The 72,089-nt window shown below is 37.5% G+C and overlaps 1 protein-coding gene across 1 annotated transcript; it reads left to right on the top strand.

Moving 5' to 3' along the window:
* Positions 1–22,553: 22,553 nt before the first annotated feature.
* LOC126815068 (rhophilin-2) lies at positions 22,554–65,755 on the top strand. The gene is made up of 13 exons (XM_050540600.2): positions 22,554–22,724; positions 43,647–43,762; positions 55,115–55,243; positions 56,055–56,130; positions 56,746–56,823; positions 57,930–58,054; positions 59,058–59,166; positions 60,475–60,624; positions 61,164–61,259; positions 62,313–62,469; positions 63,684–63,924; positions 64,603–64,753; positions 65,729–65,755. The coding sequence occupies exons 1-13, from the start codon at positions 22,662–22,664 to the stop codon at positions 65,753–65,755; spliced, it is 1,518 nt and encodes a 505-aa protein (XP_050396557.1). The 5' UTR covers positions 22,554–22,661.
* Positions 65,756–72,089: the final 6,334 nt, after the last annotated feature.

Raw genomic sequence — 72,089 nt, 5'->3', positions numbered from 1 at the left:
ATCAACAAGTCTAATAAGTTCACTTTAAGTTTACAAGTCGAAGATAAGATCGTCAGTGTGAAATTATATACAGTAGAGTTGAATAATAGCACGTTTATTATTTATATTAGAAATAATACACCGTATTACTGTGTAGAAATAATACACACTAGCAGAGAATAATAGTAAGTTTATTTTTAATATTATAAATAATATACAAGTAAATATTTCTCGACGGCTTAACCGTTTATATCTCAAAACTGACTTTATACACTGGTTGTATCGATAGCTTAACCGCTTATATCTCAACATTGGCTGTATCCACTGCTGAACTGTTTTATATCTCAACATTGGCTGTATCCACTGCTGAACTGTTTTATATCTCACCACTGGCTGTATCCACGGAAATGAAATGAAATGGGGTTTAACGTCCTACTGTTCTGCTCCTATACTGGGTTAATGAAGACAGGCATACGACATACAGTGTGCTATGAGGGAAATTTTGCCCGGGCAGCGGCACTATCGCCTACTCTTATATCGAATTCCAACTGCCAAGGGATCTTTTACGTGCATTCCAATGTTTACACAGGACCTCGGTTTTTCGTCTCATCCGAAGGACTAGACAGCTGTCCTTGTCAGGCCCTCCGTCCTGCATCACTGGCAAGGGGAAACCACGTCGGAAAATCGGGATGAACTTTCTCGGCCAATGCAGGGATCTAACACCCGACCTCCAGGCTAGCGAGCCAGCGCCTTACCCACCTAGCCACCGTGGCTCCCCTGTTTCCACGGCTCAACTGTTTTAAACGTAGGAGGAGTTTGCGTCAGGAACAAGTCAATGCACGGAATTTTAGCAAATCGCACCCCCACCCCCTTTTTGACCCAAATACAATACATCTTGTTCATTTCATTTTTTAATTGGATTCAAATAATTTCCGTGTAAACAGACCACAATTGTCGACAGGTGATGATTGTACAAAAGTAGTCATCTATACATTCTCCCATGTCAGTGGTACAGGACGGGGGGGGGGGGTCTGACGAGGGACAACGTATAGTAGTTCGGATAGGACGAAAAATCTATTTCCGTGTACACGTTTATAGATCTAGCTCATTTCGGGGGGGGGGGGATGGCCGAATGGTTAGTACGTGCGCGCTGTATTATAAGGTCTGCGGGGACAACTTGATTGTCATATTAAAATAAAAGGTTTTATCGATTATATGTTGTTTTTTTTTTTATCTAATTATATTTGGAGGGGGGGATGCATCATAAGGTCTGTCATTGAGTCAACTGGCGTGGTTTCGTTGGTGTTCTCTGGTCCTCCGGTTTCCTTCCACTGGTAAAATTGAACCATGTGTTAGACCCGAAATGACCTAGTTAGTGTCGAGTGGACGTTAAATCCATCTCTCTCTCTCTCTCTTTCTCATTTCATTTATTAATTCGATTCAAATATTTTACGTGTAAACAGATAATAATGTCGACAGGTGATGATTATATTATACAGGTAGTATTCTATTCAACATGATGTACGTTTTATAGAAGGTGAAATTTATTCAAATCGATATCAGTTGTATTGACGACAGTTTTATAGTGTGTGGTATTCAATGATTGAAGAATGAAATTATTTATTATAAGTTGGATATATGGAATAAGATATTCGGTACAAAATTGTATACTTTTGGATACCAGGATACAGCGTTTTGTCGTATATGAGGTTCCATGCATACAATTAAATTTATTGTCATACATACATTGAGAAGCTTGAAATTGTTTATAAGTTGGGTGTATGGAATAACATACTCGACGAAATTGTATACTTTGGGATACGAGAATACATCGTTTTGGCGTGTATGAGATTCCCCGCCTACAACTAAATTTATTCCTATTTAACGTTGCACAGAAATAGTTTGAAGTTAGTCATTATTACACAGGATTGGCGCGGAAATTTCAATTATTGAGGGAAATAGATACAATAATAGTTCCGGCGTTTTAATCTGCACGCTGTATATATCGATATATTCACAAGATATAAGTGGTTTAATCATAGTATATATGTATATATCGTCAGTTTCACAAACAATAACAGTTACAGCGGTTTAACCATAGTATACCACAGTGGTTTACGGACTGTGATATTTAAACCGGTATCGTTAGATTGATAATATTATACACATATAATACCAGTTGTTTAAGGACTGTGATTTAAACCGATATCGTTAGATAATACACTACCAGTTACAGCGATTTAAGGACTTTTATTTTAAACCTGTTTTTATACCATCAGTATCACGTAAGTTATATTTTGTGATGATTAAGATACGTTATGTAAGATTTAGATAAAGAGCTAGCCATTCTTGCTATATATTGAATATATATTGAAAATTTCATTCAGATTACATTACCTTATTCTGAGCGAAGTGATCACTGTTTGGAGTTTTTGACAACGTGTGACATAGATTGTTTATTATTGTAGCAACAGTACTTGTTAATCGAGACTCAGCCTCGATTCTCCATTCTATAATTAAATGGCGATCGTGTTTAAATCTGATTAAATCTCCGCCATACGATGAACTAGAGAGTTGTGATTATAGGTTTGTCATGTGAATAAATGTCTAAATAATGATTTGTATAAGATTTTAAGCCAGAAAAAGACCTGAGTAATTCAAAACTTTATTACAGAGGGGGTCTGGAAATTGTTATTTTAAGAGAGCGGTTGGAAGGCCGAGTGGTTAGCGCGTTATTACTGTATCACAAGGTCTGTCAATGAGTAAACTGGCGTGATTTCGATTCCCCGGTTGTACGTGATAAGATGATGGGTCGCCTGTCCAACCTCGTGAGTTTTCTCCGGGTCATCCAGTTTCCTCCCACTGCTAAAGACACCTACGCGCAAGCAAATTATTGAAATAAAACTGAACCATATGTTAGTCCCGAAATGACTGCTAAAGACCCCTATACACATGCGAATTATTGAAATAAACTTGTGCAATATGTTAGTCCCTAAATGACCCAGTTTATTTTGAGTGGACGTTAAACTCTCTCTCTCTTTCTCTCTCCACTTAAAATCAACCTCCGCTTCCAGGCAGTGTAAATGATCTGCATGGATTTTTAATGAGAAGTGGGTTGAGTAACACAATCTTTAACATTAGTACTAATTAACTATTAATTACCGTAATAATAGCACCAATAACAATACCGTCTTAATTACCAATAATGGCCAATAGCAATACCCTTCTTAATTACTAATATGGTATCAATTAACTCGTCAAATTGGTTTCTATATTTCCTACCATTGTGTGTGTCTCCTAATGCACGCCTGTACACCTTAGGTCATTTATGTTAATTGAAAATTATCAATAATTATCCCGAAACTTGTTAAACATAGCAACGATTTTAATTAGCTTAATTTTCCTTAAAACACATTTTAAAAGGTTTTATTGTGAAATTACGATTATCTGTTTAGCAATAAAATGTGACACAAGCTCGATTAAAATTTAGATCTATTTAAGATCCCTGTAAGGTAATGTTTGCGATAGCAACATCTTTGAAAGTGGAAGTTAACCCCTAAACGAACGATATATATTCGATCATTCAAATTGAGGTGTCAGTCAGTTGGTGAGTTCTGAAGTGGTAGCATTGGAATTTAGGTATAGATAAGATATTGTTTGCGATATCAGCCTCGTTGAAAGCGGACGTCCAGCCCCAACGAACGAACGATACATAACATAACATCATTTAAACCGAGGTGTCAGCGCTAATACAGTGTATACAATATTACCCATCACTAGGAACGAACAGTAATTCGTCATCCAGTTAGTGTGTTGGGAAGTGGTATATTCTTCACCTCTGTGTATTGACATCTAGATCTATATTAAAAACACACAGACGACATATAGGTAATGGATGTTCTTTTAGTATCTCTAATCAATTCATTTTATTCTCTTTGTAAGATCCAAATCTGACTAGTACAGATCTTTTTTTCGATTTCATAATGTTACATGAATTATTATTTAGACATTTATTAACTTGACAAGCCTACCATTAACTCTCTAGACATTGGATTTAAAACTGTAATGAATTAGATTAGGTAGCATAAAGTCCTACTTCCCGTCATCAATCGAGCTAATAAAGACAGGCTTACACCACGCACTGAGCTACGACGGAAATTTCCAGCTACGATTTATGGAACTACCGCTGTCACGGGCACGTTTACGCGCGCGCCAATGTGTACACAAGCTTTCAGTTTTTCGTCCTATCCGAACGACTACTCTCCGTCCCATAATGATTGGGTAAATGGAATAGGGTATAACGCTCTGCTTCTCCAACCGGGATAATGAAGACGGACGTACGCAATGCTGTGTGTTATGAAGGGAGACATGGGGTTTAACGTCCACTCGACACAAACTAGCTCATTTCAGGACTAACATATGTTTCAATTTTATTTGTATAATTCGCTTGCGCGTAGGGGGTGTTTAGCAGTGGGGGGTGGGGGAACCAGAGGACCCGGAGAAAACCCACAACATTGTTCTATGAAGGAAATTTTGCCAGGACACCGGCGTGTCCGCCTACTCTTAATCGAATTCCAACACTGTAGTGCACGTAAAAGATCCACTGACAGTTGGCATTCGATTAAGAGTAGGCGGAAATGCCACCTCCCGGGAAATATTCTCCTCTTGAGTATTACACACATGGCCATAGACACAATTAAACTTGTGTTAGTCTCAAAATGTTACAAATATTGTATTGACGAGACGTTAAACTACGTTCCATCCCTTAATATTGTGTTGACGATGCCTTTAAAATGTTTTTAATAAATAAAGCTACAACCACCAGATGTTGGTAGACTTTATTACGATTTTTATATGATTTAATTATATCCCTGGTAACATCTGGGGTTTTAAACTTCTCGTGGAATGTTGTTATTGTATTGTACTGAATATTGTTGGAAAGAGGTATTATTGAATAGCTTTCTATTTCTGTTGAAGGACTGGTGCTATATTACCTTGAATATCCCCCTTGGCAACATAGGCCAGATGAAGGGTGGCACAATGACATGCTTCGCGCCATGGGTTTTAAAGTTTATCCGCTCCCTTGAGATTTTGCGCCCCCACTTAAATTGGTTTCATTGCGGGTTTCAACGCCTTTGGCACGCAACTGCCATATTTGTTTTACATTACTACAGATGTGAAATCAATTGATCAATTTACTTTCTCGGTTATTATGAAATATTGTAATGGTTTTGACTTTCATGTAAGGGTTGGGGTTCTTATTTTCATTACTTCATAACCATATTGCTCAATTAGTGTCAGACATACCGTGACTCAGATGCCATGCAAATCGACTTAAACATTTTCCAAACAGATTTTAACGTCGTGGCTCGGAAAGGGGAGAATGCCCACCGCCTCCCTACGATAAAAATGTTGGGATTCTGTTCCTGGTACAAACAATGTGTCCCTTCTTGGTAAAGCAGAATGCTATTATAATAATAGCCTATTAGTGATTTATAGTACATCTAGAACAGTGATTCTCAACCGGTGTGCTGCGCCACAGAGGTATGTCGCGAGATCTTCCTAAGTGTGCCGCGACATTTTGAACGGCACACTAAGAAAATGCGAAAAACCACGTGATCCCAATTGAGTATTCGCTGGTGTCTACTGATAAGTTCATAGCTGTGTTTTTTTTATTTAGTTTGAGTCATTCTATGTGTCTACGGTTGTATGCGTCTGACTTTCATTATTTTTATTTTGCAAAATTCAAATATTTAGCCAGGTGTGCCACTATTTTTTCATGTGTTCCAAGGTGTGCCGTTGACAAAAAAAGTTTGAGAACCACTGGGGCCTGTTTCACCAAATTTTAACTAAGATAAAATCCAGATTTTATTAATTTGATTGGATAATATTAGATTGATTTTAGTGCTTAGCCAATCAAAATTGAAGTATCTACTAAAATTTTGATTTTATCTTTAGTTAGGTTTTCGAGAAACAGGGCCCTGATCTAGAATGTTATTATTCTTGTTATTATTATTATTACTATTATACGACGTTTCTTTTCTATTTACAGCGTGACGTACACAAGTTATGGGTTATGATATCGACAGATTTCTCCACGTGATTAATGAAGGATTACTCTGCTGTATCTGTCAGGACGTCCTACAAGATCCGGTCCAAGCTCCGTGTGAACACGCCTTCTGTCGACTCTGTATTCAAGGTTGGCTGCGGGACGAAAAATCTTGTCCAGAAGACAGGCGCCCACTTAGTGTAGAGGAGTTACGTCCCCTGTTTCGCTATATGAAAAACGATTTGAATAAACTTAAAATTAGGTGTAAAAATATCCGCCAGGGCTGTCAATATACGTGCAATTTGGAATATATAAAGGCCCACGAGCGCGAGTGTATGTTCGAAACTATGTCCTGTCCAAATATGGAATGTTCACAGACAATTTTAAAAATGGATCTTAGTGACCATTTAAGGGAGTGCGCCCAAAAACCCAAAGTGTGCAATAAAGGATGTGGTTTATCGCTAATAAATGGCGAGGATCGGGAGCACAATTGTTTAACTGAACTACGATCAACAATTCAAATACTGAGAAAGGAAATGACCTGTCAACTGGAAACACAAAGAAAGGAAATGGAAGCGAGGCTAGATATGCAACGGGAGTTTATGGTCCAAAGGGAGACCGCTATGCAGACGGAAATTGTCAATCTCCGAAACGAAATTTCACGAATTTCTCAAAAAGTTAAACTTTTGTTAGATTTGGAGGAACGACGAAAATCTGATTTTGATAAAATGGAAACAGAACGGAAGGAATTGTTTGAACTGTTGAGGACTCTTCAAAAACAGTTACGTGCTTCGTCATCGTGTCCGCACTGTAAACCCAGAAATGGCGGGAAAGTAACTACAATATGAATATTTTCTAACCACGTGTCATGTGATCACCCATTAAATTTTTGAACTGCGGAATGGCGACCACAAATCAACTTCCGTTTGAAATAATGAGGTGTACTTTTTGTGACGTAACTGATGATCTGTGGAATCGGATGTGCTTGATTCTGACTGAGTGGTTTGTGTTTAACGTCTGCATCCGCTGTACTCGTATCGCAGACAAGAAGTAGGATGTTGGTTTTATGCTTGATTATAGGCTTTTCTATGTATTTATATTGCGATCATGACCTTTGACCCAGAGCAAGAACGTTGACTGTTTTCAAGAATGAGAGATTAACGTGGTGACTTAGATGCCCGTTACTCCATTTACGCCAGTGCCCAGCGTTTCGAAGATTATTGTAAATGACAACATAATGTAATGTGTGAAAAGAAAGCGTATGAAATTTTCATTAGTAAAATCACCCAAAATCCACGCATAGCTAAATGATTCATGCGTCAGTCTTGTCTTTGTTAAATTCGACCCTTTATCATATAACGGAAACTCACGAACATCCATCGGTAAAGGCTGACCCTAGGATCACCCATCAATACAGGGGGACCCAAGGATGACCCATGAATACAGGCTGACCTTAGGATCAGCCATCAATACAGACCGACCCTATGATGATCTATCACAGGACGACCATAGCACGACCCATCAAAACGTACAGGAAAATGTGTATTGATCCAAATTATGATGGATTTAAGCCGTCTAGTGTGTGTTAGCGCTTCTGGACCTAATACCCCTCATTTAGCTGACGTTATTTCGATAAATGAGGATTATAATATTGTCAAATATATCACCATAGAGTAGACTGATATTGATATTAAAAAATATTTATGTTTCTGGATGTCTATTTAAATACATAGTTAACTACTAGCAGTCTAGTTCAATCGCATGTTTTGTCATAAACTCACTGACTCAGTAGATCGACCACCGCCATAGAAAACGTGCCAAGTTATATAGATCCGCCTCTTCACTCTAACAGCAACAAAATAATCGGTTCAGCTCCGCGAAAATTCTGACTTTTAAATACCCTATAATTGCCAAATCTAGAAAATATTACCAAGTTTAGAAATAAGGCACCTGTCACAGACATTTCCAGACCCAAATTAAAGATGCATTATGTAAGATTTAGATACAGGTCTGACTGTCCTTGTTATAATAGTTCAAAAATAGATAATGGAAAATGAATATATTGAAAATTTCATTCAAATTGCTTTGTTCTGAGCCAATCTGATTAAAATACAGATCTATATTTCGTTTCGTTTGTTTTATACTTTCGACGTCTACGTGAAGATCTGACCGGTTGTAGGGGAAGGTCGCGTCATGGGTCATACGAGCGGCTTTTGACCCTATGACGTCAGACATTTGATTAACAAATGTTTTCTAGTGGGATACCCACAGTTCCGATCGCCGCACGCCAAGAACTCACCGCAACATAACGTTTCATTGGCTAAGTAAAACGAAATTTTGAACTATATAAAACGAAATGAGATAGGGTCTGTGTTTTAATCAGATTTTGTTTTAATGATATTTATTAGACATACCCGTCAGTGTTTAAAATGTCCGGTACAATTCACGCCTGATTACTGTCAATCATTCCAAACGTTAAATTCATTTTACCTATATTTTATAGACCTATATATTGTTTTTGAGTGCTTTGCTATCCTGATAATGTGAATGTTTGTTGTTATAAATGTTATTTTATAAGAGAATTTTAGGATTTGTTTATTAAAGGAGCTAAATCGCTAATATTTGGGACCTAGAAATTGACCCAAATGGGTCGCAACGCATATAATAGTGTAATCTGATTGTATATAAACTGATTTACATTCAATTGTTTCCGTTTTTACTCTAATTTCAAATCAGTTATGTCCAGCGAAATACGACATGAGTCTCAACCGAATAGCAATTTCTAGCGTCTGGTTATTCCAGTCTATTGCGCATGCTCCCCAGATGAGATATGGCGTCACCGTTTGACATGATTTGTGGAATATGTCTAACCTCGTCCTCTTTGGTCACTTGCTACAAATGACACTGAAAGTCACTATGGTACACGATTCGTGTACCAAGGTTAAAATGTTTATTTTGTCTTAAATATTGAATATCAGAAGCCTACCTTTTCCTGGTAAGATGACAACATCAATGTTGATTTGAATTGAAAAATAATTAGTATTTTCAACGTGTAAGACTTTGGATGATATTGAGTTAGATACTTAGTTACTTTAATGTCGGTAGATTATATATACTGTTCGATATTCTCTGCTGGATGAAGGATAGTTTTATCCAAGTCCATATCCTTGATCACCGAACAGTGACTATTCATGTTTGGTTTGTGTATTACGGGTACAACACGATGCCGTTAATTTACGGGGGTAGCTACTCCGTTAGCCTGACATTCTGCCAATCAACGTTTTGGTCACAAGAAAATGAAATGAAATAAAATGGGGTTTGACGATACTGTTCTACTCCGACTGGGCTGATAAAGTCGAGCATGCGCCATACAGTGTGCTGTGAGGGACATTTTGCCTGGACAGCAGCACTACAGCCTGCTCTTATATCGAATTCCAACTGTCAAGGGATCTTTTAGGTGCACGCCAATGTGTACACGGGATCTTGGTTTTTCGTCCCATCCGAACGACTATACGTTTTCCCTTGTCAGACCCTTTCTCTGCTCCACTGACAAGGGGAAACCATGCAGGAAAATCCCAATGAGCCTTCTCGGCAAACACTGGGTTCGAACCCGCGACCTCCAGACTAGCGAGCCAGCATCTTACTCACTTCGCCGCCGTGGCCCCCTTTGTCACAAGATATTAAATATGTGCTAAATAGCGCAGAAAAGAAAAATGAATTGAGTTTAACAGCCTACTTGCCTGCACAAACAGGGCTAATGAAACGGATATATATATAAGGGGAAATTTTGCCCAGGCAGCGGCACTACGGTTCTTTGTAGTGCACGCCAACGTGTACACTTGACACTATTCCTTGTCAGATTCTCTGTCTTGTATGCTGGAACATCCCAAGGAACTTTGGTAAATTGGTTGAAGTTCATTAAACAGGAGCGTATTTTAGTGGTGTGTAAATAAATGTGACTTTGGTAAATTGGTTGAAGTTCATTAAACAGGAGCGTATTTTAGGGGTGTGTAAATAAATGTGACTTTGGTAAATTGGTTGAAGTTCATTAAACAGGAGCGTATTTTAGGGGTGTGTAAATAAATGTGACTATGGTTAATTGGTTGAAGTTCATTAAACAGGGGCGCATTTTAGGGGTGTGTAAATAAATGTGACTATGGTTAATTGGTTGAAATTCATTAAACAGGGGCGTATTTTAGGTGTTGTAAATAAATGCGACTATGGTTAATTGGTTGAAATTCATTAAACAGGAGCGTATTTTAGGGGTTGTAAATAAATGCGACTATGGTTAATTGGTTGAAATTCATTAAACAGGAGCGTATTTTAGGGGGTGTAAATAAATGAAATGAGGATAGCGTCCTACTTTTCCTGAACAAACCTGGCTAACGAAAACGGACATACACCATGTAGTATGCTATCAGGGACAGTTTGCCGTCTTTAGCCGCGGTAGGAAACCGGAAGACCCGGAGAAAACCCAAGAGGTTGGACAGGCGACTTTACTCCTTATATATATACTGGTGGGTTGGTGTGGGTGTACGTGAAGTGAAATGGGGTTTAGCGTCCAACTGTTCTGCCCCGACTGGGTTAATGAAGACGGATATACGCCATACAGTCCGGACGGACGGACGGGGGCGACGACAATGTACGACCGTATAACAATGAAATGAAATGGAGTTTAACGACTAGATTAATGAAGACGGATAGACGCCATACAGTGTGCTATGAGGGAAATGTTGACGGTCTACCTTTATTTTGAATTCCAACTGTCAAGTGTTGTATTACATGCATACCAATGTGTATACTGAACCGCAATTTGTCGTCCCATCCTAACAACTAGACAAGGGGAAACTAGGCTGATTAAACCCGGGGACCTCCTTGTTATAGAAAGACCGAGGCGCTTTATCCGCTGAGCCACCATGGATGTTAATGCAATACCGTAATTAATTCCAACAGTCGATATAATGTTGGTTTAGCGGGTATCAACCCTCAACCCATCCACACACACCCCCACCCCGAAACCCATCCCAAATCCTATTTAACATCAATTTACTTAATTAACAAATGTTGTGCCCCTTCCCCCTGTCCCCTGCCCCCTTCTCCACCCACTTTCATGAACCACTGTTAGCAAACACTGATCTGATTGTCTCACGTTTCTAGTTTTATAAAATTCTTGGGTAATCCCCCAGATCTCACGCCCAACTAGACGTTGTCTCCACACCGGACACCTCTGCTCCTCAAATTCCTGAATACCCCCTTGTAAACCTTGGTCTGATTGACCCACGTTTCTAGTTTTGAAACAATACAAGTAAAGGAATCTAGAAAGAAAATTGAATTGAACCCATCATACTTCATGACAATATAACCATTGTTCTTCTTAGTGTTTAACGTCAGCTTCTACCGAGGGTGACATTCGCAGACAAGTTGTCTTATTTTGCTGTCTTTGCTGTGGGAGGAAACCGGGGTACCCGGAGTGAACCCACGAGGATAAGAAGGCACCCCCTATCTCCAAGCCACATACGCTCACACCAGGGATCGAAACCACGATCGCAAGCCAGAGGTGACCGACCAGCGGGAGCTAGAAGCGTGACACTCTAGACCAGGGCCCTTATTCACGAAAACTTAAACTAAGATACAATTGAAATTTTAAGAAATACTGCAATTCGATTGGCTGACCAGTAAAATCAATTTGCATATATCCAATTTGCATATTGGTCAGCCAATCGAATTGCAGTATTTCTTAAAATTTCGATTGTATCTTAGTTTAAGTTTTCGTGAATAAGGGCCCTGTGGTTCTTAACCTTTTTATTCCAACGTCACACCTAGGAACACATGAAAAAATAGTGGCACACCTGGCTAAATATATACTATTCAAAAAAAGTAGGGGATATTTGATTTTTAAGTGTTATTAAAGTCACCTAATGAAACTGACGAAGAAACAAATGACAAAATGAAATGAAGTTCACATTCATCGATTTATTCCAAATGATCGTTAGACTAAGTAAGGCACAGACTGACCATTATAAGGGTAAAATGATACCCGGGGTCAAACAGCAAAGTTACCACAGCATCACAACCAAGTCAGTAACGGGTAAATCCTCCTCTGTTTGCCAAACAAGCATTGATCCGACGTGGCATACTCCTAATGAGACGTCTAAGGTCATTTTGGTCCAGATTGTCCCATTCCTGTTGCAACGCAGCAGCAAGTTCTTGGACATTGGCAGGACGTTGTTGACGTTGACGTAACCTCTGTCCAAGCATGTCCCAGACATGCTCGATGGGGGAGAGGTCGGGACTCAGTGCTGGCCAAGGTAATGTGGTGATGTTCTGTTGTTGGAGGTAACCTGTAACGATCCTGGCCCTGTGACATCTTGCGTTGTCATCCTGGAAGATGAAACGGCGGCCATGACGTCGTGCGAACGGCACAACATGGACTGCCAAGATGTTGTCCCGGTAGTACTGGCCTGTAACACGCCCTGCAACAACATGTAAAGCCGTTCTTCCAGCAACAGTGATGCCTCCCCACACCATAACAGAACCACCCCCAAATCGATCATGTCTGATGACGTTAACGTCTTGGAAGCGCTCGTTTCGACGACGCCACACCCTCCTACGTCTGTCCAAAAAATCAACAGTGAACCTTGACTCATCTGAAAACATCACATTGCTCCAGCGTCGATTATCCCAGTGTTGACGATCCCTACACCAACGAAGTCTTGCCTGAATGTGATGATCTCTCAAACAAGGGATCACGCGAGGACGTCGGGCGCGAAGGTGACCCCTATGCAGTCGATTCCGAATCGTCTGGCCACTCACTCTCACACCAGTGTCTGTTTGAAGACGAGCGCTGATCTGATTTGCTGTGATGACACGATTTCTCAAGGCCAAGGTACGGATAAATCGATCCTGGGCTTGAGTTGTCGCCCTTGGTCGACCTGGGCGTGGTCTGTCCTGTACAGATTGTGTATCACGGTATCTGGACCATAGCCTGCTTATGACAGACTGAGAAACATTCATCGTCCGCGCCACAACCGCCTGTGTTGTGCCGATCTGTAGCATGCCAAGGGCACGTAACCTTTCATTTTGGGTAAGCCGACGCATATCAAAATTTGTTTTCTGGTCACTAAAACAATTAAACTGATGTTTCCACCCTGGAATTCAATGCCACAATGACTGTAACATTCAAAGTCAGAGTCGTGCAAATCTTGGGTTGGACCCCCATGATGATCCCAAGCATCACCTGCATTCCATGCGGTAGCTATTGGTGCGTTTGGGCGTCACATGTAACTAGAAATGTTTCTTCTGTTAGGTTCTATAGTGACTTTTTTCGTAGTCATTTGCATATTTTAGTATTATGCCCCCAAAATCAAATATCCCCTACTTTTTTTGAATAGTATATATGAAAAATATTTGAATTTTGCAAATTAAAAACATGGCAAGTCATAGACGGCATACGGTCGTAGACACAGACTAGTCATAGAAACATAGAATCACGCAAACCAAATAAAGAAAAACACAGCTATGAACTTACTTTATTGCAGTGTTTCGATTTTTCTAAGTCAAATAGCTGGCTTCTTTAGTGAGAAATTTTCTTAATGTGCCGTTCAAAATTTCGCGGCGCACTTAGGAAGATCTTGCGGCACACTGGTTGAGAATCACTGCTCTAGACCACTAGGCCATTAAACCCCCACAATATAGCCATTAATTTAAATCTTATACACATCATTATACTTTTTAATTAATTGATGAAATGAAATCGGATTTAACCTTTAGCTTTTTTCTGAACCAACGGTTTGGCTAATGAATCTGTGATGGACAGGGACCACAGTGGCCTAGTGGGTAAGACGCTGACTCGCTGGTCTGGAGGTCTCGTGTTCGATCCCTGCATCGGAATTTTCGGACGTGGTTTGCCCTTGTCAGCGGTGCATGATAGAGGACCTGACAGGGACAGCTGTGTAGTCGTTCGGGTGGTACGAAAAACCGAGCTCCCGTGTACACATTGGCGTACACGTAAAGATCCCTTGGCAGCTGGAATTTGATATATACAAGAGTAGGCCGTAGCGCCGCTGTCCGCGCAAACAGTGAGAAGTTAAATCCCATTTCATTTCATTTCATTTTTTGCTATGAAGGACGGGTATGCTATGGCCTACACTTATATCGAGTCCTGCTCGTAGCCCAACGAAAATTTTGGGGAAAAGTTGGAGTCGGGCAAAGAGACAGAATTAACATTGAAGTCAATGGGGAAATTAATAGTGGTCTGCCTCTAGTATATAAAATGGAGTTGCGCCCCTTGTATAATTAGGATTGCAATGTTATCAAAATTCACAGCCAATTATCGGGCCGCGGTGGCTCACTTGCTCACTAACTGAGGGGTCCGGTGTTCTATCCATAGGGTAACGTAAAATTTCTATCCATAGGTGCACGTAAAATTTCCCTTATAGCACACTATATGGTGTGTACTGGTTTTCATTAGCCCGGATCCAGAAAGTCCCATTTCTTTTTATATTCAAAATCACTCTTAGCTCAGGTACTCGTCGAACAGCAAGATGGCCGCGGTAGTCGTGTGGTAAGGCCTCTTGACTCTCCAATAGAATGCCAGAGATGGTGTCTGCGGGGTTCACAAAGGAGCTAGTGTGCACAGTCGTTCGAAAGGTGCGAAAATTGTGGTCCAGCCTTGTACATTTGCGTGCACGTAAATGAACCCCCTTACTCAATGAGCCACTGTGGCTCACTTTGAGAGAGAGAGAGAGAGTGAGGTGGAGTTTAGCGTTCACTCCACACAATTAAAGCTACATGTAGCATATATATGGTACAATTTTATTTCAATAATTGGCGGGCACGTATTGTCATTAATTAGTAGTGGTAGGAAACCGGAGGATATGGAGAAACGAAGTTAGAAAGGCGATCATATTCCTTGTCACGTACAAAGGGGAATCGCCACCACGCCACCCTTTGAAAATTAATTAATAATTTTTTTTTTGCTTTTATGAAAGTTCTAAAGTCTCTTTTAGTGTGTCACAAAATTCAAATCAGTTTATTTCTATAAAAGAACCAATCTAAGCAACAGCAGACCTGTTTTATAAAGAAAATAATTGCCTTCTACGATCTAACCTACATAACCGGCCTATTTCATCTAACCTATATGTATAGAGAGAAATTGAAATGGGGCTTAACGTCCACTCGACACAAGCTAGGTCATTTCGGGACTAACACATAGTTCAATTTTATTTCTATAATTCGCTTGCGCGTAGGGGTCTTTGGCAGTGGGAGAAAACCGGAGGACCCGGAGGAAACTCACGAGGTTGAACAGGCAACCCTATTCCTTGTCAAGTACAACCAGGGAATCGAAACCACGACAGTTGACTCAATGACAGACCTTATGATACAGCGCACACGTGCTAACCACTCGGCCATCCAATCCCCCTCTAACTTATATAGGATTATATAAAGAATATGCATAATAGGGTCTTTCATATTATTAATTTACCAGGGGCGGATCCAGAAATTTTTGCAGGAGGGGGTTTGCCAGGTTCCGGGGACAATATATCTCTCCCCTCCCCCATGGTCTCTATCGTCATTTTGGCGTATATACATACACATTGAGCTTTTTAAACAGAGAAATTCAACACCTCGTTTGACGTCAATTTTTATTATGTATTAATACAATGACATTGTGATTCAATTTCATGGATGCAAAGCATTAATTGTGATATCACATAATGTCTATATCATTATCTCGTGCTTTGAGTGCCCATCCTGTCCCACATCTGACGATAAAAGATAAAGCACACGGCCGAGAAACTTTTCTCATAAAAATTGTTGATTTACAAAAAAAAAAATATGTAGCTGAGCAGGGGGGGGGGGGGGGGGATCCGCCCCTGTTTACATAAACTTAGAATACAAAAGAGAATAAAAAACTGAAATGAAATGTAATTCAAAACTATCAGGTTTTTGATAGATGCATGACTTACATTACCCTTAAAATACGAACACGTCATGAGCAATCAAAAACTGTTTGTAAAGAAACCCAAGACATGATTCGCATCCGCATTCCATGACTGTTTTATAAGTGACAGAGAGAAACGGCCGGGTTTAACGTCCACTCGACACAAGGAGTAGGGTCGCCTGTCCAACCGCGTGGGTTTTCTCCGGGTCCTCCGGTTCCCTCCCAATGCTAAAGACCCCTACACGCAAGCGAATTATAGAAATAAAATTGAACTATATGTTAGTCCCGAAATGACCTAGTTTGTGTCAAGTGGACGTTAAACCCCTCTCTCTCTCTCTCTCTAACCTCTAACCTAGAGGTCCCGGGTTCGGGCTGTCATTATGACCTTGACTAATTATTGTTTACAGATTCATAAACACGCAAAAACAGCACGTGAAACAACGGAAATCTGTTATATTATGATACATGCATCGAACTAAAGGTTAATAAACACATTTGTCATCAAGATCTGTTTCACAGAGAATTGCGAGTCTTCTAGCGAATATTCACTGCTGATCAGTGTGATTTGTCATGTGTCATTTTCATGGTCAGGATACTAATAATAATAGAATGTGTTTGTTGGCCAAATTAAGTAAAAAGTCCCTGTCAGGGTGCAAGGTATGGGGTATGTCTAGTCCATATTTGTAATTTAGGACTGTGGTCAGTCTATGACGTAAAGCAATTAGGGGTGTAAGCAGTATAAAAAGGAGTGGGGGCGGGGGGTAGCATTCGACAGAACTCACACACTGCAGCCTGTCATATCGTGGGGGGGGGGGGTGGATGGCCGAATGGTTAGCGTGCGCGCGCTGTATCATAAAGTCTGTCATTGAGTCGACTGGCGTGGTACTCTGTGGGCGTGGTTTCGAATCCACGGTTGTACGTGGCAAGGAGTAGGGTCGCCTGTCCAACCTCGTGGGTTTCCTCCGGGTCCTCCCACTGCTAAAGACCCCTACGCGCAAGCGAATTATGTAAATAAAATTAAACCATATGTTAGTCCCGAAATGACCTGGTTTGTGTCGAGTGGACGTTAAACCCCATTTCTCTCTCTCTCTCTGTCATATCAGCCATACATACTTATTTTAGAACGAGGAAGATTTGTGACTATCACCGGCTTCTGGTTAAAGATACATTATGGGAGATTCGATAACGAGTTGGCAGTTCCCACTATAATAGTTAAAAACTAGATAATGTAAAGGCAATTTGCTGACAATTTCATTCAAATTGATCCACTGTGAACCGAGAACTAAGCGGTTGGAATTTCCGGCTTCCCTTGATCATTATAACTAAAGTCAGTACGATAAACGGCATAGTCTCGATTATCCATTTAATCGTTAAATCGTGAAGGAAAGTTGGGCAGTAAATCGGCTCATAATCCACTATAATGATCACAGGCTAGCGATGCCATCTAGAGTTGATTATGGTCTGGATAGGTTAATAAATGTCTAATTAATAGTTTAGATAACATTTCAGGCCTAAAGAAAGACCTGAAATAGGCAGATTTAGATCTTGCATGTTTAATTACAATCTGATTAAAATACAGATCTATATTTTGTTTCGTTTTTTTATACTTTCGATGGCCTACACTACATGAAGATCTGACAAGTTACAGCGATAGGTCACGTCAGGGGTCAAAAGACCGACTTATGACCTATATAACGTCAGACATTTGATTAACCAATCAGCATTGATGTTACTAGTGGATTACCCACAGTTCCGTGCAAAACACGCCCAAAGCTCGCCGTAACAGACCGTTTCATTGGCTTATCCCTTGACACCACTCAGAACAGGAATTAAATAACAACTCTTCCAGATCCAAGTGTAGTAAAGACCAGTAAAACGAAATTTTGAACTATAAAAACGAAACGGAAAAGGATCTGTGTTTTAATCAGATTGGTTTAATTCAATAAAAATATAAAAACCTAAAAAGGAACCTGAACTGTATTCAAAGTTTTAATCACGGAGAGAGAGAGAGATAGAGATGGGATTTAACGTCCACTCGACACAAACTAGGTCATTTCGGGACTAACACATGGTTTAATTTTATTTCATTAATTCGCTTGCGCGTAGGGGTCTTTAGCAGTGGGAGGAAACCGGAGGACCCGGAGAAAACCCACGAGGTTGGACAGGCGACCCTACTCCTTGTCACGTACAACCGGGGATTCGAAACCACGCCAGTTGACTCAATGACAGGTCGTATGATACAGCAAGCACGTGCTAACCATTCAGCCCCCCACCCCCACACTTTAATCACGTGACTATTAGGGCTACAGATCCCGCTGTTGGCCGAGAAAGTTTATCGGGATTTTCAGGCGTGGTTCCGCCAAGTCAGTGCAGATGGGATTTTCAGGCGCCCCCCCCCACCGCCTTGTCAGTGGTGGGATGAAAAACCGAGGTTCCGTATACAAATTGGCGTGCACGTAAAAGAACCCTTGGCAGTTGGAATTCGATGTTCGGACGTCATGGCACACTGTATGGTGTTAAATCCTATTTCATTCCTTTTTTTATTGGCTAGAGGTAATAGTTCACTCCAAGCTTCAGTGCACTTAGGTACCTTTTGTAATGTGCACAAATTTTATTTAGGTCATAAAAAAAAAATGTTCTGGTTCTCTTGTTAAATATGTTAATTGCCACTGACGTAATAGCTAAATATATCTTGAAACAAAATAGTCCCAAGGTAAATATCTCGCGCATAATATTCTCGTCACATGAATAAATTTGCATATCATTAAAGCTAGGATTTGTGGTGGGTTTGGTAGGGGGGTTCCCCCGAGAAAACATTGAAATTGTGAATACATTTAGCGCAATCTTAGTAAACCTGAAACTGAACATTGGCCATACTCAGCTCAGTGTTTCGCTTGCTTAAGGAATATCAATATAAGCTTAATCGTTGGACGATTTCATCATTGTTTTTGTTAATACAAAATTTGAAATATTTACATCATTTAGAAATGAAATGAAATGAAATGGAGTTTAACGTCCTACTGTTTTGCTCCGAACTGGGCTAATGAAGACGGGCATACGCCATACAGTGTGCTATGAGGGAAATTTTGCCCGGACAGCGGCACTACGGCCTACTCTTATATCGAATTCCAACTGTCAAGGGATCTTTTACGTGCACGCCAATGTGTACACGGGTCCCATCCGAACGACTAGACAGCTGTCCTTATCAGGCCCTCCGTCCTGCATCACTGACAAGGGGAAACCATGCCGGAAAATCTGGATGAACTTTCTCGGCCAATGCAGGGATCGAACACCCGACCTCCAGGCTAGCGAGCCAGCGTCTTACCCACTTAGCCACCTGATTCCCACATCATTTAGAGGAGTGTCAATAGGTATACAGGGCTTGGGATTAATTGGGTTTTGGTGAGAAAGATTGACCGGATATTTTCACTCATGTTAACATTTCAATAACATCTTCCTGGTTGTTGTGCGTGAACAGGAAGTTTTATTATTTTTTAAATTTCATATTTATCTGTTATACATCCTTATAATCATAGCAACACATCTTACCCCTTTCCAAGTGAGATATTGTTGATGGCCAGTTAATAATGGTACGTACGATAGGGGGCGCCCAGAGCGGCACTTGATGTGGACGGGGAGCAACACGTTTGGTCCGATACATTGAACAAAAAGGCTGTGTAGTGGTTGGAGGGTAAACCCAAGGACTTCTCCTGGGGGGGGGGGGGCATGATGCTCTATTACGAGACTCGGTAAGATCCACGATTTGTACAGTGGTATGGGTATATCACACGTATACACCACTCTACTAGTCATCGATCTAGAGCGGGGCTTCTCGACCCGTTTGGTCCCGTTTGTCCCTGTAACTTTCCAAGTACCCCCGCCCCCTCCACTATGTTTTGTTCAGTAGATTGAACAATCTGATTAAAACACAGATCCTATTTTGTTTCTTTTGTTACAGAAAAAAAATTCGTTTTACTTGTCTTCCCAACACTAGGATCTGGAAGAGCTGTTATATAACAGGCTTTCTAGTTGATGTGAAGAATTAGCCAATGAAACGGTCTGTTATGGTGAGTTCTTGGCGTGCTATGCACGGAACTGTGGGTAAACCCCTAGAAACGTCAACGCTGATTGATTAATCAATGTCTGACGTTATAGATCAAATGTCGCTCGTATGACCTCTGACGCGACCTCCCAGTACAACTGGCCAGATCTTCATGTAGTGTAGGTCATCGAAAGTATAAAAAAAAACCGAAATATAGATCTGTCTTTTAATCAGGTTGTAATTTGAATTTACACTTCTAAAATAACAAAGGCAATATATTGTAGATCTGTTATGATTACTTTGGGCTGATGGAACTTCAGACCAACAGATATTTGGAACAACGGACGGACAGGTCTTCGGTCCAACAGATCTTCGGAACAAAAATATGGACAGATTTTCGTATTAACGAATAATCCCGTGAAAAATACATGTCAGAAGAAAAAGGCTCACAGCAATAGACAATAGTTTTATTTATTTACATGGAATTAGAATATACAAAACCCAGTACACAGTTGAAATACACAATGGTGATTATACACAGCAGTGATTATACACAACAGTGATTATACACAACAGTGATATACAACATGAATACACAAACCCACAATATACAAATAAACTCATATCCATCATCATTGATACACATTTTCTAGTGCGATCCCCGTGTTGACCGAGAAAATTAATCGAGATTTTTCGGCGTAGCCCCCCCCCCCCTTTGTCAATGGGGCACGTCAAGGGACAACATGTAGTCGTTCGGGTGGGACAAAAAAAGATATCCCGTGTAGGTCGACGTATTGGCAGACACGTAGAAGAACCCTTGACAGTTGAAATTCGATATAGACCGATTTATTGTACCAAAACATCCATTCAGGAGAGAAAACTTCATAATATACACCATATAGACATATATATACTCTTCAAAAAAAGTAGGGGATATTGAAAGCAAATACCTATGCAGGTTGCCATATGATAAATAGTCATGAACACTTGACATGCTTTGAGAGTATGTTCACAGATGAAGAACTTGTCACACCAAACAGAACAACTGAGCTGCACATGCGACACGCAATAGCGCCATACACGTGGGAGGGGTTCATTGTCAAATTTAACACGCTTTAAGGAAGGGTTGATGAAAACTGCCGCGTGCTGTTTTATCTACCCATGTTGGCTTTCCTATTGGTTCTTGCATAAGATTTACTGTTTAGCGTATCTTTGCTTTAGTGTGTCACGTTTAATTTGATCGGGGGACGTGTTCGTGGACGTCAACGTCAACCGACAACACTGCAAGAATTGGCCGTGGCACTGCAAGAGGAGTGAGTCAGATTGCCCCAAATCGTGATTGGACGGTTGATTAGGGGCATGCCACGGCGAAATGCTGAATGTCTGAGGATCGGTGGAGCAATTACTCATTATTAAAACAAAAATCAAAAACGTCCATTTTCACTTTTGACTGTGTATCTCTTTGCGAGTGAAATGGGGCCGTCAGTCAGATAAGCCGCCCACATGAACTGTTTATGTTCATGTGTAGGCAATTGGCCTGTTATTAACATACACTGCAGTTACCTCTAATAAAAACAGCAGTGCATTTCCGCAGTTTTGTATTGTTTCTGAATATCCCCTACTTTTTTTGAAGAGTATATATATATATTAATACGAGTCGAATGGCCTACATATATAATAATAATTAATGCTTTATTACACAACTGCATGGTATATACACGAGTATGGTAAAGCATACAATACAAAGTACAATAGGCTACAATAATAAACATCAGAATATAAGGTTTACAGAGGTTTCTAAAAGTATATTAAATTATATTAATATCTTGTAAGGACGTACGGTATATATATTCGGCCTTACATAGCAAATGGTATTTAATGTCTATTTTTAAACATTTCATATACGAACATTGCAACATCTTGTATGGTTTACATTTATCATCGTTCATATATACATGCATTATTGAATCATTAAAACTAGTTTTAATGTGATGACTTAAAAAAAATTTCCGAAGATTATTGTGGGCGGAGCAATAGAGAAGAGCGTACGTGTGTTTCGTCTTCTACTTTTTCCGCTAGTACAATTACATAATAGGCCGTAGTAACCACTGTCCCAACAAAATTTCCTTCGTAGAACAGTTTGCTTCATAACTCCGCTAAAATATAGATTAAAGAAGTATACATTATGTATAATCCGTTCAATATCTTTTTCAAATTTGGGTTACTACGCAGCATCAATTTATGTCTACACGCGTACCTCAACATAAATGAGCGTTCTGATGAAATAAACTTTTAGAATTCTAAATCTAGCTCTCATAAAAACTCATAGAGAAGTTCTATCGGTGGGCGGAGGAATACAAGTCATGTTTCTTTTATTTATGAATGAATCACTGTTTTCATTCATAATTCTGAATTAATAACGATGCAATTTCTTAATATCAACAAAATATCAATGTTGTGCATGACGTCACAATACGCGCACCTGTTACAAGCATGGAAAAACAAAACGGTCCCTCGTGACGTCACGGGTTGGAGAGGTCACGGTTGATCGAACAGAAGTCATGTCGCATGAGTAGTCTAACGTTGGACGTAAATATTCAAACCATCTAACGGATTTAACTCGTAGACAGGACGAATGTAAGCCAAAAATGAGTGTCCTACATAAAAGCGTGGTGTCGATAAAGAATAATAATGAACGACACTGCAGAAAGGTAAGAGTGTTTAGCTAATTTCAATGAAACTTTCCATGCTGTCAGTTGAGTGTTGGTATGGAATGTTTTGACTGGAAAGTTATTGATACAATGTTGTCAAACGATGGTTATTGTGCGTGTGTATAGACCGAAAGCGACTGGCTTCTTTGTGAACCTATTCACTAGGTTACTCGGGTGGGTGGGGCTCGAGGAATTTCACTAAATTTAGGAGGTTGACGATGGAATGTCGTAGTATTAACTTAAATTGTAGAAAATTGTTGCTATTTTATTGTTAGTAGGTCAATCAGCTGATTTTCGCCATGACGGTACAAATGACAACAAACATGTACACGGCATATTTTAATTTATCCATTTAAAAAAAGTTTGTGATCAATGGATATAGAAATTGGACTTGCCTAGAAATTGAAAAATCTAACATTACATATGTACATTATAAAACAATGTTTAATATGTTAGAAGAGTAAAGACTTCATAATCACATGTACATGTGTTCTATTCAAAGTTTTAAACCAAGATTTAGTAACAAAACCATTCAAGAATATTAGATCATGAACCATTACAATTTCATTTGTTTATTTCAACTAGAAGGAACGTCATTTCGGTCCTGCGTCATTTCGTACTCAACACAGGCGACCTTTCGGACTCCGTTTGACGACGGTTCAGACTTACTCTACGACTTTTCGGACTCGGTCTGGCGACGTTTCGGACTTGGATGAATAATTAAAAGACTGTTGAAAATTTGTGTGATATATTTGTAATACTATAGCTGGTTTTGTTTTTGTTTTATGTGAGTCCGATATTCACTTGATCTGATATGTGGTTTGTTGTTTGATGTGTCTGTGTCATGTCCATAGGTTTGTCTTGTGTGGTGCTGTCCCCCTGGTGCACGTACCTGTATCATCTGGACTGAACCAAATGAGCTGTAATAGTAAGTGCAGGGAGACTGCACCACACACAATTACACAAGACACAATAAGCAGAAATCACAAACAAATGTAAATATCAGATTAAAGGGACAATAACACTCTTGCTGGCTTGAAAGCTCCAGAAAATAAATAATATCTCTATCTAAGTACTAGATGTTTAAGTGTCCTACCTGTTGTGTAAATTATCCATTACATCCTATTTTACTTGTCCAGAGGGTTCGAAAATATTTTTAAATCGAAGTTTCATTTGAAAAGGTTTACGTTAGACGTTTCAAACCATTATGTTGAATTTTTCAAAATTTTTAAATAAGGTGTGTTAAGATGAAATTTGTATCATCAATTAATTGAAATATTCTAAAATAGTACAATTTGTTGACCAGAATAAAGATTTGGACATATTATTCAGTTACAACAAGAGTGGTATTGAGCCTTTAAGTGAATGGATCTGGGGGCTAGCCATAAGAAGGGGGGTGGGGTGGATGGCCGAATGGTTAGCACGTGCGCGCTTTATCATGGCTGTCATTGAGTCAACTGGCGTGGTTTCGAATCCCCGGTTGTACGTGACAAAGAGTAGGGTCGTCTGTCCAACCTCGTGGGTTTTCTCCGGGTCCTCCGGTTTCCTCCCACTGCTAAAGACCCCTACGCGCAAGCAAATTATTGAAATAAAATTAAACCATATGTTAGTCCCAAAATGACCTAGTTTGTGTCGAGTGGACATTAAACCCCATTTCTCCCTCTCTCGCTAGCCATAAGTGTCCACTGACCTAAAAGTCAAAGAGATTTAATAGCTCCTTGTGGTACACTTGATCTAGATTTATATACTATGAACAGAACTTGAGTAAAGATATATAAACAATGGTTGAAAATGACTGAATTATGATTTTGTTTGCCTAGAAATGACATTTTTCGCCAACTGAGTGTTGGGAGGTCGTGTAGTCTTTATTTGGTTTAAAATATATAATACTGTCTGCCATTAAATCAAATGGAGTGGCTTCAAAATGACCTGTTTGTGTGAGGAGGACATTAAAACCCATCTCTTTCTCTCCAACAATGATTAAACACATCTAAACCAAACATTAAAATCACAACATCCCAGCCAATTTATTATACTATCTTTATTAGCCCAGTCCTTTTATAACAGTAGGCCATTAAACCCCCCATTTCATTTTGTGTCGTGTCAGAAGGTCTGTCATTGAGTCAACTGGCGTGGTTTCAATTCCCTGGTTGTATGTGACAAGGAGTAGGATCCCCTGTCCAACCTCGTGGGTTTTCTCTGTGTCCTCCAATTTCCTCCTAATTGTTAAAGACCCCTACGCCCAAGGGAATTATTGAAATAAAATTGAACCATGTGTTAGTCCCAACATGACCTCTCTCTCATTTTGTGTCCTAGATGTATATTGGTATATTAGCTTAAAAGGTGGACAGATTCTGTCTTTCATTACAATATTTGAGGCCCATTTTTTATGCTACCCCTTCCACCAATTTTGTCCTTATAGGGTTCAAACTTTGTGGCCCTTGGGCTGAAAAGATTTTAGGACCCCTGATAAAAATTCACAGACTCTGAAATTATATTGTATACATTTACTGTACATGTACATGTATGTGCATTGTAAATCTAAAGTTTATTTTGATATACATGTATGATGCGGCCGTTCTGACTTTTGAATATTTGAAAAACAGGGCCTACCGGTGAATACTATGAAATCAAGTAAATGTGTAGAAAATTTGTCCACATGGTACTTTACATGTACATAAAAAATCATCTACATATATTCTACAGTTTGGTTTTAAACTGTTTAAGGCAAGGCGATCATAAAAGTTATTTATAAAGTCAAGCTATAAAATTATGTTAATTTTAGAAGACGTCAAACGGTACACCTATTTTGAGGCCAGATTGTAAAACATGAGGTGACTACCGGTATATAACGTGTAGACAAGACGTGGGAACAGGAAGAACAATTTGAATGACAACCATAATGTACATTGGGGTCCTCCTATTCACCAACATCATTGTTTTTTGTCAACCAAAGTATTTCAAAAAATGACCCTGACAAGGAAAGATATTGTACATTGGGGTCCTTCTATTCTCCGACATCATTGGGTTTTTTTTTGCAATACATTAATCTTGACTATCTTACATGTAGACGTGGGAACAAGAAGAAGAATTTGAATGACAACCATAGTGTACATTGGGGTCTTCCTATTCACTAACATCATCGTATTTTGTCAATATCAACCAAAGTATTGCAAAAAGTGACCCGACTAGGAAAGATACTGTACATAGTTCTCCGCCTATTTACCGACATCATTGTGTTTTTGTCAATATCTTCCAAAGTGACCCAACAAGGAAAGATACAATGTACATGTATGCATATTATCTATAACATATCTTCCCTTGTCGTCACTTTTTGCAATACTTTGGGTGATATTGACAACAAAACGCTCTTGTTGGTGATTAATAGGATCGATACATTGTACATCAAATTGAAATGATCTTCTTAGACTAAATATACATTGTACACAGAATGATCTTAGACTAAATATTACCTTCTATAAATTCTGTTTTAATTAGTCATACATCTCTCTCTCTCTGTACTAGTACTGCATTGGGCTATGATAACAGCGCACACATATCATTCAGTCTCCCCCCCCCCCCCCCAATCATAAAAATGTTACTACAAACAGGGATGTTGGATGGCCGAATGGTTAGCGTGTGCGCGTTATATCATAATCATAAGATCTGTCATTGAGTCAACTGGCGTGGTTTTGATTCCCCGCTTGTATGTGACAAGGTATAGGGTCACTTGTCGAACCTCGTGGGTTTTCTCCAGTTTCCTCACATTGTTAAAGACCTCTATGCGCAAGCGAATTATTGAAATAAAATTTAATTATGTGTTAGTCCCGAAATGACCTAGTTTGTGTTGAGTGGACCTTAAATGTAAACCCCACCTCTCTCTCTCTCTCTCTGAAATTGATGTATTATTACAGTGTATATTGTACTAGTGTATTGGGCTATTTTGAGACTAACATAGTAAATTTTAGTTCTATGGTTACCATACATGTATATTAATCCCAAAATGTCTTATTGAGTAGATGTTAAATGGTTAAACCCCATTTCTTTCTCTATCAGAGTTATAATATTACAAAATGTTGTGAGATCTTGTGGCCTGTGTTCTCCATTGTAATTTTTATATAAAATGTTAATCTGCCCCAAGGTAACAAATTCTTTAATAGAACAGGTTTAGAGATGAAGCCAAATTTATACACTTATATATGATATAGGCCAATTGATATAAAACTTAGTGACTCGACTTGACATTCTCAGTAAATATTAAATACTGCAGTACACTAAGTAATAAAATATTCGACATGTTTGAAAGATAATACTGTAGGATAGGGTTATTTATGTTGATTAAATTCCCAGCCCGTGGAATGTCAAGTATATGATCCTTTCTCCTTGCACATATTTATATATGCGCATAATTTATTCAGTAAAAAAAAATTATGTATCAAATTTTATATGGTATAAATTAAATTGTTTAAAGTGTGAAAAAGTCAACCATTCATTATTTATATTTCTCTGTTACAAAAAAATATAATTACTTTTAAAAAATCGCAAGCTTCAGGTCAACCGTCATGATTATTTTTAAACCATGTGGTGTATTTGTGGTTTCATACATGTAGTTACCTTAAAGGAGCTAAATCGCTAACATTTGGGACCTAGAAATTGACACAAGTGGGTCACAACTCATATAATACTGTAATATGAATGTATATAAACTGATTTACATTCAATCAATTTCGTTTTTACTCTAATTTCAAATCAGTTATGTTCCGTGAAATAAGCCAGCAGTCTCAATCGAATGCAAATTCCTAGCGTCTGGTTATTCCAGTCTACATACACCGTTTGGTTTGGTGTAATATGTCTAGCCTCGTTCCTTGAGTCTCTTGCTAGAACTGGGGCTGAAACGCATTATGGTACACGATTCATGTACCAATGGTAAAATATTTATTTTGGCTTAAATATTGGATATCAGAAGCCCATCTTTTTCCGGTAAGATCACAGCATCAATGTTGTTTTAAATTGACAAATAATTTGTGTTTTAAATGTCGAAGATTTTGGATGATAGTGAGTTAGAGACTTAGCTACTTTAAGTTAAGTTAGGTAACACATGTAACACATGTACAGCTGTTGGAGAGAGAGAGAGAGAGAGAGAGAGAGAGAGAGGATTTAACTTCCACTTGACACAAACTAGGTCATTTCAGGACTAATATATGGTTTAATTTTGTTTCAATAATTTGCGTGCCAATCACAACCGGGAAATAAAAACCACACCAGTTGACTGACTCATTCGGCCATCCAACCTCCATTTTAGCGACAAATGGCACAAAGTCATTTTAGCGACAAAGTCATTTTAAGTTTGATAACATAATTCCAAGATTATCTCAAATTTAGAAATTTGTGTGTACATTACATGTATTGTAATTATTAATAAACCAGAGACACAAGTATAAAAACAAACTTCATCATGATAAATTTGGTATTACCGTACTTTATTTTTCGAAGTGTGAAATTAATAAATACCAATGTACCCTGTTTTATTATATGCAGGACTAGGAGCCTGGTAATTACGAACAGTTTCTCTTCGTTCAGATGAGACAAAAAAGGAGGTGCCGTTAAATTTACCCGTTGGCAAATGCATTAAGGTACCTGTCTTCATTACCTAGATTGGACCAGAAAAGTAGGATGTTAAACCCCATTTCATTCCAGTTCATGAAACATACATCTGATTGTGTACTATTTTACATAAGCTCTATACTTAACCATTATTCTAGCAATGTGGGAGTTTAAAAAAATAAGTTACTCTGGCACAATGAAGTTGATTGTTTTATCTTCCTTATACATGTACATGAACTTACGAGGGAATTATTCTTGTATTTTGTTTTTACATGAGTTATGTTGCCAGATAATTAGTGAAGTTAAATGTGGTTAGACTAAGTCCTTTATTTCATTCATGTCCTCGCATATTTTACATGTTGTATGTATACACGAAGAGAGAGAGGTCTCCGCATGAAAAGCTCCTGTTAATGTTTGTGTCAATAATCGTGGTTGTGGGCAAGCCAATGACGGCCTTTATTTACATGTATCAACTTTTACATACCTTCCTTGTAACGCTGTCGAGTTCTTATCTTCTTTTATTCAACAAGGAATCTAAATTTGGCTTTTAGTTATTTTTTAACATTTTTAACATTATGTACATGTGTGCTGTTCACTTTTGAAAAATGTACTATTATTTATCAACTTTTGCATATCTTCCTTCTAATGCTGTCGACTCCTTAGCTTCTTTTATTCAACTAGGATCAAAATTTGACGTTTTTAGTTATTTTTTAACATTTTTAACATTATGTACATGTGTGCTGTTCACTTTTTTAAAGAAACCCTCTACTTTTATTTATCTGGGGGGTGGGGGTTGGGGGGTGGAAGGTCGAATGGTTAGCGAGTGTGCGTGCTGTATCATAAGGTCTGTCATTGAGTCAACTGGTGGGGTTTTGATTCCCCAGTTGTACATGACAATTAGGAGTAGGGTTGCCTGTCCAACCTCATAGGTTTTCTCCGGGTCCTCCCACTGCTAAAATTGAATCATATGTTAGTCCTGAAATGACCTAATTGGTGGGGTTTTGATTCCCCAGTTGTACATGACAAGGAGTAGGGTTGCCTGTCCAACCTCATAAGTTTTCTCCGGGTCCTCCCAGTGCTAAAATTGAATCATATGTTAGTCCCGAAATGACCTAATTTGTGTTGAGTGGACATTAAACCCCATCTCTCTCTCTGTCTGTCTCTCTCTCTCTCTCTCTCCATCAACTATACTTTTAAGTAAGGAGTTAATTCGTCACAGTCTTGGATTTTATGTCCTATCACAATTAATGCTAAATGGTTCCTCCTTGTCAGTGGTGCAAGACCATACATACATATGTATACATACATACATGTAATATATACAGAGAGATACAACTTAGTCATTAATCGCCACGGTATAGCCAAGAGTCATATGCTATTTTTTTCCCAGTCAGTAAGCCACTCAACATCATACAACAGTAATTTATGGGAGGTGAAAGAGCATCCTACATGCGACCTATAAGAGGGAAAGTTAGTAAAAAAATCTGTTAATTGGCGAACAGCCTTCCCAGATTTATCCCAGGAAGCTACTAGTTTAAATCGTTCTATTCAAACTATTCAGGCTTTATTGAGTATGTACGGTTGGTTGCCCTCTTAAATTGCCGTCTTCATAATTATGCATATTTGCATAGGCTCTAGGCTCCTAACTCTTTTGACTTTTGTGTTTAAAATTTTCTAAACTAATGAGGACTGTTGAATAACTCTATTAATTTACAGGAATGTATGCACAATTTTGTATTAGTTTAATTCACTTAAGAGGGGGGTGGGGGGTGGTTGGCTGAATTGTTAGTGTGTGCGCGCTGTATTTTAAAGTCTATCATTGGGTCAACTGGCGTGGTTTCGAATCCCCCAGTTGTATGTGACAAGGAGTAGGGTCTCCTGTCCTACCCTGTGGGTTTTCTCCAGGTTCTCCGGTTTCCTCCCACTGCTAAAGACCCCTACGTGCAAGCGAATAATTGAAGAAAAATTGAACCATATGTTAGTTCCGAAATGACATAGTTTGTGTCGGGCATCTGTCTGTCTCTCTCTTTCGCTCTCTCTTTCTTTTGATTTTTGTGTTTAAAATTTTCTAAACTGATGAGGACTGTTGAATAACTCTACTAGTTTTTATTAGTTTAAATCAAGGATATACATGTATATATTACCTATGATATGACAATGATAAGTAAGAAGGGAGTAGTTATCAATCCATTTTTTTACATGTGAGTTCAAACTTCAAATATGTATTTATTATCGATGATATGACAAATTAATCAGAGGCTTGAGAAATGTTCAAAGATGTATTTATTACTGATGATACATATATGACAAATTGACCCTAACATGTAATTCAGGCCTGTTAGTTCCTTGATATATTTATTACCAATGATATGAATAGGTCCTTGAGGCTACCTGTTATATAATACAGGTATCATATAGATGTTAAACTTGACAGGTGTGTTATATACCTGTGACATAATACTGTCAGGTAACTTGACCTTCACGACGTCTGTCTTTATACCCACGTCATAATGTTACCTCATAAATTTGCCATAAAAACTATAAACATTTCCATGTGTTATGTTGTCTATTACATGTAGTATTTTTTAAAAGTTTTAGTATAGGTTGAAGGTTTTGTGCCAAACTTTCAAAGAAGCTTTTCCTTATGGATATCTACATGTATGTCTTGATGTCCTTGTGTGACATATACCTGGGCCTAATTGCCTTGTCGTTCTTGTAACAGGGCTTAATTTCCTTGTCATACATCTAACAGGGCTTAATTTCCTTGTACATTGTACATGTAGGGTCTACCACATGTGGTGTTAATTTCTTAAGGTACATGTAGGGTCTACTACTTGTGACCGAATGGTTAGCACTTGTGTGCTGTATCATAAGGTCTGTCTTTGAGTCAGCTGGCGTGGTTTCGATTCCCCAGTTGTATTTGACAAGAAGTTGTGTCGCCTGTCCAACCCCCTGGGTTTTCTCCGGGGCCTCTGGTTTCCTGCCACAGCTAAAGACCCCTACGCCATGCGAATTATTGAAATAAAATTAAACCATGTTAGTCTTGAAATGACATAGTTTGTGTCGAGTGGACTTTAAACCCTCTCTCTTTCTCTCTCTCTCTATCTCTCGCTCTGTATAAGTACATCAATGAGTCGACTGGCGGGGGTTTCGATTCCTCGGTTGTATATGTACATGACAAGGATTAGGGTCGCCTGTCCAATCTCGTGGGTTTCCTCCCACTGCTAAAGACCCCTATGCACATATGCACATGCGAATTATTGAAATGAAATAAAATCATGTGTTAGTCTCTCTCTCTCTCTCTCTCTCTCTCTCTCTCTCTCACTCTCTCTCTCTCTGTATAAGTAATATGTACATGTGGTACTTCTACCTGTATACAATGTTGTAATAATGACATATATGTACCTATGTAATGTGTGATATAATACTATGATATATGATGTAATAAACCACAGTAACTCTTATTGATCTATATACAGTGTGTATAGACTGATAACATGATCTATATCTATATAGGAATGTGTTAATCACACCTGGTCAAATATATAGCTATATTTATCTGTAATCTGTCAATAATACCATCTTCATTAGCCTGGTGCAGAAAGGTAGGGGTTAAACCCCATTCATTCATCCATTTATTCATTCATTCATACATTCATTCAATATTACACATTGCAGCAAACATCATATTGATGCAGGACTGCCAGTAGGGTGTCCTGTTAAGGCCATGTTCCCGAAGCAAGGACCGCAAGTTTTACAACATCTAGACGTTGCTAGACTGTTATCTCCCTTTACTCCAGACACGTGAACAGTAACGTCCAATCAGAGGTTGTGACACAAACACACTCAAATCAAACATGGCGACACTCCACGGAAATCTTGACATTGAATGAACCTTGAACTTTGCAACTCGATTATCACAGGTAGACATTTTAGCTGGAAAGTGCGAGACTTGTTACTCGTGATGATTGAGGAATCTGATAGCCCTCCAGCTGGGTCGGTGGCCAATCAAAATTAGTGCCAAAATATGCAGGGTGTTACGTGAAGGGCTCGATAAGATGTACTGGAGTTAAAGCAAGAGCAAGCCTTCTACTGAAGATGTGTTAAGACAAATATCTTATAATTCATTGAACATTCTAACTGAATCCAATATTCGAACAGTATAATAACTGTTTCCCGTCTTCATTAGCCCAGGTTAGGAGCAGAACAGTAGGACGTTAAACCCCATTTCATTTCGTTTTGAACAATAAAATTAGCATTCAGTGTGAAGGGGGGTCACAGTGGGTAAGATGCTGGCTCACTAGCCTGGAGGTCGAGTGTTGGATCCCTGCATTGGCCGAGAAAGTTCATCCAGATTTTCGGGCGTGGTTCCCACTTGTCAGTGATGCAGGACGGAGGGCCTGACAAGGACAGCCGTCCAGTCGTTCAGATGGTCCGAAAAACTGAGGTCCCGTGTATACATTGTCGTGCACATAAAAGATCCCTTGACGGTTGGAATTCTATATAAATGAAATGTGGTTTTATGGCACGTGAATTCAATATAAGAGTAGGCCTTAGTGCCGCTGCCAGGGCAAAATTTCCTTCATTGCACACTACATGTTCATGGCGTATGCACGTCTTCATTAGCCCAGTTCGAAGTAGAATGTTAAACCCCATTTCATTTCATTTTGTTTTGTTTCGTGACCGCTGTAGTGATAGGTTGTTCTGTACACATTGGCATGCACATAAAAGATCCCTTGACAGTTGGAATTCGATTTAAGAGTAGGCTGTAGTGCCGCTGTCCAGGCAAAATTTCCCTCATAGCACACTGTATGGCATTTGCCCATCTTCATTAGCCCAGTTCGGCGCAGAACAGTAGGGCATTAAACCACATTTCATATCATTTTGTTTCATGACAGCTGTAGCGTATATAGTCCAACCTCGTCGGTTTTCTCCGGGTCCTCCGGTTTCCTCCCACTGCTAAAGACCCCTAAGCGCAAGCGAATTAATGAAAAAAAATTGAACCATATGTTAGTCCCGAGTGGATGTTAAACCCCATTTCTCTCTCTCTCTCTGTGTATTGTATAGTGATAGGGTGTACGTTCTGTCATGTTAAGACAGTATAGGTAGCCTATAATTTATACAGTATCTGTACGAGAATGTTTAGATAAAGGTGACCTGTCATCAAGATTGTATTTATCCGATCTGTAAATATGATAAATATCCTTTCTTTTATATCACACCGTAAATACTTGAGTAAATACACCCACTGATCTAAACAAACAGATTAACATATTTAACATATAGATAGATAACCACACAGAGGGCGGTGTAACATACAGATATATATAGATAAATAACCATACACAGAGGGCGGTGTAACATACAGATATATATAGATAGATAACCATACACAGAGGGGCAGTGTGCCATACACAGAGGGCAGTGTTCCATACACAGAGGGGTGGGGTACCATACACAATAAAGGGGCAGTGTACCATACACAGGGTGGCAGTGTACCATACACAGAGGGGCAGTGTACCATACACAGGGTGGCAGTGTACCATACACAGAGGGGCAGTGTACCATACACAGAGGGGTGTGGTACCATACATAGGGGTGGTGTACCATACACAGGGGGTGGGGGTGGTATCAGGTTTTAAATGTACATGTACCATACACAGTGGGCAGTGTACCATACACAGTGGGCAGTGTACCATACACAGTGGGGAGGGTATCAGGTTTAAAATGTAGTAGAAAATCAAAAGTATGAGAGAAAATTCGTATTTAGGTATAATCAGCGGCGTGTACCATACACAGGGGCTATCCGGTTTAAAATGTAATAAAGAGTATAAAATCAAACGTATGAGAGAAGACTCTTATCTACAGCGTACCGTACACAGGGGTGTATCAGATTCAAAATGTAGTAAAAAGTAGAAAATCAAATGAGAGAAAATTCTTATCTACATGTACATGTGCTATTTTCTTTTCGTGGAGAAAGCCTAGAACTTTATGCATTTAACCTGAAAAAAAAAACATTCACCTTTTCAACTTGTGAATCATCCGAAGTCTATTTTTATCAACCAAATTTCTACTGTCAGATACATGTACAGATAGATACATGTACTTTCTCAAATAAAATCAGTGGTTTCCATTGCAGACTGTCTTCACTGCAAACAGATTTCTGGGGCTTAAATATCCAACAACAGCATTATTTGGGTTTCATCAAAGGTATATTTTCTGTTCTGTTTGTATTTAATAGTTCTCCCTTTATGAAGTGTGTCATAAACCCACAAGATTGGACAGGCACCCCTACTGCTTGTCATGTACAACCGGGGAATCGAAACCCCTGCCCGTTGACTCAATGACAGACCTTATGATACAGTGCACACATGCTAACCATTCGGCCATCCAACTGGTTAGCGAGATTTTAGATCTTGACAATTGTTTATTTCAACAGACAAAATATTTGAACTGCACCGGCTGAACTGAATAGAAATATGTGAAAACCTTTGAATTTGATTTTTAATGTGAACAGTGATTTTATTAGATTATTTATCTTTAATCACACTACAACAAGAGAGATAAATAAAACACTTCACATATTTTAACTTCAGGGCACACCTCATATAAATATAAAGCATAGTCTACGATAAGATAAATTATATGTCGCATACCAAGTGGTGGATACGAATGGTTAGCATGTGCACGTTGAATCATAAAGGTCTGTCATTGAGTCAACTGGCGTGGTTTCAATTCCCCAGTTTCCTCACACTGCTAAAGATCCCTGTGCGCAAGCGAATTATTGGAATAGAATTAAACCATATGTTAGTTCTGAAATGACCTAGTTTAAACCCCATCTCTCTCTCTCTCTCTCTCTCATTCTCTCTCTCATTTGCGGGATGTTTAACCAACTTGCAAACTAGTTCCGGCATGGATCCCCTTATCAGTGGTGCAGGACAAAGGGCCTGGCAAGGGATGTACATGTAAAGTGTACGTACATATTGGAATTTGATATAAAAGTACTGGTAGTCAGTAACCCTGCTGCCCGGCCAAAATTTCCCTCATGGCACATTGTATGGCATGTGCCCGTCTTCATTAGACCAGTCGGAGCACTAGGACGTTAAACCCCATTTCATTTCATTTCTTTGAAAATACAATATTTTGCGAGTTCAATCTAAAAAATGAATTCAAACATTGTGCAAATAGAATTGTTACGGTATATTCCAAACAGTGTAAATGAAAACTAGGATTTTTCTTGTATGGTATGAAATGCGATCGGCTGTCACCGGTATTTAAAGCCATAAAACCTTTATGGATGAATGTTTATGGCAAGGTGACCGTCATATAAATATACCTGTAGATCTGATTACAATTCACCTGTCTTTATACAGATATATCATACCTCCCAGGTAAGATGACCCCTTGAACCTGAGTAAACAATCAGTTTATTGTTCCGTTATCAATACCTTTTATCTGTTGGTGAGAGGCTTGATACTCGAGCTGAGACAAGGATTTTATGTAAATGTCTTTTGATCAAAAAGTTAGCATTATCATCAATTTTGAAAAAAAAAAGGAAATATTTTCTGACAGCTTCTTTTCACGCAAAATTTATTCACAGTTTTTTTTTATAATTATGTTAGAAATTTCAGATTCAAGAAATTGATCTTTATTATAGCCATTGAAAGGTACATGTAGCTCACTTACTCAAAGTTTTAAAGTCAAGGTATTACTTAAAGTAGCTAAGTCTCTAACTCAATATCATCCAAAATCTTCAACATTGAAAACACGATTTATTTGTCAAATTAAATTAACATTCATGTTGTGATCTTACCGGAAAAAGATGGGCTTTTGATATCCAATATTTAAGACAAAATAAACATTTTACCATTGGTACACGAATCGCATACCATAATGCGCTTCAGCCCCAGTTGTATCAAGAGACTCGAGGGACGAGGCTAGACACATTGCACCAAATCAAACGGCGTATGTAGACTGGAATAACCAGACGCTAGAAATTTGCACTCGCTTGAGACTGCTGGCTTATTTCGCCGAACATAACTGATTTGAAATTGGAGTAAAACGGAAACCATTGAATGTAAATCAGTTCATATACATTCATACTACAGTATTATATGCGCTGCGACCCACTTTTGTCAATTTCTAGGTCCCAAATGTTAGCGATTTAGCTCCTTTAAACATACATGTACATTATACAAGAGCTAAATCTGTCTATTGCAGGTCTTTCTTTAGGCCTGAATTATTATCTAAACTATTAATTAAACATTAAATAACTTATCCAGACCATAATCAATTCTTGATGCCATCTTATTTTCATTGGATTTAAATCTGATCTGCTGTTCAACGCCCATTGCTGATTAACCGCAAAAATGTATATCGAGATTTTGTTAATAATCGTGAAAGCAGTAACAATGCAATGACAATCAAGGCTACAGTGATTTTAACATAAGGTTTTCTCGGCTGAGAGTGGAGCAGTTTGATTAAAAGTTTCAACATATTCCCTTTACATTATCTAGCTTTTAACTATTATAGTGAGAACTGCCAGCTCTTTATCGAATCTTCCATAATGTATCTTTAATGTACATGTAGAGGGAGATGAAATGGGGCTTAACATTCCACTGTTCTGCTCCGACTGGGCTAATGAAGACGGGCACAAGCCATACAGTGTGCCATGAGAGAAATTTTGCCCGGACCTCGACGCTACGTCATCGAATTCCAACTGCTAAGGGATCTTTTATTCATTGAAGTTAATACAGAACTGTGTGAACACAATCCCAGATATCGTTGACATTCTGCTGCAGTCTCGTACACCTCGCGTTATTTTGACCATTTCTTTATCCGTCATAAACCGAGAAAAATCGATGACAAAATCACTGTGTTAATATTGACGTAACTCTGGTCAGTTTTTATTCTGTATAACTGGTTTATATATTTAATGGATTTTTGAAGGAGTGACACAATAAAAAGATTATGGCCTATTTTATCTTGTTTACAAAGGATTTTAGAAGGCATTTCACAATAAAAAGATCAGGGCCTATTGCAAGTTACATGCAGAATGCAGTGGAAAATAAATGGGCTAATTATTTTAGGTTATAATAGAGCTATATAACACTGCTGTACAGGGCTGTCGGTAATTTTTCACGGTTGATTAGCAGCACTGCTAATCAAAAAGTCCAATTTTGCCAAATTTGATTAGCAAATTGAAAAATTGATTAGCAGTTTTTCAGTTTCAACATAAAACACCTAAATAACAAGATATTACATAACAAATATGATTAGATTCCATTCTTACTAATCTTAGATTTTTTTAGGACTGCCACAAGTACTTGTGACAGTTTGTGAATGTGATGTAGACATTTAGTTAGGTCTTATGTCTGAAGCCAATTCTTAACAGTGACTTCCGAAGCCCCAATCATTTTAATTGTTATTTTTTGTACGTTAGAAATCTTCGTTAGAAAACAATTTCGTCTGCTTTTTATCGTGTATTGCTTTTTTTGTTCAATCGGGCGCACCTCGATTGACTAGACACGTAATATTTTACGGGAATTTTTACTTTGATTTATCATTTTACAATACGTTAACATTTATTTTTTTATATTTTATTTACAATACACTGGATTTATTTCTTTCAAAATATCATATAATTACTTGATGTCTCGCAACGTGAGTGGTACTACTTGATTCCCTGTTTCCGGTTTAATAGTCCCTATTCATAAAGTTATGTCCCTGTATTATATAGTACCGTATAATGAATTGTGTCTGGGTAGTTCGAGAAGAAAATGTCACACGGAGAATTCAGTTTTGTTTATAAAATTTTATTCAACATTTTATACTCGTTGAAATTGTTGAGAAAGCTTTCTAGTCTTCAAATGTGGATTATCCTTGAGTCAATATCCAAAATGACAGGCATATTACTTTAGATTTAAATTTTTGATTAGCAATGGAGAAAATATGTATCGCAAATTGCGCTGCGATACTGGTTGTCGGCAGCCCTGCTGCTGTATGTTACAATATACGCATGTTCCAGAAGTTTTACAAGTTGCTAAGACTGGTTTGCAATGGCCTAACTTATAGCTACGTTATCTGCTTATAGTGCAGACACGTGATCAATAGCGCCCAATCAGCAGTTGTGACACAAACACACTCAAATCAAACATGGCGTCCTCCACGGAAACCTTAACCTTGAACTTTGCAACTCGACTATCACAGGTAGACATTTTGGCTGGAAGACGAGACTTGGTATTCGCGATAATCACAGAATTTGATAGGCTCCCAGCTTGGTCAGTAGCCAACCGAAATTAGTGCCGAAATATGCAGGGTATTACATGTACATGAAGGGCTTGATAAGATATAGGCCTACATGTACAGAGTTATAAAGCAAGATTAGGCCCCGAGTTCTCAAAGCATTCTCAGACTTAAGTTTAAGAATTTGCTCAACTTTCAATTACTGTTGATGAGAAAAATATCTTTGATCCAGAGACACAAAACTTTGCACATAGTTTCTTATTGATATATCTGATACATTAAAACAACAAAATTATTATAAAGGACTATATTTTAGTTAAAATAAGGCGAACAAGTTTGAGTAAATTCTCAACTTAAGTCTGAGAATGCTTTGTGAACACGGGGAAAGGCCTTCTATTGAAGATGCAATATACAGTGACTCAGTGGGTAGGGTGATTGCTCACTAATCAGGAGGGTCTGTGTTCAATCCAAATGATCGATACCCCTGAAAGTTTCTTCAGATTTTCCAGCCTGGTTTCCCCATGTCTGTGGGAATAATGGGTTTAGTTGAACTACATGTAATACCAGGTCATTTGTTCAGGAAATATAAATACAGACAAATCATTGATGGACGAAAAAATGAAATGAAATGGGGTTTAACGCCCTACTGTTCTGCTCTGACCTGGGCTGATGAAGAGGGGCATACGCCATACAGTGTGCTATGAGGGAAATTTTGTCCGGACAGCTTACTCTTATATCAAATTCCGACTGCCAAGGGATCTTTTACGTGTATGCCAATGTGTACACAGGACCTCGTTTTTTCGTCACATCCGAACGACTATACAGCTGCACCACTGACAGGGGGAAAACCATGTTGCAAATTCCCAGTGAACTTTCTCTGCCAACACTGGTTGAGAATCGCTGTTCTAGAGAATTGATTATAGGCTTGTCATGTTAATAAATGTCTAAAAAATAGTTTATATCAGATTTGAAGCCAAAAGAAAGAGCTGCAATAGGCGGATTTAGCGCTTACATAACGCATCTTTAATGAGTACGGACGGACAAATAACCAAGAGAATGTAACCTTAATCTTTAATCTGAGTTTGCCCTGAAGTTTGTTTACATTAATTAGTCTGTGACCTTCAGCAAATACGTAAGATTAACATGCATGTGTACAAAGCCATAAAACATATACACAATTAATTCAACACCTCTTAGTTAACTCGGGCGGTTTGATGTTTGAGTTGGGATGAACCAAACAGTTCACTAACGACAAATCTTTGTAGGTTGAGACAAGCTGTACTTGTTTTACAAACTGTAAAAGTTGACAATCAAACAAAACAATAAGTAAGTCATCTGTTGTATGTTGTCTGGTTTGAACTTTGAAAGATGACAGTCACAGCTTTATTAAGGTTATTGACGATTGTCTTTAAATTTAAATCTCGTACAAGTTTTTTAAAAAGAAAGTTTTGTTTTTAGTATGTTAGATATGTGTGTCTGTAATCTGCAAACAAAACTTGAAGATCTTCTAAATCTGTTTGTTAAAATCATTTTTTTTTTATCTTAGATTTATAATTTTAAAATTTAAATTTAAGATTTTACTTTTCGCGTAAGTTTATGGGTAATAAAGTATAACACATACTTATGGGAGAAAAATTACTGATTTATTTAGGCGGTGTTTCGAAGAGTATTCTCTTAACGTTTTCAAGTATGTTTATATGGGTGTAGAAATATATAATGATATGGAAGTCTGAAGAACAGTAATGGTTTCATTTTATTAGAGAGATTACATGATTAGCCTTGTTGGGCAGCAGTCCAGTCCAGACTGGTTGGGCAGGAGTCCAGGCTGGTTGGGTAGAGGTTTGGCTGGTCAGGGAGGAGAACAGGTTGGTCAGGGAGGGGAACGGGTCAGTTGGGGAGGGAATAGGTCAGTTGGGGAGGGAACAGGTTGGTTGGGGAGGAGTCCAGGTCGGTTAGGGATGAGTCCAGTTCGGTTGGGGAGAGAATGGGTTCGTTGGGGAGGAGGGTAGGTCAGTTGGGTAGAGAACATGGTGGTTGGAAAGAAAACAGTAATAGTATTACATTGGATTGTGTCGTGTATTTATAGTTCAACTAGAAGAATGCCCGGCTTTGCTCGGGGGTCATAACCCCGAAACCGGAAGTGGTAGACTAACGCCACCTGGCCTATGTTACTCCCCGGTCCGAGCTACCCCTATACCCCAAATTTCAGACTCGGGGCAGACCTAGTGTAGCCGCCAATCCCGAACAGACAGACAAACGACAGTCACAAATATTAGTATAGATTACATCTTCTACATTCTGTAAACTTTGCCCATTAAGTCAGGTGTTTATCTGTAAGGCGGGGGTTGGATGGTGGAATGGTTAACACGAGTGCGTTGTATCATAAGGTCTGTCATTGAGTCAACTGGTTTGGTTTTGATTCACTGGTTGTACGTGACAATGAGTAGGGTCGCCCGTCCAACCTTGTGGGTTTTCTCAAGGACCTCCATTTTCTTCCCACTGCTAAAGACACCTACACATAAGCAAATTATTGAAATAAAACTGAACCATATCTTGGTCGGGAAATGACCTGCTTTTTGTTGAGTGGACGTTAAACCCCATTTCTCTCTCTCTCTCTCTGTAATGCCTATTATATTTTGTCCATGCATGGGTCTTTTCTGAAAAGCAACAAATGCCATGACAAAGTTGAGAGAAAATATGCAGTTATCTTTGAGAATACACAGCATCAGTTTAAATATTGACTTTCTATTTTTTTACACTTTAGAGATTCGACTTTTGAATCTTGTGTGTGTTTTTGTGTGGTTTATGGACAACAAAGATTCTAAGCCCCAAAAAAGGCGTTGTTAACTGGAAGAAGTTAGCAAAAATTACGGAAAAGAACTGAAGCAAAAAGACGTTATTGTTGGGTTTAAGAAGTTAGCAACAGTTACGAGAAAGTTAAAAAGGGAGCGAGTTGAGAGAGAAAAGAAATGTAAATCTAATCTGTATTTTAGGAATGTTGAGGTGTGAATCCACGTTTTGTTGAATGTGGCTTTCTGACTTTTTACATGGCTAATCCTTGTTTACACTATCTAAATACTCACGAATCCCACCAAAGAAACACAACATTTTGTTGCACATATCTGTGGTCTCTTTCCCTTGACGGAAAGTTTAAAGTTACGGAAGAAATTTCTCAATTTTCCAGTGATTGCTTTTTAAGGAGGTTTCACTCACACTCTGAAGAATTTAACGGAAAGAAAAAATGAGAAAATGAAAATGAAATAGAATCTACTCTTCTGCTCCAACTGGGATAATGAAAATGGGCACACGCCATACAGTATGCTATGAGCGAAATTTGCCCAGACAGCGGCACTATGACCTATTCTTATTTCGGATTCTAACTGTCAAGGGTTCTTTTATATCACGCCAGTGTGTACACGTGACCTTAGTATTTCGTCCAATCTTAACGACTTTAAGTTGTCCATTGACAAGCCCTACGTCTTGACAAGGGGGAACCGTCCCCAGAAAATCCCGATAAACTTTCTCGGTCAACACAAGGATCGAACACAGGACCTCCAGGTTAGGGAGCCAACGTCTTACTTACTGACCCACCGTGGCTCCCAAAGAGAAATGAAATTTTGATTTATTTCTGTTGAATCACAATCTACACATATATACATGAGATTGGGCCTGTGTCCGCAAGTCAAATTTAATATTATATACATCAATCTGGTTAAAACACAGATCCTATTTCGTTTCGTTTTTATAGTTCAAAATTTTTTTTTACTTGTCTTTACTACACTTGGATCTGGAGGAGTTGTTATTTAACTTGTGTTCTGAATGGTGTCGGGGATAAGCCAATGAAACGGTCCGTTACGGCGAGCTTTAGGCGTGTTTTGCACGGAACTGTGGGTAATCCACTAGTAACATCAATGCTGATTGGTTAATCAAATGTCTGACATCATAGGGTCATAAGTCGGTCTTTTGACCCCTGACGTGACCTATCGCTATAACTTGTCAGATCTTCATGTAGTGTAGGCCATCGAAAGTATAAAAAAACGAAACGAAATATACATGTACATCTGTACTTTAATCAGATTGAGACAGATTTAGCTCTTGCATAATGCCTGTTTAAATAATCAGCTCGAGTATGGGAGTTTTTTTGTATTTTAAAAATATTCACGGACAAAATGCAAATGCCGTTCACCAGCTTTGTTAAGAACTAATAAGCAATAACATATAAGAAATAAAGATGGCTGTAGGAAGTCGAGATCTATGCCAAAGATAACATTGTTAGAAAGAACTTTTTGTTTACGTTTAGCTTTACCATGTACATGTGTACTTGCATACTCTAAGTTGAACGGTGGTCTACTTCAGCCTCCGCATGCCGGTATTTAGCTTTCACAAACAAGGAACAGAAGTCAATTGAGTCGTTAAATCTTAATGGGCCAGTTCCAGATTTTACCGGGTGTCCATTAATAAAAGGTATTGAAAGTAACGACGCATGATTTGCATTTTTTGAAAATTGTCAAATTTCTCACAGCTTAATCCACATACATTATGCAAGAGCTAAATCTGCCTATTGCAGGTCTTTCTTTAGGCCTGATATGTTATCTAAATTATTAATTAGACATTTATTAACATTAAAAGATCATAATCAACCCTTGATGGCACCGCTAGCCTGCGATATTTACTGGATTAAACCTACATACAACTACCTTAGGGCCTTAAAAATCTCAAGGGACCTCAAAAAATTTAAAAGTTAGAAATTCTAGGTGGTTTTTATGTGTACTTCAAGTACATATTGCCATGAATTGATTTATCAAAATCATGACCAATACTACTTATATAATAAATGAAGGAGTATATTGAAAATATTGTCAATTATTCATGAATTTACATTGTTCAAAATTTAATGTGGTTTTTATGTGTATACTATTGAGTACATACAGTATTGCGATGAATTGATTTATTGAATCATTGCCAGTAGCAAATACATAATGAATAAAAGTATTACATAGTATAGTAAAAATATTTACAATGTCTGTCTGTCTAGGTTTGAATTATTTATTTGGTGTATTTTATCTTTTACAGGGATCGGATCCGCTCATACAGACGGCTAGAGGTAAATTACAAACGCGAAGATCAAAACTTAATGATCAGATTGATAAAGAACTGCGGATGAGAAATGGAGCGGAAAATCTTTACAGGTGAGTTGTCTTTTTTTTATTGTTAAAGCGATAATTTCATATTTTTAAGTTATATTTTTAAAATGTATTAAAATAAAGCCTTAAAATAGATGGTATCTACATGTATAAACAGTTCTAGTTCTACCTTGTTAAAGAATAATCCTATTAATCCTATAATTCACTATTGACGGTTGAGAACTTCAAATTCAAACGTTTGAAGATAGCTATTCCATGGGGGGTATAGAAAAACAAGGGAGGTAATTGTGTTATTATTTCCGGAGTGAATGATTTTTAGGTGTGAGAATGATAGGCCTACCTATGATCGTATAATAGTGAGTTGGCAACCTATTGAGCAAAAGACGTAGAAATAATTATGTTTTTTACTTTCTTAGAAAATATGAAATTCTCACTTTAACGAACTATATATGTTATAATATTTATAAAAAAACCCAACCATATCAAGTCTTTGTATCCACGTTCGCACACTCCTTGAAACTCCTGGAAAATCCTGGAAAAATGAAAATGTCATTTCCAGTACTAGATTACTCCTTAAAACTCCTGGAAAATTAACATTTGTGGTTTCGCTATATATTTTAAGATATAAAACTGAACATAGTCATTGGATGTTTCTTGGAAAGTCAATCAAACAATGTTCTTCAAGCGTAAAAAAAATGTTCTGAGATGTGCACACCCTGTATGCATGGAGTTAAAGGAGGCAATTAAGTCTTTAACTCAATATCATCCACAGTCTTCAACATTACAAACACGACTTATTGGTCAATTTAAATCAACATTGATGTTGTTATCTTACCGTGAAAAGATAGGCTTCTGATATCCAATATTGAACTAACATTAGTAATGATGATCGAGGCAAGTCTAAAATTGAATCGCTAAGATATCTTGGTTCAGAGTGAAGCAATTTGACTAACATTTTCAGTATATTTTCATTATCTATTTTTAAGTATTATATCGAGAACTGTCACCTCTTTAACTAGTCTTACCTACATGTGATGCTCCTTTAAACTGTTTTAATTTATAAATTAAAATTAGTTGCTGCGGGCGTTGCCTGGCAACCTATCTTTTATCTATTATTGCGAGAACTGTCAGCTCTTTAACTAAATCTCACCTAATATCCCTTTAATATGGATATTAAACAATTAGTAGGATTAACCCCTATTTTATTACGCCTGTCCAACCTCGTGGGTTTTCTCTAGGTCCTCTGGTTTCCTCCCACAGCTAAAGATGCCTACGTACAAGCGTATTATTGAAATAAAATTGAACCATGTGATAGTCCCAAAATGACCTAGTTTGTGTCGAGTGGAGATAAACCCCAGTTCAGTTCAGAAAAACTATAAAATAAATACTTCAAATAAAAATATAAAATATAATCTTCAAAAAAAAGTAGGGGATATTGAAATGCAAATATCTTTGCAGGTTGTGATATGATAAATAGTCATGGACATGCTTTGAGAGTATGTTCACAGATGAAGAACTTATCGCCCCAACAGAAACAACTGAGCTGCACGCGAGACACACAATAGCTCCATACACGTGGGAGGGGTTCATTGTCAAACTTGACACTTCAAGGAAGGGTTGATGAAAACTGCCGCGTGCTGGTTTATCTATCCATGTTTGCTTTCCTATCGGTTCTTGCATAAGATTTACTGTTTAGCATATCTTTGCTTTAGTGTGTTACGTTTTATTTGCAATGAGACATCTTCAACATGATTAACGTCTAAGTGCTGTTGGCATGCTTCAAATGGGTTCTGCACAGCGAGCAGTAGCCAACATACTTAATGTGTCAGAGTCTGTGATTAGTAGACAGTGAAACTGGTACCAACAAACACACAATGTTGATGATAGACCTCGTTCATGTCATCCTAGAGCCACTACACAAGCCCAGGATCGATACATTCGTACACACATCCTGCGAAATCAAGGAAAAACGGCCAATCAGCTTTCTGTAAAATTGTACTAAATTGCAGGAATTCGAGTTACACCCCAAACGATTAGAAATCGGCTACATGCAGCCCATTTGCATGCGCGACGTCCGCGTGTTGTGCCTCCATTACCTTGCCAGCACATGGCAAACAGGTGTCAATGGTGTAGGCAGCGTAGAAATTGGGGTAATTGTCGATTGGCGCGTGTAATGTTTTCAGATGAGTGCTTGCGTTTGGAGTCGTGTAAATGAACGTCATGCTAACGTTAATGTCACACAGCATGACAGATTCGGGCATGGGTCTGTTATGGTGTGGGGAGGAATCACCATGACTGGCATAAAGGACTTGCATTTTGTTTAAGGAAGGGTCACTGGTGTGTACTACCGTGACCACATCCTGGCACTGATAGTTCTGCCCTTTGCTCGACGTTTCATCTTTCAAGATGATAATGCCTGTGCCCACAGCGCTCGTGTTGTGAATGACTACCTCCAGCGTCACCATATTGTCCATGAGTCCTTACCTTTCCCGGGGTAAGTTTCCCTTATAGAGCATTTCCCCAAATCGTGATTGGACTGTTGATTAGGAGCATGCCACGACGAATTGCTGAATGTCTGAGGATTGGTGGAGCGATTACTCATTATTAAGACAAAAATCAAAACGTCTATTTTCACTTTTGACATAGTGTATCTCTTTGCAAGTGAAATGTGGCCGTCAGATAAGCCGCCCATATGAGCTGTTTATGTTCATGTGTAGGCAATTGACCTGTTATTAACATACACTGGTTACCTCTTATAAAAACAGCAGTGCATTTCCGCAGTTTTGTATTGTTTCTGAATATCCCCTACTTTTTTTGAAGAGTATATATTAAAAATACTTCAAATAAAAATATAAAATATATTAAAACTACTTCAGATAAAAGAAAAAGAGCTTACAAATTTAGAAAAAATAAACAATGTTCAATTTTTGTATATAATTTACTTTTTTGGGGCCATGGACTGTAATAGGTGCAGAAAAGTTTGTTCTTAGTACTGTGTACAGATGTGGATAAGTTTTAAATTACAGGGGGCCTGGGTGGCTGAATGGTTAACGCATGCGCATTGTATCATAGGGTCTGCCATTTAGTCAAGTGGCCTTTGCGTCGATTCCCCTCATATGCGTGACAAGTAGAAGGGTCGCCTGTCCAACCTCGTGCGTTTTCTCCCGTTTCTTCCCACTGCTACAGACCTCTAAACGCAAATGAATTTTATTGAAAGAAAATTGAACCATATGTTAGTCCCATTAGTTTGTCATTATCTTAGCTGAGAGAGAGAGAAATGGGGTTTAACGTCCACTCGACACAAACCAGGTCATTTCGGGACTAACACATGGTTCAACTTTATTTCAATCATTCGCTTGCGCGTAGGAGTCTTTAGCAGTGGGAGGAAACCGGAGAACCCGGAGAAAACCCACGAGGTTGGACAGCGACCCTACTCCTTGTCATGTACAACCGGGGAATCATAACCCCGCCAGTTGACTCAATGACAGACCGTATGATACAGCGCGCGCGTACATTGTACTAACCATTCGGCCATCCAACCCCCCCTTAGCTGAGAGTAAGATACATGTACCTGTACATTATTAACTCCCCCCAATGAGAGTAAAACAACTGTATATGAACCATAAGTTAGTCCCAAAATGACCTAGTTTGTGTTCAGTCAATGTTAAACCTTTTTGTCCCTTCCTCTGTTTTTATCTTACCTGAGAGTAAAATACCTGTATATATTAATAATAAAGGTTTATCTTTGGGTGTATATCAGTGTTAGTTCTAGACACACCTGTATAATATGATTGATTGATTGATTGACACATTGTAATTAACTGGTAGAGATATAAATACAGGTGATACCCTTATATAGCAATACTAGAAATAACTTAAATACCTGTTACATGTATAGGTAGATCTATATCGGGCATGAATGAAATTAAATGGGGTTTTATTGTACTACTGTTCTGCTCCAACCGGGCTAATGAAGATGGGCATATGCTATACAGTGTGTTATAAGGGAAATTTTGCCTGGACAGAAGGGATATGGCCTACTCTTATTGCGAATTCCAACTGCCAGACAGTTTGTGTGGTGGGTTACCCCTAACAGACATGCCCAAAATGCGTGTCTATTAGGGGTAACCCACCGCACAAACTGTCTGACAGTGGACATTCATGATTCCTGTAGTGGTACTGAACAACTCCAAGGCTGTTTTAGGTGGTACAGGGATACTCCACCACTACAAATGTCTGGCAATTACATAGCTCTGTCAGGGGTAACCCACCACTAGAAAGGACAAGGAATTGCAGTAGATGAAACCATAGCCATTAAAAATAACATTTACATAAATAATTTATTTATATTTCTTTTATTGTTTGACCTGTGTTTGCTCAAGGTCAGAAGTTAAACCGTCTGTCATTTTGTTGTTTTATTGTTGACATGTGGTATAAAAACTAATATTCCCCCCAGGCTTATGTATATACAATTATAATGATATATACCACCAGATTCTATTACTATATTCAGCCTAAATACCTTTCTATTCCCGCTTCATAATAAAGATTGGGTTGGATGGCCGAATGGTTAGCATGTGCACACTGTATTGATAAGGTCTGTCATTGAGTTAACTGGCATGGTTTCGATTCACCGGTTGTACGTGACAAGGAGTAGGGGTCGCCTGTCCAACCTCGTTGGTTTTCTCTGTGTCCTTCGGTTTCCTCCCACACCTACATGTAAAGACCACGACGTGCAAGCAAATTATTGAAATAAAATTGAAACGTGTGTTAGTCGCGAAATGATCTAGTTTGTGTGTGTGTGTGTGTCTCTCTCTCTCTCTCTCTCTCTCTCTCTCTCTCTCCTATCTTATACCATGCTTTTGTATTGTTGTCTGTGGTGCAGTCATTTTGCTTTATATAGAACTGACCTGAATTAAAAAGTCAAAATAATTCATTTGAGACCTCACTCATGCCACGATAAAAGGACAAGACTAAAGGAGACCTTGTCATTATTTGTAACTTTATATTTACGAGATTTAGAAGGAAGAATAATATTAACAGGTTCGACTAGTTCTGTGTAAATTTACCACTTTGAAATCTGTTTGTATACAAAAAAATAGATGTTAAGTTATTTAAATATACATCAAATACCTCTTGTGATCTATTAAAGAAACACTTAAAGTTGTGACTTTAATAAAAAAACAAACAGCCTGAATTCTGTGTAGGATAAAGCACGAGACTGAGGTTATGTGGGGGAAAGAAAGACTGATGAAAATAACCCGAGAAAAAGAAAAACAGCGGCCGGTAGGCTGAGTTTTTTCTTTTGAGGAATTTTTCTGAAGTTTTTCTTCCCCTGTATAAACGAAGTCGAGGACTTTATCTTGCTTATAAACTGTCTATGTTTACATGTACATAAAATGAGAAAATTCCAGAATTCCAGTAAGAGGAACCTTATATCATGTTTTCTTATGGAAAAAAAACCTACCTTGGAAGAATAACCCCTTACAGGTTTAAAGAAAAACTTTCAGAAGAATAACCCCAAATTCTCCTGTATATATCCAAAGCCGCCCCTGACTTTCAGACTGCAAGTGATTCCGAGCATAGAATATACCCCAAAGATCAAATAGATTTACCGTTATAGCTTGATAAGTATTTATAACATACCTGGGTTTTCACCGATTTGCGGATTAAACCGCATGAGGGCTCTGGTGCACTTAGTAAATGTGCAGCCCGGCCCAGCCCAGCCCAGCCCAGCCCAGCCCTCCCCACCCCACCCCACCTCCCAAAAATAAGGTATGTTATGATGAAATTGAATTATATAAAATTATATTCTGCTGTTCATTTATTCAAGCACTAGTAGAATTACGACAGACAAAACGACAGTAGTTTAATTAGCCCTTTTAGTTTGAGTTCAGAGTACAATAACGTGAGAACTCAATTAAAAAAACATAAAAAATTGAATAATGCAATTACGCTTTTTTTATCTAAAATCATTTTAGCTTTTTACCTATCAGATTCAAATTAACTTCAGGTGTTTCATCGACATTTTTTATATACCCATGTATAATAGAAACTCTTGACACCATTTAATGCAAGTAATCACGGTTGAATAATTCCATAAACCATGATTGTAAGTATTATATACACTTGAATATGTTTAGACAGTTCATTATTTAATAGATATGTCATACAGTAGAGATTTATTTACCCGGAGTGAATAGGTTTATTGTTAAATAGAATATAATTATCTTCATTCAAATTCCGTTTGCTATTTATTTAGCATACTGCACACATGGATCCATCCACTTCATACTTCAATAATAGATCTCGGCCCTAAATTTGTATACTGTTTTGTAAGGCGTTTCTACTCAGTTTCACATTTGTCATACACACAAAGACTAAATAAACTTTTCTAATTTTATTAAATGGAAGCAGAAAAAATACTTCTCAAATTTCTTAAAATATACTTAGTGTTTTCGACTAAGATCGTCGATTTAGGAGTTAAAATGTCAGTCAACTAGCTAAGTGTCTGTTCTCAAGTGGAGCTAAAAGTAGACAGGCAGACTAAGTTTAGTATGGTCAGATCGTTCACATATAATCAAAAGTTTACTTAGTGTTTTCGACTAAAATCGGTCGATTTAGGAATTAAAATGTCGGTCCACTAGCTTAGTGTCTGTTCTCAAGCGGAGCTAACTGTAGACAGGCAGCCTAAGTTTAGTATGTTTATTTATTGATCATATCTCATATAATTTTCGAACGGTGAAAGATGGATTGTGTTGATTTATTTCCTCTTGAAAGCCACTGATCGTCGTTTGTCGTTTTCTTCTAGACAATATTTTCTGAGAGAGAGAGAGAGATGGTGTTTAACGTCCACTCGACACAAACTAGGTCATTTCGGGACTAACACATGGTTTAATTTTATTTACATAATACGCTTGCGTGTAGGGGTCTTTAGCAGTGGGAGGAAACCGGAGGACCCAGAGAAAACCCACAAGGTTGGACAGGCGACCCTACTCCTTGCCACGTACAACCAGGGATTCAAAACCACGCCAGTCGACCCAATGACAGACTTTATGATACAGCGCGCGCACGCTAAGCATTCAGCCATCCAACCCCCGACAATATTTCCTGAATTAAAGAACTAAATATGCCTATAGCAGGATGTTTTTTCTGGCTTCAATTATTATATAAACTATTATTAAGACATTTATTCAAATGATAAGCTAACGCTCTAAACCATTAGATACATGGATATTGAGTGGATATAGATAATGCCCTGTATATCTATGCTTTAATAGTAAGTCCAGGAGGACCACACTACACACAAAACAAAAATCTACAAGATAAACCCTCGGACAAGATAGAAAATAGACATTGTAATATTGTACCAAATAAACAAATATCAAATCAAGTGAATGGATCCGGGGGCCAGCCGTTAACGTTCACTGTGCTGTACAGTCCCGGGCCTGTTATGGTACAGGCTTCACTAAAAAAGAAAAAAATGATTTACAAAAAAAGACATAACAGAAATAATGCGACCAATCTTGATAGTGGTCGTCTCTTCAATGGCAATAGTCTACTAGTTGACATAAACCATTAGATACATGAATAATGATTGTATATAGAGTGAAATAACGGTTTTAAATGTACCTTACAAAATGTCAGGCACTAATGAAATAGTTAGTACCTGACATTTTCAACTTAATGCTGGACGTGTATTAACAAAATGACAGGCACCAGAGGTTTAGTGCCTGACAAAGCCTGAATCTGTGCCTGACATTGTCAGTGACAGGTGCCTTATTTCTAGGCTTGACCATTAGATACATGGATAATGATCGAGTGTATATAGATAATGCCCTGTTATATCTATGTTAAAAGACTAAAATGCTTATGTAATAATATGTTGTTATGTAGGAAACATCTGAAGGGTGATATACACTCTAACACACAGATAGACCTATACAGCATGTGTGTGAATTTGACATATATTCTCAACACCATAAACCTATATTAACAGTTGATCTATATTTAAACACAGTATGCTACAGTTGTTCTACATGTATATCTGTATAAAACTATAATATATTTACATACACAAGTCTTAAATCCTAAGTTAAACACAAGCTTCAGATTCTATGCATCTTATACCAGCTAAATCTGTTGACTTGTGTAAACTTAAAGATCCATTATGTAATATTTAGATAAAGAGCCAGTTGTTCTCGCTGTAATAGTTTAAATATAGATAATGAAAAAGGAATATATTGACAATTTCAGTCACGTTACTTTTATCTGCGCGTAGTCATGACTGTTTGAAGATGTGGCATAGATCATTTATTATCGGGGGATCACGTGGCTAAGTGGGTTAGACGATGGCTCGCTAGCCTGGAGGTCGGGTGTTCGATCCCTGCTTTGGCCGAGAAAATTCGTCCAGATTTTCCGGCGTGGTTCCCCCTTGTCAGTGATGTAGGACGGAGGGCCTGACAAGGACAGCTGTCTAGTCCTCCGGATGATACCAAAAACCGAGGTCCCGTGTAATTTCCTCATAGCACACTGTATGGCGTATGCCCGTCTTCATTAGCCCAGTATAGGAGCAGAACAGTAGGACGTTAAACCCCATTTCATTTCATTTCATTTTTTATCGTTAAATCTTTGTAATCGAGTGACCTAAACAGTTGATTATAAACTTGACATGTTAATATATGTTTAAATAATAATTTATTTAACATTTGAAGCCAAAAGAAAGACTTGCAATAGGCAGATTTATATATTTTAATGTATTAACTGGTTAGGGTTTTTAGCAATTCCAAATTTCAAGTTGTTTTACTTCTAGTGGCCATCAAAGGTAAACAAGTACAATCGTACTATGGACCAGAAACTGACCATGTTGTTGCTTGAAATTCAAAAATCTAATTAACCAAATCGGTGCCGAATTGTTCAAAGAAGAAGCATGTCAATTTTACTGTCGATCGGACTTAAATTGACGGAGCCTTAGGTTTTTTCAAAGAGCGGCATCCCAAGAAGAACAAGATGAGTAGCCGTTAGCGATCAGTTCCTGGTCCCAAAAAAAGAACCAATTAGACTGCTGTAACTATTCCAAAAAATATTGGTCTTAAAGTAAAAAAAAGAGAGAGAGAAATGGGGTTTAACATCCACTCGACACAAACTAGGTCATTTCGGGACTAACATATGGTTCAATTTTATTTCAATAATTCGCTTGCGCGTAGGGGTCTTTAGCAGTGGGAGGAAACCGAAGGACCCGGAGAAAACCCACAAAGTTGGACAGGCTACCCTAATCCTTGTCACGTACAACTGGGGATTCGAAACCACGTCAGTTGACTCAATGACAGGCTTTATGATACAGCACGCACATGCTTACCATTCGGCCATCCAACCCCTCTTGACTGAAAGGAAAAATAAGGAGGTCCGGGGGTTAGATCCAGGTGTTTGCCGAGAAAGTTCTGTGTGATTTCCCAGCATGCTTCCTGTTATCAGTGGTACAAGATGGAGGGCTAGGCAAAGAAAAACATCTAGTCGATCGGATGGGATAAAAAAAACAAAAACAGGACGCTATGTACCTGTTGGATTGCACATAAAAGAGCCTTTGACAGTTGGAATTCAGGGTCCTATGTACCTGTTGGATTGCATATAAAAGAGCCTTTTGGAATTCGAAATTGGAGTCGGCCGTAGCTCTGCAGTCCTGCCGTATTTCCTTCATAACACACTGCATGGCTTATGTACGTAAAGTAAAACCTATTTCATTTCGTCATTCTCGAGAGCAGGTCATATTGTTTACATAGATGATAAAGATAATTGATTTAATGTTTGGCCACTCCTGTGTAATTATTGGCCGTTAACAATGGCTGATTATTGTCCGTGTAAAGACTATTGATTATGTTTAATAGTCTATTACATCCAGACTAATATTGTTTGTATAAAGACTATTGATTATGTTTAATAGACTATTATATCCAGACCAATATTGTATGGCGTTAAACATCAAACTGCTTTTAAGGCCACAATTAGTTTGTTTTTAGTTTTTGGTTGGGAACTGGGTGGTCTATTGGTTTAATGTGTGCGCATGAAATCATAAGGTCTGTCATTGAGTCAAGTGGCGTGGTTTCTATTTCCTGATTGAATGTGACAAGGAGTAGGGTCGCCTGACCAACCTAGTGGGTTTTCTCCGGGTCCTCCTTCGTTTTCCTCCTACTGCTAAAGACCCCTCCCTACGCGCTATCGAATTATTGAAATAAAATTGAACCATACGTTAGTCCCAAAATGATCTAGTTTGTGTCGAGTGGATGTTAAACCCCATTTCTATCAAAATCATTTGGGACTAAACATTAAATGGGTTTGGCTTCCATTTAATCACATTTGGTTTGGACTACCAACCTCGTTGCTTTTCTCCGGGTCCTCCGGTTTCCTCCCACTGCTAAAGACCCCTACATGCAAGCAGGTTCTTGAAATAAATTTGAACCATGTGTTAGTTCCGAAATGACCTAGTTTGTGTCGAGTGGACGTTAAACCCCATTTCTCTCTCTCTGGTTTGGACAGAAATGAAAGAGGGTTCCGGGTAAATGTTTACTTTCCGGGCTGGTTGACTGATGAAGATACATGTAGAAGGTTTGACCCTGTCTTTCAGCTTTCATCACATAAATCTAATCACTAATTGGTATAGCCTAATCATAATATAAATATAATAAGTATTGACTATAGATTACTCTGTTGATTGATCTCCAGTGGCTTATTGAATTAAGTATTTAACTTTATCAACCTGTCTGTCAACAATATGAAGGGAAACTCTGTGTAGAATTTATACACAGAATGGAGGCTCCTGGGAATCCTTTCACGCACCATTCATAAAGTACATGTACATGAGGGTTTAAATAGATTTATATGTACATCTAACAAAAAAATAAAGGAGCATTATGTTATATTAGATTAAGAGCTGATAGTTCTCGCTATAATAGTTTTAAAAAAATTAGATAATGAAAACAGAATATGCTGAAAATTTCAGTCAAATTGCTTCACTCTGAACCTAGATGAATTAGCGATTCAAATTTAAACGGAGCAGAACAGTAGGACGTTACACCCCATTTCATTTAATTTCTGTCAGAGTCAAGTAGTGTGGTTTCAATCCAGGCTTGTACCTGACACACAGAGTAGGATTGCCTGATTAAAATTAGAATTCCCTTGTAGCACACTGTATGGTGTATGCACGTCTTCATTAGCATCCATGTTGGTGCAGAATAGTAGGACGTTAAACTCCATTTCTTTCCTCCAGTAAAATGTGAGATCTACATGTACCAAAGTTTTATTTGGCATGTGAAACAAAACAGGATCCTGATATTACCTACGACCGTACATGGACAGACTAGGGCAATTAGATCTCATCAATTACATTATTGTATTTTTCAGAGCTACTGGAAACAAGAAACTACGTGAACAGGTTGCTGTGGAGTTATCTTTCTTCAACTCTAACATCCAGTTATTAAAAGAAGAGTTAGCAGAGTTAAACAGTTCCGTACATATCTACCAACATGACAAGTAAGTTACTGATTATCAATCAGGGCCTGGTGTTTCCATGACAACATCACAAGTAAGTAACTGATTATCAGTCAGGGCCTGGTGTTTCCATGGAATCGTATTAAGTCCCAGAAAAGTTTTGAGCTATGATATCTTTGTCACGAAAGCTCTTAGCCAACTGGGAAAAGACCTGATTTGCTTAACATTAATTATCAGAATAATCCCGTCTAGAAAATATAATAATTGGTAAATAAGGTATTTTTTGGTGTACACAGACGCAGGATGTAGAGTTTTCTTGTTTTCTTGTATTTTTGGGGTTATTTACATGATTAATTTTTGTGATGGTAAACATTATATATTTCGTTCAAGCCTTGACATGAGGCACCTGTCACCGACATTTTCAGGCACAAATTTAGGCTTTATCAGGACTAAAATGACATCACAGCTTGTTTATTAGCAGACGTTATGACTACTCACGGAGAACTGCGGAAATCGCTAACGTTGAAATTTACCTGTGGCAGGTAACATTGACATTCGGGAAGATGTTATACTTATGGAAAGGATACTTGTACATTTGTATGTTGACATAATTACTTAATTATTTAAAAAAATTATGAAGCTTTTCTGGTGACCTCTAAACAAAGAAAAGACACAATTTGTTTACTGCCTTTGACTTTATTGTTAATTAAAAGGTGTCATATAGAGCTTCAAGAATTGATGGCATTTCTTTATTTCAATGTCTGATAAAATTTTATTTTGAAGAATGTATTCTACAGAAATCTATGTGAATCAGCTACACGTCAATAATGTGATTTATTTCTACATATTTCAGTTGTTCTAAATGTGTACCTATGATACCACTTGGTTTGAAAGAGACAACAGAAGTTGATTGTTCTGTTCCGATACAGGTATGATAATTAAATAGATCTTCACTATGACAACGACCACACAATCATGTTCTTTGCATTGGTGAGGGTTGGTGGCCTAATGCTCTCTCTCTCTCTCTCTCTCTCTCTCTCTCTCTCTCTCTCTCTATCTCTGATATACAGTGAGTTCAGATAAAAGACTTTATTGTCAGGAAGAGTGTCCTGCGATTTTGTTGAATATTTTTAATTGGCCATTTTATAAAATAAGCTACCCCAGTTGGTGCAGAAAAGTACTTTCATTTCATGGTGACCTTGAGATATTTCACTTTTATTTCAGTCCCTACAGTACAATGAAAATAATAATATATATATCTACATGTACTCACCCTATTGGGGGGGGGGGGGGGTGCTTGAGATCATTTGAGTCAAGTATCGCTGTTTCTACCTGACAAGGAGTAGGGTGAATTATTACAATAAAATTGTACCTTATGTTAGACCTGCAACTACTATCTAGTATGTGTTGATTGAACATTAAACCCTATTTCTCTCCCCGAAATCTTAACTTCTTTTGTAGCAATAAATCAAAACTGAGAAATAATATGTTTTGATGAGTTTATGTTTCATAGAATACTTTATGTATTTGTTTTTTTGTTACAGGATTTTCTATTAGAACATTACAGTGTAGATCCTGCCTTGTTCCAATCTGAACTACAAGAATTACACCTTATTAGACAGGTAAGTGTAGAATTACACAGGTAGAATACATTATTACACATATAGAAATAGACATTACACAGGTAGATATACATAGGTAGAATTACACATTACACAGGCAGAATTACATAGGTAGAATTAGAGTAGAATTACATTGGTAGAATTAGACATAACACAGGTAGAATAACACAGGTAGAATTAGACATAACACAGGTAGAATTACACAGGTAGAAATACACAGATAGAAATACACAGGTAAAATTACACAGAATAGAATTACGCAGGTAGGGTAGAATTACCATACTTATTGTATTTTGTAAAGCATGTTGAAAATGTGCCATGCTTTTTACTGTATAAATTGTTATGTTTTAGAATGCACTATATAAGAATGTACTATTATTATTATTCATTAAAAAGTATATTGACACATTGTAAGCCAGAAATAAAAATAATTATATAGGACAGCAATCAATGGGTTATTATACACAGGTGCAATGTTTCAATAAGTATTTAGTAAACTGAACAGTCTATATATGTATATGATATAAGGGAATTTGAAATTAATACTTAAGTAGTTGAATATAATATGTGGTGGTGTAAAGTGATTGTGTAGATATAGTAAGACAGATATTGTTGTTTATAAATAAGGTCTCAATCTGATTAAAATACAGATCTACATTTCGTTTCGTCTCTTTTATACTTTTAATGCCCTACACAACTGAAGATCCGACCGGTTGTAGTAAAAGGTTGCGTCATGGGTTGTACGAGCGACTTTTGACCCTATGACATCAGACATTTGATTAACCAATTAGTGTTGACGTTTCTAGTGGGTTACCAACAGTTTCATGCAACTCACGCCAAAAACTTGCCGTAACAAACCATTTCATTGGCTAATCCCTCACATCAACCAGAACGCATGCTATATAACAACTCGTTCATACAAGTAAAACAAAATTTTGAACTATAAAAACGAAACAAAATAGGATCTGTGTTTAATTAGATCGACTTGCAGTTTAAATATCTCTAAATATTTTTCGTATTTTTCGTTTCAGTCAATCCGTAAACCAATATGTGATACGACAGGTCTATATCTGTTAATAGTATATTTTCTGTATTTTTCCTTTCAGGCAATCCGTACACCAATACGTGATACAGCTGGTCTAGATTTGTTGATTGAATATTTTAATCAACTTTATTATATCGAAAAAAGATTTTTTCCCACAGATAAACATTTGTCAATTCACTTTCACTGGTATGCTTAAACTTTAAAATTATTATAGGTGTTGAGGGGGGGGGGGAACTGAGGGGCCTAATGATGAACACGTGTGCGTTAGATCTGCAGATCTGTTATTGAGTCAAGTGGTGTGGTTTCGATTCCTAGGTTGTATGTGACAAGGAGTAGGGTCACCTGTCCAAATTAGTGGCTTTTCTCCAGCTCCTCCGGTTTCCTCCCACTAGTGTAGACCCCTACACGCAAGCGAATTATTGAAATAAAATTGAACCATATGTTAGATCCCGAAATGTCTTAGTTAAACCCCATTTCTCTCTTTCCCTTTTTCCGGCGTGGTTCTCCCTTGTCAGTGATGCAGGACGGAGGGGCTGACAAGGAAAGCTGTCTAGTCGTTCGGATGGGACGAAAAACCGAGGTCCCGTGTACACATTGGCGTGCACGTAAAAGATCCCTTGGCAGTTGAAATTCGATATAAGAGTAGGCCGTAGTGCCGCTGTCCGGGCAAAATTTCCCTCATAGCACACTGTATGGCGTATGCCCGTCTTCATTAGCCCAGGTTAGGAGCAGAAAAGTAGGACGTTAAACCCCATTTCATTTCATCTCTCTTTCTCTCTATTATGGATATTAAAGATACATTATGTAAGACCTAAATCAGCCTATTGCCGGCTTCAAATGTTACATAAATTATGATTTAGACATATATTCCTACGACAAGCCTATAATCATCTCTCTAGACCATCGGATGATGGATATATTGAATGGATTAGAACATCAGTGCCATTTAATGATATTAAGTTAAAATTGATATCAAGACTTCGTTTATTACCGTAGCAATGGTACTTGACAATTGAGACTATGTACACTGTTTCTTGCCAACATTCATAACCTTCTTTCATTTTGCGGGGTCATCTACCTTACATCTTGATTTCCTCCCACATCCAATCAATTAATTAATGGTATATCACATGTTAGACCTAAAATTACCTGGTTATTCAACTAGATTTTAATTTGTGTTTTGTTACAGGTATGACTCGTTATCAGGTGTTCCCAGTACCCAGAAAGCTATAGGTTTTGAGAAAGGCTGTGTTTTATACAATATTGGTGCCTTATATACACAGTTAGCTTGTAAACAGGTAAACTATCTTTATATATATAGCAGTTGTTCTAATGTACAGTATTATATATTATAGTATAAAATATATTTAAATAACACCGATTTGCTTCTACATGTTTCAATATAATTTCATCAGGAAGCCATTGCTTATATATAATGTTGCAAGGTTACCTATGTGATGTCCGGAGGGCCTGACAAGGACAGCTGTCTAGTCCTTCGGATGAGACAAAAAACCGAGGTCCCGTGTATACATTAGAATGCACGTAAAAGATCCCTTGGCAGTTGGAATTCGATATAAGAGTAGGCGACAGTGCTGCTGCCCGGGCAAAATTTCCCTCATAGCACACTGTATGGCGTATGCCCATCTTCATTAGCCCAGTATAGGAGCAGAACAGTAGGACGTTAAACCTCATTTCATTTCATTTCATTTCCTTGTGATGTCACAATGGAGGTACACTACATTGCATGAATGAATGAATAAATGAATGAATAGTGATGATTGAATAAACAAATATAATATGTATATACACACTATTCATTTATCTACTTGTCAAAAAGAGATCAATTAGGCTATTTTATTTGTTTAGCAGAGGTCTAAATTGGTGTATGAAATGTTCCTCTTTAACTGGGCCCTTATTGACGAAAACTTAAATTAAGATACAATCGAAATTTTAAGAAATACTGCAATTCGATTGGCTGACCAATATGCAAATTGATTTTACTGGTCAGCCAATCGAATTGCAGTATTTCTTAAAATTTCAATTGTATCTTAGTTTAAGTTTTCATGAATAAGGGCTCTGTTTTGCGCAATCATTTAGGAGCTGGTAGGACGGGAATATTAAAGTTGTGTGTACATATGTCCAGATGCTCGCTAAGAGATATCATGCGATATTCTGGATTCTTTAACTGTGATTTGTGTACAGCAACTTTTGATCTCAAATATTCTGTTTGACTGATATACTGCCCTGTACAGCCCGGGCAAGTTATGACATAGATCACATTTCGTGATTCATATGTTAAATTTGCATTCACGCTAAATGTCCCGTGACGTTTAAAGGTGATTGACGGTCCTTCGATAAGATATTCGCAAGTACCACAGTTTCCACGCTGGCATTTCTGCACCTCATATTTTGTTGGGCTTGAAACAGGTGAGGGCTATTAAATTTACCTGGGGGACTGGGGAATGGGACTATTCATAGACCGCCGCCCTCCCCACCCACCCAACCAACAATAGGTCTTGAAATCATTTTTCTAAAATTACTGTCCCGTTTTGTTTTATAGTTAGTACACACACTGATTGTTAAATTTTCAAATTGTTTTATTACAGGATCGTACGATAATATCTGGATTAGATGGCTCCATTAAATATTTTGTAAAAGCTGCAGGAGCGTTTCTCCATCTGGAATGTCATTTTCGTAATGCACCAAGTATGGACATGCAACCGCAGACTCTTGCGATGTTAGCAGCCTTGATGCAGGTAACTAAACATATAACTTTTTCGGAGAGGGTAGATGGCCGAATGGTTAGCACGTGCGAGCTGTATCATAAGGTCTGTCATTGAGTCAACTGGCGTGGTTTCGATTTCCCGGTTGTACATGACAAGGAGTTGGGTCGACCTGTCCAACCTTATGGGTTTTCTCCAGGTCCTCCGGTTTCTTGCCACTGCTAAAGACCACTATGCGCAAGCAAATTATTGAAATAAAATTGAACCATGTGTTAGTTTCGAAATGACCTAGTTTGTTTCGAGTGGATATTAAACCACATTTCTCTCTCTCTCTCTCTCTCTCTCTCTCTCTAAACTATTTGACTGAAATTTTCAACATATTCATTTTCCATTATCTGTTTTTGAACTATTATGGCAAGAACACCCAGCTCTTTATCTAAATCTTAAATAATGCATCTTTAATTAAATGTCAATAAATCTATATATATTAGATAATATTTTTGCGTGGATAAAGCCATGAAAAGTTAGATATTGTCCTAAAAATGTAAATGGTGTTTTATTTGGTGTTTTAGGCACAAGCCCAGGAATGTGTTTTAGAGAAGTTTATCATGAAGACCGTCCAAGATGGAATAATAGCTAATACTAAAATAGCACAAGAAGCTGCATTGGTAGGTACTAATAACGTTAACATGAATATTCATGACCTTTGAATATATATGAATAGTAATGATATGTGTGTACAGCCATAGATCTAGTTGTCATGGTAAAGCGTGCACAAGTATCCTGTACATCGAAGCTAGAACATGGGTATTGTAATGGTCTAATTGAAGTGAGAATAAAATAGAAATGAAATGAAATGGGGTTTAACGTCCTACTGTTCTGCTCCTAAACTGGGCTAATGCCATTGAATTTAATATAGTGTGGTCAATTAACACTAATAATGTTGATAGGAGAGTTAGAAAGGGTTAGTAGAAGCTGTATTGGTAGGTACTAATACCGTTAACAGGGGAGTTAGAAAGGGTTAGTAGAAACTGACTAATAACGTTAACAGGGAGGGTAGAAAGTGGTAGTAGAAGCTGCATTGGTAGGTACTTACAAAGTTGACGGGGGAGTTAGAAAGGGTTAGTAGAAACTACCTTGGTAGGTACTAATACCGTTAACAGGGGAGTGAGAAAGGGTTAGTAGAAGATGACTAATAACTTTAACAGGGGAGTTAGAAAGGGTTAGTAGAAACTACATTTGTAGGTACTAATAACATTGACGGGGGATTGAGAAAGGGGTATTAGGGAGTAGAAGGGATATTGGTAGGTACTAATAACGTTGACGGAGGAGTTGGAAAGGGTTATTAGGGAGTAGAAGGGATATTTAGCTTTTAATACTGGAATAGTACAAGAAGCTGCATTGTTAGCTACTAATAAAGGTGGGAAAGCCTTATAGCAGCTAGTAGAGAAAGGTGGGTGGGGTCGGGAGGGAGCCCTCAGACCCCTATTACACTCACAAGAAATAAAAACGTATATTGCCGTCATCTCTCTGTTATCCACATTCTAGAGACATTTAAAATCATCCAATCATTGAAAGGTTTATGTGTATTCTCAACATTATTGAAATGATAAAACATGATGAATAGCAATGATTTCTGATAATATCTTCCAGAGTTATTGCCCTTGATATTGCCTGTCATAGCAATAGATAAATATCGTTTGTCTGTTTATTTTTTGTAGGTATCAGAAAAATATCGTGAAACCCACAGATTGATGCTCAGTGAGTTGGTGAAGAGTTATATCCCCTTTTCATGGATTTCAATGGCCCAGACAAAACACTACTTTTATAAAGGCCTGGCACATTATTATATAGCTACAGGCTTACTCGATCAGAAGGGTAATTATTGGTTTAAGTTTTCATAAATTCTATATTTTCATTGATTCTATCAATCTGATAGTCATCATCTACACACATTGTGTATGTAGAAGCCAATTGATTGATTTCCTATGACTCTGTTCAGTTAGATTTTTAATATTTGTGGTGTTTGAACATCAACCCATTGTACATGTTTCACACACTCCTTGAAAATCCTTAATAATTCAGGGAAAATGAAAATGTGATTTCCAGTACTGGAAAATCCTGGAAAAACAAGATTACTGCTTGAAACCACAGGAAAATTAACATTTGTGGTTTCGCTATATATTTTAAGATATAAAACTAAACGTAGTCATTGAATGTTTCTTCAAAACTTCACGAGTTGGTCGCCGTAAATTGACTCGTCTTCGGTAGAATTCTATACAGGAACTCCTGGAATCTGGTAAATAACTCCTGGAATTTTAAGTGTTCTGAGTTGTGCACACCCTGTAGTAAGGTGATTGCCATGCCTGTTAGTAATAGTCATCCATTTTCTTAATAACATTGATTTCATACTGAATTTTACTTGGCTGTCTTTTTTTTCACAAAACCCATTCTCCCAATCAGCCCCTCCTGCTGACCTCTAAATTATTAATTAGACATTAATTAACTTATCCAGACCATAATCAATACTCAATGCCATCTTATTTAAACATACATTATGCAAAAGCTAAATCTGTCTATTGCAGATCTTTCTTTAGGTCTGAAATGTTATCTAAATTCTTATTAGACATTCATTAACATGACAAGACCATAATCAACTCTTGATGCCATCTTTATGTGTCGGATTTTCACTGGATTTGAATCAGATCTGCTGCTCAACACTCATTGATGATTAAATCCAAATATGGATAATCAGAACTATGTTTTTTATCGTACCGACTTTAGTACTGACGATCGAGGCTAAGCGTAAAATTCAATCGCTAAATTCTCGGTTCAGAGCGGATCAGTTTGACTCAAATTTCAAATTTTCAGCAAATTCCCTTTACATTATCTAGTTTTTAACTATTATAGTGAGAACTGCCAGCTCTTTATATAATTTCCCATAATGCTCCTTTGATAATAAACAATTTGTATAGCGCTGAGTGTTCCAGCAAAGAAGCTGCTCCAGGGCGCTCTTTTCAATTAAAATACATATAACGTAAAACAACAGTTTTAAAATGTTAAACACAAAGGAAATATTTATATATTTACAGATAGCGATGATATTGAAAAGTTAAAGACCATGTTTCAAGGTTTATTGATCGGCGCCGAAGGTCGTGATGAAAACAACGGACTAAAATTACCCACAAACAGTGAAGATAGAAAAATTCTTGGAAAAGCTCATCTAAAGGAATCAGTATTAGGTCACGAAGAGGCACTGCGTGTACATGACTTGTGTAAGCAGCTAAGAAAGGTTGATCATTTCGGGGATATTTTACAAAAAACACATGAAAGGTAGGCATAAATATTTTCCATATTCTACAGGATTCCATTTTAAACTGAAAGATTCAGTCAAACTGAAAGATTCTATTTGAAGCTGAAAGTGCCTATTTGAAGTTGAAAAAATCTATTTGAAGCTGAAAGATTGTATTTGATTTGAAGTTGAAAGACTCTATTTCAACCTGAAAGATTCATGAAAGCATTTTCACAGTCATATAATAATTGCTAGATCTGCACATTCATTTATTGTGAAATATATATATAAAGGAACAAATGGTTTAATTTATTAATGCTATATGTTTTTTACATAAAGAGTTTTAAAGAAGTTTAGAAGCCACGGTGGCTAAGTGGGTAAGGCGCTGGCTCGCTAGCCTGGAGATTGCGTGTTCAATCCCTGCATTGGCCGAGAAAGTTCATCAGGAATTTCCGACGTAGTTTCCCCTTGTCAGTGTAGCAGGACGGAGGGCCTAACAAGGACAGCTGTCTAGTCGTTTGGGTGTGTACATTGGTGTGCGTGTTAAATATCCCTTGGCAGTTGGAATTCGATACAAGAGTAGGCCGTAGTGTTGCTGTCTGGGGAAAATTTCCCACATATCACACTGTATGGCATATGCTCGTCTTCATTAGCCCAATATAGGAGCAGAAGTTTATTTAATGTGAAATATATATTTATTATTAATTTTATTTTCACAGAGCTTTAAAGAAGTTTTCCGCTCTAGAAGAAGAAGATGATTTTTCTGATCTGGTAACCGTGGCCAGAATACAGGGTAAATCTGAAAATGATGTTGTTTCAGTCACTCCAGAATTCTCTAAAGTTAAAGTTACAGATATCTTCAAACGATTAGTAAGTGTAATATATTTAATTTACACCTGTCAAGTGCAAGTTTAGACATTTACACTTGAGACAGACATTGTCAGGCAACAATTATCACACAACGTATATATATGATTGTAACATGGACAGGGAAATCTTCCTTTGTTCTTTTCGTTGAATAAGCAGATTGTTTTCCCTCTAATAGATTGGGTGGAGCTTAACCGTGCAATAACTAGACATGTTCAATGTTATTGCACACTTTTACTGGTTTACACTAGTTTTAGTAGAAATCATATAGAGAAGTGGGGTGGGTTTTCTGTGCAATAACAACAAGCATGTTGAGCAGGTGTCAATGTTACAATTTATTTATAGTACGCTTTATTCGTTAACAGGTTTAACACCTCAGCCTACGGCCTCTGGTTAAACCTATTAAATCTTGAAAGCTGTGCTATAAATATAACAAAGATGAAAGATTAAGTTTTATAGCCAGATTAAATAATTGGTCTATGAACATTTATTTCATATCATTATTCCTGTATTGACCACTGTTAAACTATTCCCATATAGACTGTTGTCAAACTATTCCCATATAGACTGTTGTCAAACTATACCAGGAAGACTATGTTATGTATTATATATTTTTAATCTGTTGTTATATGTTACCTAATATTATTTACAATCCATTGTCATGCAAATTTTATTATTCTAAGAATGTATATACATATATATATGTATCGTATTTTCAAAATTTTGTATACATTATTAATATCTGAAGACGGCCATAGAAGGCAGACAGCTAGCTTATATGATTTAATGTATGTCAGAATGAAGTAAAATGGAGAATTTTTTACCTGGACGTGTTTTTTATTTACTTATGTATTTATCTACCGTAAACATATAAGTACTTAATTGTACTTTATCTACTTTATACATACATTCACCTGGAATCCTAGGTTAAGAATTTCTACAGTAAATTGATAAAGTTTTGGTTTGGATGTTTTTCAGGGTCCTATTTCTATATTTAATGTTTGATGTTTTTCAGGGTCCTATTTCTATATTTAATGCCAAAAATGAATGGTCTCCCCCTCGATTGGTCTCGTTAAATCGGGATCAAGGACAAGGATTTGGTTTCAGTGTACGAGGGGATTCCCCTGTTATTATAGCGGATATTGAACCAGACAGTGTCGCAGGAGTAAGTTGTTTTATTATAGATATTGTTTAGATTTCCTTTGTGGGTTTTTAATATGAACAGTTCCTTTATTACCAAGATGACGTTCAAATTGTGAGAATATTTTAAGACTTGTTGAGGAAGAGTCAAAAATTGTGAGAACATATTCAGAATGGTTGGGGAATTTGACAATCGACTCTTCAAGGGTTAGGGTTAGGGTTAGGTGCAGGGAATTCTGCTTCCAAACAGACCCGACAACAGGCATTTAAACTATCATGATTCTTCTTCAATAAAGGTGGGGGGGGGTGGATGGCCGAATGAATAGCATGTGCGTGCTGTATCATAAAGCCTGTCATTGAGTCAACTGGTGTGGTTTCAAATCCCCGGTTGTACGTGACAAGGAGTAGGGTCGCCTGTCCAATCTCGTGGGTTTTCTCCGGGTCCTCCGGTTTCCTCCCACTGCTAAAGACCCCTATGCGCAAGCGAATTATTGAAATAAAATTAAAAACCATATGTTAGTCCCGAAATGACCTAGTTTGTGTCGATTGGACGTTAAACTCCATTTTTCTCTCTCTCTCTCTTCAATAAAGGTTTAATGTCTTCTTCCACCGAGGGTGATACCGCAGACAAAAATAAAATGGAATAGGGTTTAACGTCCTACTGTTCTGCTCCGACTGGTCTATGAAGGAAATTTTGCCCGGGCAGTGGCACTATTGCCTACTCTTACATTGAATTCCAACTGCCAAGGGATCTTTTACGTGCACACCAATGTATACACGGGATTGCAGTTTTTCATCCCATCCAAATGACTAGACAGCTGTCCTTGTCAAGTGATACCGCAGACAATTTTTTATTATCTTGCTTAGCACATTTGCAGGGTGGAAGGAAACTAGAGTACCCAGAGTAAACCCACAAGGTCGAGAAGGCACCCCTGTCTCCAAGCCTCATACGCTGACACTATAACCATGATCACAAGCCAGAGATAATAGAATTATCTGCTGTTATCTAGTTTTCAGATCGTTGCTGTGTCTCAGCAATTCAGAAAGTTTCGTACTCGGACCCAAATTTAAATTTTCTAAAATTATTATTTCTCATCTTTACAGCGTAGCAGTATGAAAGTTGGTGATTTTGTCGTCGGCGTTAGTGACACAGATACAATGTGGGCGAAACATGAAGAAGTTGTACAGTTTGTTCGTAAAGCGGGCAGTCAACTTGACATTCGTTTAATAACACCATTGGATAAAAACTTTCTCGAACCCGGCCAAAATATTAACGCAACGATAAGTTTACCCTCGACCCCTGTCAAGAGCCGCAGCCGGCATAACAGCACGTCGAGTGATCGTCCGAACAGTAAATCTAATCGTCTTAGTGCTCCATGGATTTTTATGAAAAAAGATTCAAAACGCTCGGAAGATGATCCTCCGGAAGATATTGATTTTGAAAATATTTCGCGATAGAAAGACTGTGATTGGTTATTTGTGCAGCATTATACAGCAGATGATTGGATAGTTTTGAGTTGAAGCCTAGTAGTAGTGTAGTTGGTGTTGACTGCGAGTCGTGAGAACCCTAATTGGCCCCAGAATTAATCCGGGCAAGTGTGAGTGTAAATCAATGTGAGTGCTTATCCGAACCTCTTTTGCAAAATTCTGACAACACTATGAAACCTACGGGATACTCGATTGAACGTTCCGGAATTGAATCCTCTCAATCAAAATAACTGTGACAAGCAGGTGAAACATTGGAGATTTCTTGCGACAACACATGAGCTGACTGAGTAAAAAACATAGCTGAAACATATTGACGTTACGATTCTACAAACACCATATTGATTATCGAGACTAACAAAATTAATTTATTTGTCAGTCGATTGAAATTCTGTCAATTTGAAACGTATCTTATAGTGTCGTTAGAAGAAATTTGATAGGACAAATTTTAAAATTCTTTGAAATTCTGTCAATTTAAAACGTATCCCTGTAGTGACATTAGAATGAATTTGATAGGACAAATTTTAAAATACTTTGAATATATATATATTTACTATACACTAATAAATGAAATTATGAAAGGGAGTGTTGGCTGGCATCACTTTATTTTGAGATGTGTAGCAATTGTTTGACAGTTACTAGTTGAAATGAGTATTAACCAGTTGTCAAGTTGAATTGCCTTAAGTTTTTATCAATGGTTCGTTCGTAGAATCATTCTAATCGTTTTATTTTAATATTTTTACATATATAACACTTAAAGTGGTAAAAAGCTTAAAGATGCATTATGTAAGAGTTCGATAAAGAGCTGGACATTGATGCTATAATAGTTCAAAAATAGATAATGAAAAATGAATATATTGAAAATTTCATTCAAATTTTTTTATTCTGAGCGACGTTATCACGGTTTGTAGTTTTAACAAGATGCTTAATCTCGCTTCTCCATTTTTAAATTAAATCATTAAATGGCCAAACTGTTCTAATCTACTTAAAATCTGAGCCATCTGATGGCATCGAGAGTTGATTATGGTCTTGTCATGTTAATTAATGTCTAATTAATAATTTAAATAACATTTAAGATCTAAAGAAAGACCTGCAATACGCAGATTTATCTCTTGAATTATGCCTTTTTAAGCCAATCTGATTAAAATACAGATCTATATTTTGTTTCGTTTTTTTATACTTTCGATGGCCTACACTACATGAAGATCTGACAAGTTATAGCGATAGGTCACGTCAGGGGTCAAAAGACCGACTTATGACCTATGACGTCAGACATTTCATTAACCAATTAGCATTGATGTTACTAGTGGATTACCCACAGTTCCGTGAAAAACATGCCTAAAGCTCGCCGTAACAGACTGTTTCATTGGCTTATCCCTGACACCATTCAGAACATGAGTTAAATAACTCTTCCAGAACCAAGTGTAGTAAAGACAAGTAAAACGAAATTTTGAACTATAAAAACGAAACGAAATAGGATCTGTGTTTTCATCAGATTGTTTTTAAGCCAGTTGAAATAACGTGATGTCATTAATCTACTTATAATCCAACTAATAGCTAAATTTGGATCTTTATTAATTCTCTTGATAATGTCGTTAAACGTAAACAACCATTAGTTTTGTTGCCAACTAATTTCAGAATTTTAAGTTTTCAAACATTTATTTGCAAGAATGTGTGAGGTTTTTGGATATAGTAAACTATAAACGGCCGTAATATATTATATTTTTACACTTCAACAAAGAACAGGCATGATTTGAGTTAAAAGGATGTGTGACTGTATTTACTACCATCTTTTAGTTTAGGTTGAAAAGTTTAATAGATCTACTAAGTGGTTTGACGAGATAAAAACATTGTTTATGTCTAATATTATGATTTTTTTCAAGGTTCACAGACAGAAAATAACATTAATGTGTCTACTTTTATTTTCCACACATTCATTTCTCGTCTGTTTACTTACATTTAAAAAAAAACAACATTTGTGTCCTTAGGCCTTGTTAGCTACTATTGAGTAATTTATCATTCTTAAAAACACAGCATTGATTCATGATGGATTTCATGGTGTTTTTGTTTACGATCCCTGGTTGCGTTTCCGAGATAGACTATTGTACTATTATTCTTAACAATAATAATATATTTTATTTTCAATGAAAATAATAATTAATTGGATTATTTTATCCCTTGCTATTATTTATTTGAAAATACTTAAAGATGCATTATGTAAGAGCTAAATCTGCCTATCGCTGGTCTTTCTTTAGACTTTTGACTTTAGACTTTCTTTAGTGTTTCGAATTTCATCAGTCACATAGCTGAGAAATTTTCTTAGTGCGCCGTTCAAAATTTTGCAGCACACTTAGGAAGGTGTGCCGTGGCACACTGGTTGAGAATCACTGCTATAAACCATCTGCTAGCCGAGATGTTAAGTGTATTAGAAAATGTCTTCGTATATCTTCTTTAAATGTTTTAAGATTGAAAATCAAGACAGCTATTTATCTTAATCTTGTATAATGCATCTTTAAATCTAGAGATTGATATAGAATTAAAACTGATTGTTTATAAACTAGATTACAGATGTAGTTTTTATAGAAGTAAGGAAGAGAGATAGATAGAACTCAATGAACATAAATTGAATACCGCTAAGGTTATTCAATGGTTTAAGAGAGTGTATCCCTGCGCAAGTATTCTACGAGCGATAGCAAGTGGAATGCGGCAGGGATACACTCAAGTGAACAATTCAATAACTTGAGCAGTATTCAATGGTCTTTGAGTTCTGTTTTTATTCTATAACTACATGCGAATCTCAAAATACACTGTACTATCCAGATTATCAAAAAACATCAGCACCAATAACGTTAAAATTCATCATAGGTTACGCTCTTTTTTCTTTCTTTTTTACAAAAATTGTGGTTGCCTAGTTGTGACGTCATTACAGTTTGACGTCATTCTGGACAAAAGTAGGTTATCCAATGGCTGTATTCAACAGCTGTATTCAATGATATTTGCTTATATTTGCATGTAGTTATAGAATTATTTTATTCATTTAAAATTTTACACAGTTGTATTCACAATATTATTTAAATTTAATCAAGAGAAATGTTAAAGAGGCTTTGTAACAACTGTTTTTGTGCAATTTTCAATATTTTTTAATCACAGCCATAATAATTTTGTAAAAAATAATCCTACATATTTGCTTATTGTATGCTGGACTTGTGTGTGACATTAATATTTTTGAAACTAGAAAAAAATGTATATTGTACATATTAGGACAAAATTGGGTTTTCAAAAATTTGAAGACATGTTTTTGTTATTTTTAAAAATATTAAAGTGTCATTCAATTTCATTAGGAGATATTTGCTTTGTCAATGTTTTTATTTTCTGAAAGTATGTTTTTATCTTTATTAAATAGAGAATTTTAATAACATAACTATTTTAGTATGAAGTATTCACAAATCAAAATGTTGAATTTTCCTTTAAAAAATGGTGGTCATTATTTAATGTTATTGTTTGCAATAGAGAAAAAATCAAAATGTATTAAAACAAAAATTACCGATAGAAACGTTATTAATACCTGATGCAATTACCTGTTATTCTACTCCTGTTATTTTACTGTATGACAGTTGTATCATAAGGTCTGTCATTGTGTCAGCTGGCGTGGTTTCGATTACACGGTTGTACGTGACAAGGAGTAGGGTCGCCTGTCCAACCTCGTGGGGTTTCTCTGTGTCCTCCGGTTTCCTCCCACTGCTAAAGACCCCTACACACAAGCAAATTATTGAAATAAAATTGAACCATATGTTAGTCCTGAAATGACCTAGTTTGTGTCGAGTGGACTTTAAACCCCATTTCTCTCTCTCACTCTCAAGAGACTTTAGCTTTGAGTTGGATAGGTTTTTAAAATAGAAAATACATGTTAGACAAAACAACAGGAACCAGGGCCTGAGTTTACAAAGCATTCTCAGACTTAAGTTGAGAATTTACTCAAATTTGTTCACCTTATTTTAACTAAAATATAGCCCTTTATAATAATTTTGTTGTTTTAATGTATCAGATATATCACTAAGAAACTATATGCAAAGTTTTGTGTATCTGTATCAAAGATATTTCTCATAAACAGTCATTGAAAATTGAGCAAATTCTCAACTTAAGTCTGAGAATGCTTTGTGAACTCGGGGCCAGGCCCTAAGTTAAGAATTTGCTCAACTTTCAATCACTGTTTATGAGAAATATCTTTGATCCAGAAACACAACACTTTGCACATTGTTTCTCAGTGATGTGTTTGATACATTAAAACAACAAAATAATTACAAAGGGCTATATTTTAGTTAAAATAAGGTGAACAATTTTGAGTAAATTCTTAACTTAAGTCTGAAAATGCTTTGTGAACTTGGGGCCAGATACATAAAGCCTGTATGGCTATAAGTGTGAGATTTTATTTATTAATACACTATTTGAATGTGTTCAGTTTAATAGAGTCGAGTATTATGTAAACAGAATCAATCAATTGATTTATAGAGTGAAATATGGAATTTATTAGTTGGCATAATGAAATGTGTTCTCTGTAAATTGTTTAATTTGTACAGTAGTGTAAGAGTGTGTTTCTTGGTCTGGATATTGATTTCTTCAACCCTGCAGAAGTGGTACTGAATGTTCTGCACTGTTGATTATAATGATTTTAGTTGCACCTGACAAAATGTCAGGCACCACTGACATTTTAAAC

The sequence above is a fragment of the Patella vulgata genome, chromosome 3 (assembly GCF_932274485.2).
Source record: "Patella vulgata chromosome 3, xgPatVulg1.2, whole genome shotgun sequence".
Taxonomy (NCBI): Eukaryota; Metazoa; Mollusca; class Gastropoda; family Patellidae; genus Patella; species Patella vulgata.
This window is presented reverse-complemented; position numbering and strand designations above follow the sequence as displayed.

Coding starts and splice junctions, on each gene's coding strand:
- LOC126815068 (XM_050540600.2), top strand. CDS start 22,662: ATGAGTGTCCTACATAAAAGCGTGGTGTCGATAAAGAATAATAATGAA. Junction 60,625..61,163: donor TGTTAGCAGCCTTGATGCAG/GTAACTAAACAT, acceptor TTGGTGTTTTAG/GCACAAGCCCAGGAATGTGT. Junction 63,925..64,602: donor TTACAAAAAACACATGAAAG/GTAGGCATAAAT, acceptor TTATTTTCACAG/AGCTTTAAAGAAGTTTTCCG.